The following is a 72,089-nucleotide window of genomic DNA, read 5'->3' on the forward strand; positions in this document are numbered from 1 at the left end:
AACATTCTTTCATTGTATATTCACCTTGCAAGTTATTCCCAGACTCAGGCAAGGGGGTCCTGAAGTAAGACAATGTGTGGAAGAAATACAGAATTACTAAGTGTGAAGCTCAAAGATACTGTCTGGAGTATTCCTTGTATATAAAAGAAGGAATTTCCCTGAAGTCCCAGTTGTTAATCCACTTTGATATTGAACATCCCTTCCACAAAACCCTCTTCTCTAGATTGAGGCACCAAGGAATCAAACTGAGGAAAAAAAAAAACACAAGAGAAAGGTTAATGGAACTTGCCTAAGAGGGACACCTTTCAAATAAGTAGCAGATCCAGTTAAGAAGAGCTTATTGAAGCCAAGGTGATATTACATTACATATTTTTGGGAGGCTTTATCTGTAATTGGATATTTCTGAATTCCAGGATAATTTACCTTGCTGATATAAAGCCTCTTGCAGGCTAATGGCTAGAGGGAAGATTCCTCTGAGACTGAGATCTGCAGCACTCTGATCACAGCAAGAGTTGCTATTGTCAAGGAAGTAGTATTAATGTAGCTTTCTTGCTGTTCTGCAAAGAGAACCGGCGGTGTAGAAGTAAAGGCAGCAGATGTTTGGAATGCCAATAGGTGTCATCTCAGTAGGTGTTCTCATCAGCACTATTTGGACTTGTAAGCAAGAGAAGGAAGAGATAAGAGATTGGAAAATCTAGCTTATATCCCCTATAGAGTAAATGCTGTACACTGGCTTTCCCACTAGTAGCATATAAAGGTTATAGCCATTAGGAGTATGCAATGGTTTTTTCATTTTATTTCAATTAGAGCACACTAAAAATTAGTGTGCACTATTTTGATTTAGTACGCACTAATTGGAAATTAGTGGAATAGTCGAGTAAACTTTAGGCTAGAGAGAGAAGCCACACTGACTCCAGCCTTCTTTTCTCACAGATTTCAGCTTTATTGTAACATAGTATTCACAATATGCCAACTGTTTACCTCTAGCAATATACTCACAATGTGCACTTAGGGCAGAGATGTGTCAGGAGCTGCCTTCTCCTGGAGCCATGGGGCCTGTCTGTCCCCCTCTGGGCCTACAATTTTATTCCAGCTTAGCAGAGTCCTGCTCACAGAGCTCTCTCTCTCTCTGGAATTTAAGGTAGAAGAGGCTAGATGCCTGGTCCCACACGGCTAAGGAGTGGTTTTAGGGCCATTCCTTTACAGCATGATTCTGTCAGGGCCAGTGGTTGCATGCGTATGATTTAAAGTACACCTACCACGAAAATGTATGCTCTTAGGGGTAGATTTACAAAAAGGGCACCCTCGCGTACTTTTGTAGGCGCATCAGGCACAAACAAAAGTACACGGGATTTTAGTAGACACGCGCGTAGCCGCGTGTATCCGCTAAAATCCTGGATCGGCACTCACCGAGCCGCGCAGCCTACCTCCGTTCCCTCCAAGGCCGCTCCGAAATCGGAGCGGCCTCGGAGGGAATGCGCTAACGCCCTCCCCTCACCTTCCCCTCCCTTCCTCTACCTAACCCACCCCCCCGGTCCTGTCTAAACCCCCCCTACCTTTGTTGGGGGATTTACGCCTCCCAGAGGGAGAAGTAAATCCCCGCGCGCCAGCGGGCCGCTGGCATGCCTAGACGCAACCCGGGGGCGGTTCCGGAGGGCACGGCCACACCCCCGGGCCCGCCCCCAAAACGCCGCGTCCCGCCCCGAAAACGGTGCGCCACTCGGCCCCGCCCCCGACACGCTCCCGACTCGCCCCCCTCGGAAAACCCCGAGACTTACGTGAGTCCCGGGGCTCTGCGCGCGCCGGTAGGCCTATTGAACATAGGCGCACTGGCACGCAGGGCCCTGCTCGCGTAAATCCGGGCGGATTTACGCGAGCAGGGCTCTTAAAATCCGCCCCTTAATTTTAAGTGGTTACTCGAGCAAACGTACTTCATGCATCTTCCTTATGACTTTGTCAGCTTTAACACGGGCAGATATGTGGATTTTAAAACATGTTCGCATGAAGGACTTTCACAGTTTTACCAAGTAGTCCTCCAGTTTGCCCAGTCTATCTCAAGGTCATCTAGACCCCTCTTGTTCTTCATCCTGTGCTCCCCCACCCACCAGTTGACCTGGACCTCTCACCCTGTCATGTTAGGCCTAAAAAGCAATTTCTGCAGACTTACATTTCATCAGGAGCAGCAATAAATATATGCCGCTAATATGCCACCGTGTACTGTGGCCTCCGGTTTTAAACTACAGATTTATCTTCACGCCCCGTCCTTTTTTAACCACTTATTTTTGCTTGAGCATTCACATATATGTGCATCATTAGCAGCTTTTAAACTTCACTCACATGTAGCCTACATACTTACATATTGTGATGCAGTACAACCTGACCCGGGGCAGAAACAGCTGGGATATAGGAAAACAGCCACAGGTAGTACCAAACCTAGACACCAGAGGGCAAACAGGAGGGCAGCAGGAACTACAGTTCCCAGGTTCCCTGAACCGGCACATGACCCCTGGCCGGAGAGTGAGCAGGAACAGGTGGGGGAAACAGGGGCTGATGACTATGACTCAGCAGAGTCTATGGAACTAGAGGAAGAGGGCGTGCCAGCGTGGTGGCGTTGGCCACAAAAGCCCAGTTACTCAGAGTCAGAGGGGTAGATGGAGGTAAGCTCGGGAGAGGAAAGGTCCAGCTGTTCCTCTATGGAGGTGGAATAACCAGGAGGTTGGGGGATGGTCAAATACTGTGTTTGTAAAAGGGATGTTTGAGAAATGTTGGAAGGGAAATGTTGCTTTAAATGCGGATTAATTCTTGGCTGGTTAAGGAGAACCTAAGCATTGTGGCTTGGGCTTGCAAAGACAACCAGGCCTTACTACATGGGCTGCAGCCAGTGAGGCTACAGAACCACATTAAACTATTGACAAAGACTTTTTCTGTGTACTGTTTGGGAGTGCCGGGGTTAGGCCGGGCACTCTGAATGGAGGTGTGGAGGAGTCCATAGCAGCGGTATGCAGGAGCCGTACGGGTGGACAGGAAGCAGTATAGGAGCGGAGAGGGATTCTTGAATCCTGATGAGGCCCCACAGAGTGCTGAGCGGAGGTGGCGAGATCGTGACACATGGTGGCAGCAGTGGGATGTTTGGAACTCGCCGACCGAAGAGCGGACCCAGCACTTAAAGACCTATGCTCCTACTGATCGACTGAAGGTAAAGGTGAAGAAGGGTGTCGGAACAGGATTGCTCTCTGAGGCCAGGAAAGAGAGTAGAGAAGAAAAAAAAGTGTTACCTCTCTTGTCTCTGGTAAGCGTCCAGAGCTAAGGGGCAGGAAGCGAGGGGAAGTGAAACTCCACGCTAGCCACAGGGGGCTGGTTTTGTACGGCCGCACTTGGTGTTTTTCTTGTTGTTTTCAGGCATGGCGTCCGAGGATGTGCTGAAATGGATGGCGACACAGATGCAGCAGCAACAAGAGAGACCATGCAGCAGCTGATTCAATGCATGATGGAACACCAGCAGCAACAGCAGCTCCCATTGATCCAAATGTTGGAGGAGCAGCGCAAGGTTACACAACTCTGGGCGGCCCAGCAGGCTACTGGAACAGCAGGTACCCCACACCCGACGGCAGGGGCTGGCGGAGTAGGCCGGATGGACCCCATGCATGGTATCCACTTGGAGAAGATGGGACCAGGGGATGACCCCACGGCCTTCCTTGTCACATTTGAACGTGTGGCTAGTGTGGCGGGTTGGCCCTGAGAACAATGGTCTGCCAGGATAGCCTCTTGTTTAACAGGCGAGGCCCAAGCCGCCTATAGGGCTTTGGCCCCGGAGCAGGCCCTGAACTATACCTTGCTAAAGACAGCCATCCTGGACAGATTGGGCATCACCCAGGACTGGTACCGGCAGCAATTCAGGGAAACCTGTTTACAGCCAAAGGACAGACCCCGGGCCCTGGCCCAACGTTTGAAGGACCTGGCCTATAGATGGCTAGAACCAGATGGGAAAACTGTGACTAAGCTCATGGAGCTGGTAGTGCTGGAACAGTATATAAGAGCACTACCACCTCCGATAAGGAACTGGGTGATTCGCCAAGGAGCGAGTGAGCTCGAGAGGGCGATAGTAAACACGGAGAGGTACTTGGAAGCAGAAGCCGCTATGGGAGGCGGCACCCCCTCCAATAGAGAGAAAGGGTCTAAGGGGCTAGGCCTGAGTAAAGAAGAGAATCAAGGGATTGCAAGGAACCTGAGAGGTTCACTGCAGGCGCCCAGTAGAGGGGGCGGACCACAGGAAGAGAAGGGCCAAGGAGGGGAGTTCGGTGTAAAGTTGGCCCCATTGCGATGTTTTAGTTGTGGGGAAGTAGGGCACTTCAAAAGGGAATGTCCACGCTTAGCAGTGGCCTATGCCCGTCCCCTGGAGCGAAGGGGTGGGACAGTCCCTAGGGACCCGAATCCTTATTTTCAATAGGTTCAGGTCAACGGACAGGCGGTGCAGGCCTTAATAGACACAGGCACTAATCAGGCACTGCTCTCCAAGAAAATGGCTATAGCTGTGGGGGTTAAGATGTCCCAAACCCAAAAAGGGGAGGTGGTGATACGGTGTGTACACGGTACAGCTGTTAGGTACCCGGTACATGAGGTAACGATCTGTTGGAGAACCCATGAAGACATTGTGGAGGTAGCCATAGTGGAGGGATTGCCCGTGCCCCTCATTTTGGGGAGAGAGTGGAAGCACCTCGCTGAGGTGTTGAGGGGCAGGCAAACGTTTGTAACCACAAGGGCTCAAGCCCAGACACAAGAGGTACGAGAGCACGAACCTCCCCTAGGAGAGATTTTTCCCTTTGAGGAGGGATAAGTAGTGGAAGCTCCAGGGGTAAGTCGTAAGGCCCGAGCGGAGAGAAAGAGGGAGAAGAGGGGACAGGCCAACCCAGAGGAAGGTAGGGACGGGGGGTCCACTAAAGAAATAGTAGGCACCTTGCTAGATCGGTTCCCATAATTTAGAGAGGAGCAGGTTAAAGACCCAGCCTTGAAGATAGCCTGGGAAAAGGCTAAACTGACTATACAACAGCTAGCTAATAAAGAGTCTATGGTGTACCCCTATTTTTTGTCCAGAAGGGCTTGCTTTATAGGGTGGAAGAGGGGCTTGCAGGGACAGGACCCGCATAAACAACTGTTAGTGCCTCTACGGTTTCAGCAAGAAGTCATGGCGCTGGCGCATGACCATCCCCTGGCCGGGCACTTAGGCCTACATAGCACCTTAGCCCGAGTCAAGCGGCAATTCTTCTGGCCGGGTATCTATGGCACGGTTAAGAAGTTTTGCAGGTCTTGCCCCAACTGTCAGTTGGTCTCCCCAAGACACCCCTCAAAAGCACCTTTGATACCCTTGCCGGTAGTACAAGAGCCTATGGACCGGGTAGCGGTGGATATAATTGGGCTGTTAGAGAGAAGTAAAAGGGGTCATCAATACATTCTAGTGGTATTAGACTACACCACAAGGTTTCCATGGGCTGTTCCTTTGAGGTCTATAGGGGCAAATGTGGTAGCCCCCAAGTTGGTAAGGATTTTTTGCCAGTTCGGCTTTCCCCGTGAGCTATTGACAGACAGAAGGACAAATTTTATGTCCTGAGAGTTAGCAGGCCTATGGGCCCAGTTCGGCATTAAGCATGTACGAACATCAGCCTACCATCCCCAGACAGATGGGTTAGTGGAGCGATATAATCATACCCTGAAGGCCATGATGCGCCGTTGTCTAGAAAAGGATGCCAGTAATTGGGCTTGCCTCATCCCATTCCTGTTGTTTGCCTCCCGGGAAGTGCCCCAAGCTTCCACGGGGTTTTCCCCTTTTGAACTTATTTTTGGGAGGCAGCCCCGGGGCCTTCTTGATGTCATCCAGGAGCAGTGGACAGGGGCAGAGACGGAACCCCAAGATATCATAAGTTACGTTGAAGGCATGAGACAGCATGCAGAGACGGCCCTGGGATTGGCTAGGGAAAATCTCAAACAGGCTCAGGAAAGGCAGAAGACCTATTACGATCGAACGGCTTGGGACTGGGAATTTCAGGAAGGAGATCAGGTCCTAATATTGGTGCCTACGTCACCTAATAAGCTGTTGGCCAAGTGGAAGGGTCCGGGAACAATCTTAAGGCGCCTAGGGGCCCTAAATTATCAGATTAAGGTAGGTCTTAAACGACTTCAGGTATACCACGTCAACTTGCTAAAACTCTGGATAGAAAGGCAAGGTATGGCCGTGGATAGAATATCCGAAGAAGAGGTAGATCTAGGTCCGCAAGTAGGGGAACTAAGCTGAAAGAGGAGGTCCAAATAGGAAAGGAGCTAACTCCAAGGCAAAGACCTCAAATACAGAAAAAGGTTAAACAGGCCGAAGACGTGTTCTCCCCGATGCCGGGGCAAACCACGCTAATCACTCATGAGATAATAACACCGCCGGGACAGGTGGTTAGGAGGAGGCCTTATCGCCTGCCAGAAGCCATGCAGGATGAAGTTAGGAGGCAGGTGGAGGAAATGTTGCAACTGGGAGTCATAGAAGAGTCCAGCAGCGCCTGCTGTAGTCCCATTGTCCTAGTGCCTAAGCCAGATGGAGCCCTACGTTTTTGTATAGATTTCAGATTGGTTAACGCTATCTCTACTTTCGACGCCTACCCCATGCCGCGGGTTGACGAGTTAGTAGAGAGACTAGGCCAGGCCCAGTATTTAACCACACTGGACCTGACCAAGGGGTATTGGCAGATTCCCTTGGGAAGGTCATCTCGAGAGAAAACAGCGTTCGCTACCCCAGCGGGGTTATTCCAGTTCGTGCGCATGCCTTTTGGCCTACAGGAAGCTGTGGCTACTTGTCAATGCCTCCTGAACATGGTGCTACATCCCCATATAGGGTATACGGCGGCCTACATGGATGACATTATTATCTACTCCATGGACTGGGAATCCCATCTGACAAGAGTAAGAGCGGTACTGAAATCCCTAAGGGACGCTGGGTTGACTGTCAACCCAGCTAAGTGTCAGATTGCCCAGCGGAAGGTTAAATACCAAGGACATCTGGTGGGTAGAGGGGTGGTGAAGCCATTGCTGGATAAGGTTAAGTGCATCAGAGACTACCCTCTGCCCGAGACCCAGAAGCATCTCCGAACCTTTTTAGGTTTAATTGGATACTACAGATGGTTTATACCGCACTTTGCGGATCTGGCTACCCTGTTGAACGAAATGTTAAGGAAAGGGACCCCTAACAAGTTGCTGTGGGGAACGCTGGAGGTAGGGAGGTTTGAGAGGCTTAAACAGGCTTTGTGCCAAGATCCCGTGTTGAAGGCGGTTGACTTCACGCTACCTTTCCTGCTACAGAAGGATGCCTCGGGGAGTGGGTTGGGGGCAGTTCTCTCCCAAGTGGACAAAGGGGAGGAACATCTGGTCCTATACCTTAGCCAGCGGCTCCACCCACATGAAGAAAAATATGCAACTATCGAAAAAGAATGTTTGGCAGTGAAGTGGGCTATAGAATCACTGAAATACTACCTCGCGGGACGCCTCTTTGTGTTGGTGACAGATCATGCACCACTGAAGTGGTTGCACGTTATGAAAGAGTCCAATGCCCGCTTAACCAGATGGTATCTTACCCTCCAAACATATTGTGTCGAGGTTATATATAGAGCCGGCAGGGATCATGTTAATGCCGACTTCCTTTCCCGGTTAGGGAAGGAGACTGGAACTCAGGCGAGGAGTTCCAGGGTTTTTAAAAGGGTGTGTGTGTGTGTGTGTGTGTGTGTGATGCAGTACAACCTGACCCGGGGAGGAAACAGCTGGGATATAGGAAAACAGCCACAGGTAGTACCAAACCTAGACACCAGAGGGCAAACAGGAGGGCAGCAGGAACTACAGTTCCCTGAACCGGACCTGACCAGAGAGTGAGCAGGAACAGGTGGGGGAAACAGGGGCTGATGACTATGACTCAGCAGAGTCTATGGAACTAGAGGAAGAGGGCGTGCCAGCGTGGTGGCGTTGGCCACAAAAGCCCAGCTACTCAGAGTCAGAGGGGGACATGGAGGTAAGCTCGGGAGAGGAAAGGTCCAGCTGTTCCTCTATGGAGGTGGAATAACCAGGAGGTTGGGGGATGGACAAATACTGTGTTTGTAAAAGGGATGTTTGAGAAATGTTGGAAGGGAAATGTTGCTTTAAATGCGGTTTAATTCTTGGCTGGTTAAGGAGAACCTAAGCGTTTGTGGCTTGGGCTTGCAAAGACAACCAGGCCTTACTACATGGGCTGTAGCCAGTGAGGCTACAGAACCACATTAAAGTCTTTATTGACAAAGACTTTTTCTGTGTACTGTTTGGGAGTGCCGGGGTTAGGCCGGGCACTCTGAATGGAGGCGTGGAGGAGTCCATAGCAGCAGTGTGCAGGAGCCGTACGGGTGGACAGGAAGCGGTATAGGAGCGGAGAGGGATTCCTGAACCCTGACGAGGCCCCACAGAATGCTGAGCGGAGGGGGCGAGATCATGACAATATGTAGGCCTTTTAGTAAAAGCAACATTTTAAAAGTTTGCCCTTAAAAATTAATGAAACTCAAAAAACGAAACACAGGAAAATTTAAAAAACACAAAATGACATTTTTTGGTTGTCCAAAACACAAGGTATTAGGTGAAGTGAAGAAAATTCCAAAAGAAAACAAAAACTTCACAACACTAGACTTTAACAACAAACTTCTTGTGTACCACTACCCAGATGTTAGGAATGGGAGGAAAAAAGACCTCAGGACCTCATGTTTGTTCTAGATAGAACATTCAGCATGTAAGAGGTAATTATAATCACTGGTCTTTTAAAAAAATCCCTCCAACCATCCAAACTTTAATTTTAATCCAAATAAAAAATGGTGATTCAATGAGAAACTGTTTGTTCAAAGAGTCATTTTTTCATATATTTTGAGCAATATGTTGGATGAACATTAGACATTGAACTTGGAGTATAACTGAAACACAATAAACCAATTTTAAGGAAACACAAAAACAACAAAAAATATACAAAATTTTTTTTTTATTTGGGTTAAAATTAAAGTTTGGATGATTGGAAGTTTTTTTTTTAAAAGACCAGTGATTATAATTACCTCTTACATGCTGCATGTTCTATCTAGAACAAACATGAGGCCCTGAGGTCTTTTTTCCTCCGATTCCTAACATCTGGGTAATGGTACACAAGAAATTTGTAGTTAAAGTCTAGTGTTGAGATATTTTTGGTTGCACATCTCTAGTAGCCACCCCATCTGACAACCCCATTACACTACCCAATCACTTCTATCCTCACTGAGTCCCGCCATATTTTAGGCCCTACATTGCTCCATTTCCCCCAGTTCAAGTTTAACAATAAAGATTGCTCTCTATCAAGGGGTAGAATGCTTCTGTCAGAAACAACAGACTGCTGTCAAAGAGATGATCAAGACTTACCTCTGCCTGCTCATGAATGTCTGCAGCCATGTTGAGCCAATATTTATGAATGTGATGATAAAAGAGTTGAACAAGTGGTGTACCCTGGATAGATAGTTACAGCGATGGAACAAGTGGTATCTTCACATTGGCCCTATGTGGGTCCTTCACCTCTGACTCCCATTCATGTGAGCAATCCACTGGGGGTGGGAGGGGCCACACCTCATCTTCTTATATTGACAGCCTACACAGGATCACTGCTGCTGCCGATACCACTTTTGATAGCAGCCTTTTCAAAGCTGCTGTTGCATATTCTCACTTCAGCTCTCTTGGGGTCCCCACTAAATGCCAGGTCATAGGCTCCTTGTGGCCATGGGCTACAGTGAACTGCACACTAGTGGCAATTTCAATACCGATAGTTACACAGACATAATGTACCTCCAACACAGTTTAAAATTCCACAATAGGTGGGAATTATTTTGGCCTGGCAGTTTCCTCCTGCTCCTTTGGGCATCAAGGTCAATCAGAACCAGAGCTGGGATTGGGCAACATGAGCCTTCATTTGCAGCTATCTGGGGATATTTGTAATATTCTATAATACATCCAAGGCAGCTTGCTATACCTCGGTATATAAACTCTTCTAAATAAATAAAAAAATAAACAAACATACCTAGTTTGGGCAATGCAATGACAGTACTTGCATTTGTACATTCGTGGGTTCTGAATCCAGCCACTAGGTGTCATCCTTAAGCAATTACCATGACTCCTGGCTCACACAGAAGCTGTGAACATTGCAGCATTTCCACTCCTAGTCAACCCAGGGAGCAACGGGGGCCTTCCACAATAGCACTACCTATGTGCCACTGGGCCAGCCCCACAGCACAATGTTCTAACAAAATCTAAGTAAACAATTGTCCTGACAGTTTACATTATTTAAGCATATGAATGTAAGTGAAAATGGTCAGAAAGCCTAACATTATTTTATGTTATAAGAAATAACATTTAAATAAATTGATCATACAGTGATTTCATTTATTAATCACAGGGTACAATACAAATATGCAAAATATTAGTACTTGAACAGTTGTAAAGAAAGCATTGGAACACACAGAAAATACATTAGGCCCGATATTCAGAGATATCTGGCATTCTAAGTTAGCCGGATACAACTTATCTGGCTAACTTACAAGTAAATTTTCAAAGGCCCGCGTGCGCAAATACCAGTGGTTACGCATGTGGCTGGACCCTGCATGTCATGGGCACATTCAGTCTAATTCTGGGCTTCATCTGATCACAGTTTTTAACTTTTGCTTTTTTCTTTTCTTACCTCCAGCTTCTACTAACTAAGCTGATACAAATCTCTCCCTACCTTTTCCAGCCTCTCCCTATACTCCAGATTTCTGAAGTTGGAAGCACTCACTCCCTTAAAGCCATACATGGCTCCCCACCAGCAGGCAGCAATCACTGCCGTGGAATCGCTGTCTCCACCATGGAAGAAAGCACGGTGGGAGAGCTCTACCCAGGAGTCTTCAGCTCCGAGGACAGCATCGTAGGCTATCATCGGAGCATCGTGTCCGCTGCTTCCTCCCCAGCCACTGTAGCTGAGAGATTTGTAGAAGTCATCTCTTTCTTTCACGCCGTACACCTCTGGGAAAGATGCTTGTGTTTTCCCATCCAAAATCCCTCTTGTCTTAAGGTAAGCTTGCCACTGGGTTTCAAAGTATGACCTGCCAAGAAATCAAAACTGCAAATGAATCTATGCTAAATCCCACAAGACAGAAAGGGTGAAATAACATAAGGCATCCTTTATTGCAGTATCAGAACAATGAGAGTAATAGAGGATAATCTGCAGACTATGATAAAGCACAAAGTCTGTACGTATTTTTTATCCGTGGCCCTTGCATCAAATTCAAAGAGAAAATACGCATACACTTTCCTTTTGAACTCCGGAGCAAAGTCCACAGGTAACAGCGGACTTTTGCAGTTGATTTTTGTGTGGGTAGATCTTGTACAGAAAAAAAAATGTGTAGATTTGAAAATACTATTGGGGAGGACAAAGCTGAAAGTCCTTTCTACAGGTTCAATAGCATTTTACCCTCAGAAACTAGGGCTTTTGTTGTTGCTCGAACCAGTCCACAGGTAACATATACGCCAATGGTCAACAAGGCACATACTTTTCCTAGAGAGTAGAGAGGCAATCTGGGACAGAGGTCAGAACAGCATGTACAGTTTCATATAAGCAAAAGCATACGATGGAAATGTTACACGCAGAGAAAGCAGGTGCAATTTCTGCAGGTAATTTTTCTGGGGCCAATAATCAAAGCAAAAGACTGAGCGGGTGCAAACCTCACAGATAAAATTACAATGGAATGGTGATTATTGCCCTCTCTGCATATTATTTTCCAGTTCCACCCAAAAGACCCCAGGAATGCCACCTCTTAATGTCACTAAAACTATGCGCATATGTTTAGCCATATTCGGGATGGAATGCACACAAATCACTACTTAACAATATGTTTGAAAATTGTTCTCCCTAGAGATTAAGTACAGGCAAGCATATCTAACAAGGCAGCTAAAAAAGTGTCCACAACATCCTGTTAAGTCACAGAACAAGAGAAGTGGTCAGATGGCACAAGAAGTCCTCAATACCTTTAACTATCTCATTACAGTACATGTTATTGTGGGTAACTGTTAGCCAGTCATATAGATGCAGTAATGATATTCATTGTTAAACTACTGTAACAGAAGTTGAGGTAACAAAACATAACAAAAAAAAAAAAAAATGCCATACTGGGTCAGACTAAAGGTCCATCAAGCCCAACATCCTGTCTCTGACAGAGGCCAACTCGGTCCATTCTGGATCGGTGAAGGGGGACAGGGACTGAAGGGGGTATGGGATATGAGTGAGTGAGTGAGAAAAAGGATGGCAGCAACAGATGTGAGTGGATCTGCCTTCCCTCCCTCTGCTCCCTCCTCCGCAATCTCTCTTTCCTTTGTTACCCTCATCATCCTTTCCTCTTCTCCCAATCCCCCTTCTTACCCTTCCCTCGCCCTCACATTTCATTTTATTTTACATTTATAGACTGCCTTATTTACAGAAAGTACAGCTCAAAGCAACAAATTACTAAAAATGTAATAACAATATAATACAACATATGATAAACAAGCAAAACTACACTATATAAAAGACAGCATTAAAAAAACAAACAAACCAAAAAACCTCCATACCTCCACTTTCACTATTTATTTACAGAAATGTCTTATCCACCATATTGCCATTTTCTGTCCATGGCGGATTACATGGGGCAGTGCAGAGTTTCAAAACATAAACATAATGCAGAAGTAATTAACAATAATATAATATAAATCTTTAAAAAGGGATCCAGATGTGATCCAGAAATACAGACTGGTGAGCCTGATGTTGGTCCTGTGGCTAATCCTAAAAGTGTGCACTCCAAGGGTTGCTGATTCAATATGATTTACAGGTGGTATATAAAATTTCAATAAATAATCAATCAATCAATCACAGGCAATCCCAGTAGAGGACATAGCTAAGTCTCCATTATCTATTTGATTAATATTCTGCTTTTTGGCTCTTCAAAACAGATTACATTAAGGTACTGTAGGTATTTCCCTTTCCCCAGCCTAACAGGGAGAGTTATCAAACTGCGGAAGGTCCAAAAAATCAGACCGGAAACTGATCCAATATTGCAGTAGCGACCTAGACAAGAGGATCAGTGAACACCAGGAGTTCCTTATTCTGCACAAAACATCATAAAAAGCCCGACTCAGGCCAAGTTTCGCTCTTTGAGCTGCTTCAGGGGCTGACAGAACAAAAGTGACTTTTTATGTTTGATTTTCAGTGCCTTAGCATATAAACCACAGAGGGTTAACTTTGACATGACAGCGTTTTTATGGCCATTCACTTTCATGAAGATATAGTAGTTTTACACTAAGTTAACTTTGTTGTAGTTGAATAACCATTAGTTCATAATGATTTTACAGCTTCACTTTTTTGTTTACTTTAAGTCCCCGTCTACATGTCAGCGAGAGGCTGTTTTCAATTTGGCATGAAAGCGTTTCTTACACTCAGTGCCTCATGTCTCTATTTACAAACGAGTCTGGCCGTACTTTTTAAATTATTCCTCACTTTTTTAAGGTTCTTCGGGTTAGGTTTAATAAACTGCGGCCTTATTTGGTATCCAAATCAGTTGTAGTGTCTAATTTGTAATGGTTATGGGGGGCAATGTTGTGTGAGTGCCTGAACGACTGGTCCCGAGTACCTGCGTTAGGGGAGGCGAACCGGGCTCGTCCCGGTATCGCCGAAAATAACGCGGGATCGGGCGGGAGGCAAGGAGGCAGGGAAGAGAGGAGGGGGGGGGGGCGGGCACAAGTAAGGAGGAGAACCGGGGGACCAATGGCAGCGCGGCAATTTGAACTGCCACGCTGCCATTGGGCAATGACTGAAGACGGGAGCGAGGACAGTCGGGAGCGGGCACTGAGGATTTCGGCAGCGAAGCAAGCGGAGGTGACTTTGCTTCCCTCCCTCCCGCCCTAATGTCGTTCGGCGCTGTTTCGTGTTGTGTTAACAGGACTGTCGCAGTAGGCGGAAACCCGAGCCTTATTTGGTTGTGTATTATGTTGAATTGGGAAGGGCACGTTGGAAGGGGGGGTAATGCTCGTGCAGCTTGGGGTTGCTGCACGGGAAGGCCTAAAGAGCAAGGGGTGGACCGATGCTCAGGCCGCAAGCCTACCCTCGCTGACGACGCGGCGGGGTAGGTGAAGGGGGGGGGGGAGCTCCAAGCTGCTTACCATTGGGCCGCGATGGTAAGTGAAGAATTGACATGCGGCAGAGGAGGTGGAGGTGGGGGAGTTGTTTTGGAACATTGTTAAGTTGGCTCGGGTTAGGTTTAATAAACTGCGGCCTTATTTGGTATCCAAATCAGTTGTAGTGTCTAATTTGTAATGGTTATGGGGGGCAATGTTGTGTGAGTGCCTGAACGACTGGTCCCGAGTACCTGCATTATAGCCCCTGTCTGCATGCTAGTTTTTTTTTCAGAGCAATCCTTTTTAACTCCAGATAGACAATCAAGTGATTCTTTGTTTCAAGTTTTGATTTTGTCTCAGTAAGTGGTTACAATTTGTTATAACATCACTCAATCTTTGTCTTGAAGGTAATTGTTTAAGCATTTTCTAAGAGGCTGAACTGCTATAAATTAGATTGTACTTTACTATAGTTTATTCGATATGTTCCATGTTCCATGTATGTTCCATGTAAACCGCCTTCCCGGCGATAGTTTTCTCTGTTAATTGTGAACCGGAGTGATATGTATTGTATACAGGAACTTCCGGTATATAAAAACCTAAAAATAAATAAATAAATAAATATGGAGACAAACCACCGGCAATACACATAATAGGTATTTCAAAGTTGTTCAATCATATTTTTATACGGGCACGCATGTAGTCCTCTTTTTTTAACTTTCATACAAGGAATGGCATTTGAGCTATTTAGATAACTAGGCTATGTTACAATATAGGTGTCACTCAGTGTTGTCAAGTGTTAATAATTATGTCTGTGGTTTTGATTTTATATAATTTGTATAAAATTTCATTATCTATGTTTGGTGTATATGTTTATTCACATTTATATGTTTTTATTCATATTTATATGTTTCCATATGTGATTATATTTATTTTGTTCTGTCAGCCCCTGAAGCAGCTCAAAGAGCGAAACTCGGCCTGAGTCGGGCTTTTTATGATGTTTTGTGCAGAATAAAGAACTCCTGGTATTCACTGATCCTCTTGAGTTATCAAACTGCGACAGGGCTCTAATACACGTTACACAGCGAATATTGCGCAATACAACTCTATTATGGTGATATCGCATGTTATATGCAATTATTTGCATGGCCCTGCCCAGATTGCCTTCCCTATTACAATAAGCCGCTTTGCATATAATTTACATGCATGAATTTTGTAAATCCATGCAAAGCAGCTCATTAATAGGCAATTCCATGTTAATAATTTATCCCGACTGACTTAGAAAGTGGTCAGCTGCAATAAATTAACCCATCCTGGGAAATTGTTTAATCTAACATTGGTGCCCTAGGACCCAAATGCGGAGGCTCTCGTAAAAGGGCATGCTGAAAAAAAGTGCCACGGCACAAAAGAGAAAGTTGAGCGGGGTCAAAGACGACCTTCTGTTCACCCCGGGGCCGGCACTCGAGGTAGTGCTGACACCCAAAAAGTTAAAGAAAAGATTAAAGTATCTCTTGCAATGATGGCCCCCCTGATCCCATCTGCAATAAATAATAGGTCCCCCCACCCCCCCTTTCCATTAAAATAAGAGCTCCCCCACCCCCAATAGACACAATTGTTGGGGGTATAGTGCCCCCCATACTGGTAAGTGCCATTTTACATGTACTGAGTGGCAAGGTTAAGTCGGCACCATCCAGGCCCAGTGCTGGGGGCACCCCAGGCCCCATCGCAGCTTCCTGGGAAACCTTTTAAGGTTTGGGGGAGTGGGGGGTGGGGGTCGCAAGAGTTCCCACTGAAACTAATTATTTTTTTTGTACATTTGGAGGATGGGGGAGGGGAGGTATTGGGGTGAACAAGGGTCAGTCCTGATCCCTCTCAATTTGTTCTTTTACGGGCACATTTTTTAAGTGGTTGGCCCTTTAAGGCTATGACAGTCCTTTGAGGTTGGGGTCATCATCGCGCCTAAAGGGCCCCTGGCACGTTATTTTGTCCCGCAGTGTTTTGCTGCAAAACAAAACGACGCACCATACAGCTGTAATGTTTTTTTCAGGGGAGGGGCCCAGTATCGCGGCGGCAGCCCCCCTCCCCCACAATAATGGTAATCCTCCCATGATAAAACATCATGGCTTAGTAAATCTCCTTGTCAGTTTGTACCTGAGGCAACAGAGGGTAAAAAAGTCACTGTCCCCAAATTATAGAATTCCAGTTTTGTAGAACTGCTGTAGCTAAACGGTGGCCAACTGCAATCTGTCCCCTTTTTTAATTCCCTCATTTACTCACCATATGCTGAAACCCCTGGGTCTGCTTCTTAAGCAGGTGAGTGAAGCAGGAATCCATCTTGGATACCTCTGGAATTCTAAGTCAGATTTCTATCATTTCAGCAAATTGCCCTTTGCCAGGTTCTTGAGCAGGACCTTGGCACAAACCAAGATATTACATCACAGGGATTGAGCAAGAAACTATTGCCTGGGGCACTCTTCAGAAAACACAGTATATGGAATAGACTATACGTAGAAGTCTTACCAGGATTCCAAATTTTCATCCACATAGTGCTTTGATTTTTTAATGTATTCTTTAGCACTGGGTAACACATCCAGTAATCCCTTCCCCCATTCATGTGGAGGTCTGCGGTTGATGGCATAAGAGGTAAACAGTGCGGAGGCCAGAGATCCGAGGTAGCCCGTTGGGTGATGATGGGTCATACGCCCACTCTCAATGCTCACTTGAATCAAGTCATCTAACTGCTCGAGATGACGAAATCTTAGACCAATACACATTGCTCGCATCGCAGCACCACAGCCTCCTCCATGTTTATTAAATTCAGTAGTCCAGCCATCAGGTATCCCAGGTTGTAACCGTAGTGCATAAACCATGCAGGTATCACCTGTTGAAAGAAAAAGTATATATATATCAAAACCAAGGATGCATGAATGAGTCATTTCAAGCCTAGCCAACCAAAATCAGCTAGACTCAACCCAGTCCTCAGGGACTGCCTGGCTAGTATGGTTTTCTAGAAGCCCCTAATGAATATGCATATAATATATTTGCATCAACAGAAGCAGGGTTTGCAAGTATATCTCAAGCAAATCCTTTAGAAGTTTCCTGAAATCCAGAGTAGCCAGGTGATCCATGAGGACTGGACATCTATAGCAGTACTAAATAGCACTTCCACAGGAGTTAAAATGAAATCTAATGTTTTGTAAGCGCTGTCTAGTTTTCAGTTGTAGATTGGGTCTTGCATTCTTGGCTGAATTTCTGTCTGTCCCAAATGAAGCCTATCATGAAGAAACTTACTAAAGCAGGTGGCCCAATTGAGCCCAAAACACTCCTTAGCTAATTCAAAATCTGGATAAGCAAATTTATTTATTTATTTATTTGATTTGTGAAGTAATAAAAGGTAAAAAAAAAAATATATAAGGCAATACCTTTCTGGGTGGAAAAAACCCAGGTGCCAGCTTACTGAGGCACCTCCAAATTGTCACCTGGGACCTGCTGCTGCTCAAGCTCAAGAAATGCTGAGGCAGACTCAGAACTGAAAAGAAATGCAGGTTGCTGTCATGGCTGACCCAGCAAGAGCTGCCTGTTGCTGATGCAGTAGGCCCGAGAAAAGCTGTTGGTCACTATTGCCAAAGAGCCAGGAAGAGCCGCATGCCACCGCTGTTACAGGAGAACCAGTCTGAAAAGACCAACAAAGGCTGGAGATCCCCCCCACCCCTCCTCCTCGCTGGCCCAGAAGAGAGGAGGGTAAGGCACCCAAAAAGAGGCTAGCAGGAGTGACTGATGGAAGATAGACAACAAAAAAACAAAAAGTTTAAACAGTTATCAAATCTGAACAAAAAAAACCAAAAAAACCCCATGAAAAAACATGTCAAGAAAGGCAAAACAAAAACAAAAAGCTTACAAGGATAAACTATATTGTGCCCTGCTCCTTCTCTCGTCAGTTCCTGAACCAATTGCTCCATAAAACTGTCATTTATTCCATCCAGGAACTTTATCTCTCTAGCATGTCCTGATGATTCACTTACCCAGTCAATATTGGGGTAATTGAAATCTACTATACAGAAACAGTTAATAAGTATTGTGCAACGAACCACACTTATCTCACAACACACGTTGCAAAAGATTTTTTAAACTTTTATGTGCAGAAATTTATCTCACTATGTGGACCATCATACCACCCTTGGTTGATTCAGGCAGTAAGCCATGCTTTCAACCACAATGGGTCACTTTTAATCATCGGTCCGATACAGTCTTTTGAATTGCTTCAATTTTCTACTTTATTTAATTTGCTTTTTTATTCATTTTTTGTCCATTTATAATAAAATGTCTTTTAATGATGTTAGAAGCGGAATTGCCTTACTTGAGCGGAGCGCCGCCGCGCTTCCGAGCTGTTACCTTCACTCACTTGTGCAGAGCGTCACCGCGCTTCCAAACCTCTATTTTCAACACTGCCGTGCTTAGTGGGCAGGGATTTCCGATCAAAGGTGCTCGTGTAACTTAGAGCTTGGGACTACAGGAGCTCTAAGTTACACGAGCACCTTTGATCGGAAATCCCTGCCCACTAAGCACGGCAGTGTTGAAAATAGAGGTTTGGAAGCGCGGTGACGCTCTGCACAAGTGAGTGAAGGTAACAGCTCGGAAGCGCGGCGGCGCTCCGCTCAAGTAAGGCAATTCCGCTTCTAACATCATTAAAAGACATTTTATTATAAATGGACAAAAAATGAATAAAAAAGCAAATTAAATAAAGTAGAAAATTGAAGCAATTCAAAAGACTGTATCGGACCGATGATTAAAAGTGACCCATTGTGGTTGAAAGCGTGGCTTACTGCCTGAATCAACCAAGGGTGGTATGATGGTCCACATAGTGAGATAAATTTCTGCACATAAAAGTTTAAAAAATCTTTTGCAACGGTAATTGAAATCTCCCATTATTACTACACACCAAAATTTGGTTAGCTTCCCTAATTTCTCTTAGCATTTCACTGTCCATCTCACCACCTTGGTCAGGTGGACGGTAGTATACCCCTATCACTGTACTCTTCCCCCGACACACAAGGGTTTTCTATCCATAAAGATTTGATTGAGCATTTAGTCTCATGCAGGATCTTTATCCTGTTGGTCTCTATGCAATCCCAGACAAAGTGCCACAATAGTAATCATCTTTGGATAATTCTCATATGGAGCCAAGAAAATGTATCACAACTTGGAAAGAATCAGATATTTCCATATCATTTTAGGTTTCTGATGCAGCTAAAAACAAGCTGACATCTCCTATAACTCATAACCCTCAATGACACCGAAAATGCACATAAAATCTACAACTCCCAAAACTAAGAAACAGACTACAACTATTAAATACCCAAGAAGTCTTCAATCCAGTAAAGAGACAAAAGTTTTAATTGAATAATCAGCCCATTACAAATGTAATCGAACAGTCTGTTCTTTGTAAATTATAGATTCTCCAATATAACCTGTTTTGACACACTACAATGAATACAAACTGCCTATAATGTAACGTAATATAATGCAATGCTTTTAAATGTGACCTAACTAACCACTATGTAATCTGCCTTGAAATGGCTGACTAGCCACTAAGAGCATGATAAAAATGCAAAATTAAAAATTAAATGAGGTTTATTTTTCATTTGTTGCAAGCTATTCAGCAGCTATGTGCTTAGAAGTCACATAAAAAAATAAGTAAAAAAATCAAGGAAGCTTCTAACAGCCAGAGACTCTGAGAAAAGTACTTGGGTATAATAGTGTTAACACATGCAGAAGCATGGCTGCATTAGCATAAGTTGTATTTTTTTTTTCAGCAGAATGCTTAGTCCTCCTGCTTTGGCAATGTTTGTTACATCATCGTGACCCCAGTAGGGTCAGGCAGCAAGTATTAACCCCCTCTGCCCCTCCCCCAACTATTCCACAGCTTTCATTATCAACCAAGGCCAAAAATGAACCATCAAGAATGTTAATAATAAACGCATAGGCATCAGAAAGGGGGAGACCACAGGGGTGAAGGCCCCCCCCCCCCAAAAAAAATTTGGCCGACTTGATTCCTCCCCCTCCTGCTTTTAAATTGCTGCAGGAGAGGAATCTTAAAAAAAAATAAGAATGCATTGGTGGCAGTGGAACAGTGCTTGTTGTATTGTCCCTTGATTGCCTGCCTGCCCTGGATCTCCTCACTTACTGGAGGAGACAGGAGATTTATAGAGCCTCAGGTGCGTCATTCTTCTTCTCCTCCTCTTCTCCTGCTGGGTCCAAGAGTCATGCTTTGAATGACAACATTCAAAGAGCAATGTTGGGCCCCATTTGGGGAGGAGATGGAGAAGAATGAGGTGACTGAAGCTCTGCAAAGCTCCTGTCTCCTCCTCCTCCTCCTGTGTACTTTCATCAGTGTTTGAAGTTGAGAGAAGCCCAGTGGGCCATGAGCACAACCCATCCCCCTCACGGATGAAGTCAATGGAGGCATGGTAGGCCACGAGCGGAGCCCATCCCACTCATGGCCAAGAAGCATGAATACGAGAGAGGCCCGGGAGACCCGCCTGCAGGTGATGAGGGCAATAAGGCCCGAGTGTGTGTGTGTGTGTGTGTGCAGAATGAGAGCGCACAGGAGGGTTTGTGGTGTGTGATTTGAGCCTGAATAGGGGTATGTGTGACAGAGGGATTTTGTGAGAGTGTGTGTTTGTGTGAGTGAGAGTGAGCCCATGTGAAGAACTGTATATGTGTGTGAGAGAGAGTCTACTTGCAGGGGTGTGTGTGTGTGCAAGAGAGAAAAGAAGTCTGTATGAAAGAGAGAGAGAGAGAGAGAGAGAGAGAGATGGAGCCTGTGTGAGGGTATGTGTGTGTGAGGACAGAGGAAGCCTGTGTAAGGGTGGGTATGTGTGGGAGATAGGGACAGAGAGATCGTGTGTGAGGGTGTGTGTGAGAGAGGGACAAAGAACCTGTATGAGGGGATGTATGTGAGAGAGGGACAGAGGAAGCCTGTGTGAGGGTGTGTGTGAGAGAGCCTATAGAAAAGTGAGTTTATGTGAGAAAGGGACAGAGAGAGCCTTTGTGAGGGGGGGGGGTGTGTGTGTTTGCTTGTGTGAGAAAGAAGGGCAGAGAAAGCCTGTATGAGGGTATTTGTGAGAGAGGAGGATAGAGAGAGCCTGTGTGATAGTGTGTGAGAGAGTGGGACAGGAAGCCTGTGTGAGGGGCTTATGGGACAGGGGTCAAACTCTAGGAGAAGAAGGCTAGGAGGTAGAGAGTATGGAAGGATTAAGCCGAAAGGAGGAGAGGGAAGAGATGATAGAGAGTGCAGGAGTCACAGCCTGAGAGGGCAGAGAGAAAGGGGTCTGGCCAGGGAAGTAGGGACAGGAGTTGTAAGAGACACTCTTACAGTGTACTTCTAGGGGAATTCTGCTCAAAATATTTGACTGCATGTTTCTGTATTACATTTTAGGTTAATTACTCAAAGTCTAAAATATATTGTGTTATTTTGACTAATATAACATTTGCAGAATTTTAAAATTTTGTGCACAGAATTCCTCCAGAAGTTCTCTATAATCTCTTTTCTTCCTATACCCAGATCCCTTACTCTCCTTCCTCCCCAGTCCCAGTGTATGTAAGAGAATGATAGTTGGGGGTGGATTTGAAGGCAATTTGCATGGCTCCCTCCCAACCAAAAAGATGTTCCGTTGTCCCTAATCATTGTTTAGTCTCAAACTTGTGAGCACTAGCACCAATCGTAAAATCTGTGTCAATTCAAACCATTTTTCTGCAGGAATTTTGGAAAACAAATTATTAAAGAAAAGATCTACCAGAATAGCAGCGGTGCAAGAAAGCAGTGATTTAACAAACCATTATTTTGTTTACAAAGAGGCAGCGACAGTCAGAAAATGAAATGGTTGTGAAGCAAGAGCTGAAGCTTGGCTGGCAGCGTCATGCACTCTCAAGTTTCATGCTTATGCTAATTCAGCCACCTGTCTATAAAGCAAGAACAAGGCCTTGGAGTCACTAAAGAGTTCCGTTATTCCCCAGTGCAGTCAGATCTGGAAGGAAGGCACAGTGAGCAGGGTAGAAACGGAGTGGGTGGGTATTGCATTGTACTGCAGTTCTATCCCTGTTCCAGCACGGAGGGGAGGGGAAAGAACAAGGTGCTTATCAGCACAGAGAGGCCATAAAGCTATGCTTCGTTAGCAAACAGGTCCAGTTCTTAATGAAAGAACATAGGAAAAGTGCAGGTGGAGAAGTAAGCCTGATGTCTGATTAGGTTAAGGATCGTCGCATTACACTTTAATAGGTATCAGGAAACCCTTCAGAGGAAGAGGAACAGCTTGATCAGGCATTAAAATTCAATGTTCCTCCTACTCGTTCCATTTTGGTCAGATTTCAGTGTGGCGCTCTACTCTTCCGGCTACCTAATCTGTCCAGTTCCCTTCTTTCCTCCCTCCCATGTTTCTTAGGACATGAAAAAAAAAAATGTAAATCTGCCTCCCCACCCCCCCTGAGTAGAAAGTATTATTTCTTGAAAGAATTACCAGCAGATCGGCCATTCATGTCATCCATACATTCTTTGTAGTTATGTGCTATGAGAGAATACAGATTTGGGAGACTGAGCTCTTTCCCAGCATTGATCAATGCCTCCGCTGTAGCCAAGTGCATAACTGTATCATCGCTGACTCGCCAGCCCTTTATGTCTATGTTCTCCACTCCTCCCAGTTTAGCCAGCTGCTTGTGAATGTCCTCGCCATTTCTGTTGAACTCCCAAGAGCGATTTTTGAAGCCAAGAGCATCTCCAGCTGCACTTAGCACCATGGCCGCCACGTACTTCTCAATCAGGCCTGAACACATGATGATGATGATGCTGAGGGATTCCTGTTGAAACCTGCAGAGAAAACAAACAATTTGAAAATGAGCCATTGGTTATATCGCAGAGTCACTTTCCATATCATACGAGAAGATAAAATAAAAAAAAAAACATAAGAAATGTTGTACTGGGTCAGACCAAGGTCTATCGAGCCCAGCATCCTGTTTCCAACAGTGGCCAATCCAGGTCACAAGTACCAGGCAGATCCCAAAAAGCAGATCTATTTCTTGCTCCTCACTGCCAGGGATAAGCAGTGGCTTTCTAATTCTGCCTGGCTAATAATTGTTTACAGATTTTTCTTCCAGGAGTTTGTCTGAACATCTTAAACCCCGCTATGCTAGTCACCTTGACCATTTTTTCTGGCAACAGATTCCTCAGCTTGATTGTGTGCTGAGTGTTAAAGTACTTTCTATGATCTGTTTTAAATCTTCTGATTGTTTGTTCATGGAGTATTCTCTTGTCTTAGTATTATTCGAAAGGGTAAATAATCATCCATTATTTACCTCATTCATGATTTTATAAACCTCTATCATATCCCCTCTTTTCCAAACTGAAAAGCACTAACCTGTTGACCCTTCCTTCATAAGGGAACCATTCCATCCCTTAATCATTTTGTTGCTCTTCTCTGTATCTTTTCTAATTCTGCTATATCTTTTTAGAGAACTGCAAACAATACTCAAGATGCAGTCACACCATGACTCGGTACATCTGCAATATGATATTCTCCATTCCTATCCAAAACAACCCTAAATTCTATTGTGTGTTTCTTCTAACCACCACATCCTGAGCTGAGTATTTCAAAGTACTGACCACAAGGACTCTCAGGTCGTTTTCCTGGGTGGCGAATCCTAATACGGAACACAGTGTTGTGTGCCTGTAGTTGGGATTATTTTTCCCTATGAGCATCACTTTATACCTTTCCACATTAAATTTATTCTGCCATTCATATGCCCAGTCTCCCAATTTCATAAGATCCTTCTGCAATTCCTTACAAGCCGCTGTTGTTTTAACAACTTTGAATAATTTGTGTCGTCATCTGCAACTCTGATCACCTCTCTCATTGCTCCCTTTTCCAGATCAAATGAATGTCTGCTGACATTCCAAAAGCTCTTATATCAACCCCCCCTCCACACACTCACGCACCTTTCATGTTATTCACTGGGTCAAACAAGTGCCAGAGGCCCACAGTCAGTAGCAACCTGTAGCTATGTCTCCTTGCCACACAGTCCCAGAGCAAGAGAAGTAGTACTGCACATGGAAGGGAATAGGAACAGATAGCATGTGCTCACTCTTTGGATCAAATATATATTTATCTTTATTAAAAAAAAGTATGAACCTTCTGGTGCACAAGGTCCTACGTGATTTACAACCAAATATATACAATATTAAAATGGAACATCAATAACATAAAAGCTCCCAAAACACCAGTAACATAAAATACTCAAAAGACAACAATCAAAATGCCAAAAATCGACAGCACAGCTGAATACTGACATATGTTGTAACTTAACCATATACTAAATCTGAATAGATACGTTTTCAACTCTGACTTAAAGCATTTAGAATATGTCTCAAGCTATAAATTGTTAGGCAAGGTGTTCCATAGCTCTGAAGCAGCAACACAAAATGCCTTCTCTCGCATCTCATGTAATCAAGCCAAATTATGAGAAAGAATGTCACGCAGCCCTCCATGAAGAGACTGCAAATTACAAGTGGGAAGATAAATCCTCAGTAGTGCATTAGCCCACGGAAAGGAATCAGATTGCAAAATACTGTGTTATTACTGCGACTTTAAGTTGAACTCACCACTGAACTGGGAACCAATGTAGATTATACAAAACTGGGGTAATGAGTTCCCTCATGCGAGTGTCAGGGATAAAATGAGCTGTTACATTTTGTGAACAGGCAGGAAGGTCTAGGTATACAACATTGCAATAACCAAGCAAAGGCAAATCAAGTGCCTGAACTACAGACTGAAACTGACTGGCTAAGCAAAGGGAGAGATACATGAGCCTAAGACTATTATATAGAGAGAGAAAATTCAGAAAGTGTTTGAAAACTTGTCTTTTTTTCCAAGCATTTGATCTTTGGTCTTTTATTATTTTTTGTTCCATTGCCTTATTCTGATTTTACTTGCTTAAGGTTTTAAGTTTACAGGTTCTTTTTCAAATCTTGTTTTTTTAATATTGTTTGTAATGTTTGTTTTAATTCTTCACTTGTTTTATGTGACTTTTTCATACTATAAATCACCTTTTCCAAACCCTGCAGGTATACCCTCTTAATACCCTTGCTGTGGCATGCATATCTGGATTAAAAAACTGAATGCCCTGGCTTGTAGAGGATCAGGGAGAGAGAGACCCAAGGAAATAGTCAGCATGTGTACTGTGTCCATTTCCCAGTAGCACATACAGTAATATTGCTACTGCTGTTGATGCCTCATAGAGAGACAGATACCCTGACCTGGAAAAAGAAGAGGGACAGAGAGAGATGGAAAGATGAACTGCGAAAAAGATGAGAGAAAGATGGCAGGATGTGACTGGGAAGAAGAAGGGGAGAGGCAAAAGGAAGAACAGAGAGCTGCGAAAGAGAGAGGGAGGATATTAGGGAAGATGGTGAGAGCAGGCAGAAGAGGGGGGCTGAGAAGGAATGATAACGTAGAGAAGACGGATAAAAGATGGAAAGGGGGGGGCATTTGGGCTAGGAGTAAGTGAAAGGTGGAGAGCTGGTAAGAGGGTTACTGGCCAAAAGAGGGAGCTTAAGCATCGAGAAGGTCGTGGTGATGGGAAGGAAGAGCTGGAAGAGTAAGAGCAGATAAGGGGATGGGGTTGAGATGATTGCAAGATGTGGTGAGCGCAGGGCAAGATAAAAAGATGCCAATGGTGAAAAGAAAGAAGCAGAGAACAGAAAGATTGAGGGAAGCGACATGAAAGAATGAATAAGTATCAGAGTGACAGATGGAAAGGAGGAGATGGAGAAAGGATGAGAGAGTGAGAAGGAAAGAGGAACAATGAAAAGAAGACAGAACAACGCTATACTGGAACGCTCACTTAGAGTCAGACTTGGAGACAGCTTTTCATAAGATGACCCCCATCCACTGGCATACTGCAAGGCTCCTCTCTACCTGCGATACCGTTTAATATTTCCCTCGCACCACTTGGTTCCATGTTGTCATCCCTAGAGGTGATATTCAGTTTTTTTCCCCAATCTCTGCCAATTTTGACTCAGCACTTCAAAAACTAAATTTCAAATGTAAAAAGCTGGCTGACTGATAATAGGCTGGCATTAATCATCAACAAGGCAGAGATGGTACTATTGGCTAAGATGCCACTGACAGTTTCCCCCTCAAGTTTTGTGTTCAATAATCCAGCTATCCCCATTAAATATCAAGCCCATATAATCCTAGGAGTCACTAGATGGCACTATAGCTTTCTTTACTAGGGCTATAGAATTACTGTCAATGTTAAGGTGGTGCTGAAAAGTTCACTTTTTTCTATTGCTATGAGAAAGTTCTGGTTAACAAAGTTAACTAAAATTTATCTGAGGGAGGATGGCTAGTAGGAGGAAATAGTGGGTAGCCCTTCCTATAAGGGATGTGTATTGTGTGTTTTTTCTACAAAGGTAGTTTACCCTATTTTTTATAATAGGGAAAACTCTGAGGTGTGATGTAAGGCCTACCTTGGAGGTGTGTGCAGTGTGTGGTGAGCAGCCAATGGATGCATGAGATGCATTTGTACTTAAGGAGTGTGTGCACAGGGTTCAGGGCTGGTCGTCTGAGGAAGGAGTCAGGACATTAGGAGTCTCTGGAGGGACCATGCCAAGGGGGTGAGAGGAGACACAGAAGTTTCATCCAGAAGCGCTGCACAGTACTTGCCAGAGAAGAAAGGAGGACAATAGTGTTTCAACAAGAAGAACTACCGAGGACTCACAATGTGCGTGTGATTTACTGAGAACGTATTAGTGTAGGTTAATACTGAATCAAAGAGACCAGCGTGGAGTATAAGGGAGAGAGCAGAGGAGTGAACAGAAGTGCAAGTGATCTGGATTACAAGTTCTTACTTTACTAAAACAAAGTTAAGTTGCAGCTCCAGCGGACCGGGGCGCGGTGCACAGTCTTAGGAGCTGCTTCTGTGTGCAGAGACTGGATTGTGAGCTGAAGCTGAACAGTGAGTACTAAGTACTGAAGGTTCGTGTTTGGACTTAGACTCAGGGGGAATTCAGCGGGTTATTTCATCACAGGTCTGAGGACTGACACTATGCCCGAAGGAGTGAAGGTGGGCAGACTCTGATGCCGCTCCTGCAGTGTATCTGGATGTGAATTGCTTCTGAAGTGAGTGCAGAGTGGTGCCTTCTGTAACAGAGAACAACATACCACCACTGCTCCCCACCAGTAAAGAAAAGAGAGCGCTGATTGACAAGAGACCGCCCTGAAGTGCAGCAAAAGGATCACGGAAAGTATGGACTCCCTGAGGTTCAGGGGTCTCAATGAGACAGCTGTAACAGATAAAGTGATGAGCTGGGAGTCTTGTGATCTGTTCAAGATGGCGACAACTTTTAAGAAGAGTCTGAACTGTTATTTGAACTTACAAATTCTTCAATTTCTATCCCTTTGGATTACAATAAATATTTATTTTATTGGAGCACAAGTAAGGTGTGGCCATTGGATTTTCTGGACAGTATTAGAAGTGACTTCAACCTGTTCAGCCTTATAGGTTATCCGTGGACTGAGTCTTCCCCACAACAGGGTCTGGAAAAGGTGTCCCCTTGGCACAAGGGTTATACCTGTGATCTAGGAATCTTATTGGACTCCTCTCTGCCTCTGCACCCACAGATTTGTTCATTGGTACAATTTTCTTATTTTAAGTCGCAATTGCTCTGCTCTCTCAAACCTTTCCTTGGCAATCACGATTTTTGATTAGTCACTTAATACTTGGTCCTGTCTACATTGGATTATTGTAACTCTTTGTTCTTGAGTATTCCACATTCACATCTGAAAGTGCTGCAACCAATTCAGAATTCCAGAGCATGGCTAATCTCTGGTTCCCCAAGTAAAGTACGTATTTCCCCTGTTCTGATGTTCTTACATTGGCTCTCTGTGGAATGCAGGATCAGATTTAAGTTTCTATTATTTTTAAGGCCTTATTTTTAAGACTTCCATGTCTCCAATGTGCTGTCCGCCAATACACCCTGGCTCATGACCTCCGTCCTTCCTCCCAGCATCTACTGGAAGTCCCGACCTTGAAGCATGCCGGCTTTACCTCATCTAGAGGACAGATGTTTAGCACAGCTGGTCCAACCTTCTGGAACGCATTGCCTGAAGAGGTCAGAGATGAAAGTGATTTGCATCATTGTAGAAAACACCTTAAAACACACCTGTTTGCTATGGCTTTTGCAGACAGATGCCTCTGACTGCATTCTATGATACCAGAGTCAGGCCTTGCAATAAATACTGTTTTGTTTTGTCTGTTACTTTAGTTTATTAGTATGTGCTATTGGTATTAGTCTTGTGCTGACTGTATTGATTTTAAATTATGTCTGCATCCTCTGTTACCTGCTGAAATTTGTGGATCAGCGGGCTACAAATGGTTTAAATAAATAAATATAGAAAAAAAACAGAAAAATATTTTTAAATTTAAGTTGTCTATTATGTGACTTCAAAGTTTAGAATTATTTTAATTTTAAAATGTTTTAAAATAATTTAAATTATGTAAACTTAAGTTTATGCAATAACTGGCGCTTGCCACTGTTGCCCAGTTGGACATTCTGGGGGTAATTTTCAAAAGGATTTACGCACTTAAAACTGGGTTGTGTGTGTGTAAATGCATTTTACTTGTGTAACTGGGCTTTTGAAAATTTCTACAACATAGGCTACTTTTACGCTCGTAAATCCTTTGAAAAATTATCCCTTTTGTGCGTGCTGGGGGAGAGGAAGAGTTGCATACTGAAACTTCAATCCCCTTCATCTGCCCAGTCTCCCTGACATCAACAGCCCAAACTTAAACTGTCTGCTTCTGCCCCAAAGAAGTTCCCAATCTAGAGGAACTAAGTACCTAATTCACTAAGAGTTTTTCCCATAGATACAAAATGGGAGAAAAGCCTGTGTAGGATATCTGCAACAAATAAGTGTAATGTAAATACCCAAACTTATGCATGTGGTCCCCCCACAGAGCCATAGTTAGCCTATGGCCGAGATGGCCACGGCCATAGGCGCCATCCATCCCAAGGCATCACCACTCTCGCATAATTTTGGGAAAAAACATCTCTCCTCCTTCTAATACAACCCCGAGGTCTGCCACCGGCATCATCCGTACTATCTGGATCTCTATCCAGAGGTCCCGCTGCCGTTTTAGGAGTATTCTGGCACTTAACAGAAGGTCCAGGCAAGGTTCTTACCTGCACCTCTGCTTGAGGAGTATTGCACAGGGCCGAGGACTGTGCCTGAAGAAAGAATTGCAACCCCTGGAAAAACTCTACCCATGAAAAAGTAGAGGTAGCCAGAGCAGGAGGTACCTGAGGTAAAATGACTGGGCTACTTCCCCTGCTGAGGAACCAGTTAGGGGAGTTCCAAAATCAGGCGCCCCACCTGAGTCATCTTTACCCAGACCCACATCCAGTTGGGAAGAACAAGGCTTAGTGAAATCAGAGGAAGACAATTCTCTCCGAGCTTCTAAACAGCACTGGCACAAATCAGCGGGCACTCCTGGCTGAGATACCCAAATATGACAAGCAGTGCAAAGAGAAAGACGCTTAGGCTTCTTAGGTACAGGCGCCATTATGGCTGACAGTGTGCTGAGCAGTGGCCGGAGGCATGTGTCAGCTGTTTTACCTTTTTTTTTTAAAAAACAATACAGAGAGCATCGGTTTCCTGAGATACCCTCTGACAGAGACAAAAACAGCAAAAACACAGACTGTAACATCAACCTCCACCCCCCCCCCCCCACCACCCCCCTCCCATCCCAGTCCATGTACCTATAGCCAAAAGCTGTAACAAAATCAATCATTCGATATCAGAGTTCACATGAAGGAATCGCCGTGTCACGAACTGTCACTCATTTAAGATCAAGCTGCAGGCTCAATGTGGAAGACACTGCAAATAGGGATTCCAAATATTAAGAAACTTCTTCAGTTGTCTTGGCAGGTTTCTCATAATAGCAGCTTCCATTTGCATCATACAATGTAAACCATTACGCCAAGTCCAGTATGTCGGGGGGCCAGTGTCTCTCCAATATAAAAGGATGATCTTTTTGGCCACTAAACATGTCTTATGAATAAACAAGCGAGATCCCCAAACTCTCACATGCAAGGGCAAAATGCAGCCAAATAGCATCCAAAAAGGGGAAAATGGAATGCAAATCTCTAAGACATATTCAATGTATCGGACCACCTTATGCCAGAAAGACTGGATAGGCGGGCACACCCAAAAGGCATGGGACAAAGAGCCAGATAGATGGCTACAACGCTCACAAGCAGGTGAGGAGGAAATCTTGGAATGAAAAGCATCCTGAGTGGAAATATAGCCGAGCCGGATAAATTTATACTGCATTTTGCTGTATTACATATTGACTGAGATTTGAGATATTTGCCTAAAACATGCTTTAAAAATATATTCATTTATCAGAAACACCCCGTCTCTATTCCACCGGTCCAGCAGGATGGAACTCGTGTCCAAGATAGTTAATTGCTTAAGCAGGCGATAATAGGTTGAGAGAGAGGGAATCTTAGCCTGTTCCAATAATAGGATTGCCACTACCGCATGAAAGGTCGAGGCCTGTCTGGAAGCCAGGGGTAATGAGGCAATATAATGCTGGATTTGCAAATATGGGAGAACCTCTGTCGCGGGTAAAGCATAAAGCTTACGAAGGTCAGAAAAGGCTGTAATCCGACCCTCCGGAGTTAACACATGGCCCAACTGCGTGATGCCTAATCCCTCCCACTGGCAGAAAGTTGCGGTCTGAGAGCCCGGGATAAAGTCCAGATTCCCATGGACAGGCAAAAGATAGGCACAAATTCGATCCATCTTTAGGATCTGCACCAGCTTAAGCCACGACTGATGAAGGGGCTTAGTGAGAACATTTTGCACCAGGAAAGTATGAAGTTTAGGAGATTCTGCTTGCAAAACAAAGGTAAGAGCAAGGGGATTAGTGGAAGTTTTATCAGTGAGAAGACAAATAAAAATAGATGTTCCCAGTATCCAATCTCTGATTAGACGGAGGTTGCTGGCCAGATTATACAGCTCCAAATCGAGTACCCCCAAACCCCCCTTCCCCCATGGTTCCCACAGCCAGGTCAAAGGGACCCTTGCCTTCCTACCACGCCAAAAGAAACTCCGCTGTGCTTTATCTATCTGCGTTAAGTCCACTCTACGTAGAGTGAGGGGCAAATTCTGGAATAAGTAGATCCACTTAGGTAAAATAATTATCTTAAATAAATGGACCCGGCCCCCAAGCGACAATGGTAAGGAAGCCCAACCACGCAATCTATCCTTAGTAGCCTGTAGAAGAGGGTGGACATTAAGGGCGTAAATACGGGACAACGTATGGGGGATAATAATCCCGAGATAAGTAAACGAGTCTTCTGCCCATTCCAGGGGGAAATCATCCACCCATGACTGTTTATTTATTTATTTATTTTTAATTTTTATATACCGGAATTCCTGTATACAATACAAATCAATCCGGTTTACATGAAACAAACAGAATTGCCCAGGTCTGGGAGTTAGGACCGAGGTTTTTTTACAGAGAACATTAAACAATAACAATAACAATAAATATCAATAAATAACAATGAACCATTAACAATTTGCAGGTTAAACTTGAATTAATCATAAATTGAATTAAAATGAAGATGATTAGCAGGATATACGTTGCATATTATTAACTGTAAAACAAAATATTCCAAGTTCAATCAGAGTAGGGCGCTTAGTTACATTCTGGAGATTGGAACGCTTGCCTGAAGAGCCAGGTTTTTAACTTTTTTTTTAACTCTGGTAGACTGTTGGAGGTCTAGCGAAGAGGCTAAAGCCATGGACTTAAGCATATTGAGGCATAAGCCCGAAAAGACTCCAAAAGCCCAGATTAATTGAAGAAGATGGCGAATCAAACGAGACGGATCAGTGAGAAAGACAAACATGTCATCTGCAAACGCCGCATATTTAAAGAGAGAGGAGTAAAACCAGACTCTCTGTATTTCTTTAGTTAATTGAATAGATATTAGTAAAGGTTCTAACTGGAGGATGAACAATAAAGGGGACAGGGGGTACCCCTGGCGCGTACCCCGTGAAATACTAAAAGCCTCAGACTTACAGCCATTAGCCAGGATGACCGCTTCCGGGCCCTGATATAAAAGACTGATGGCCTTAAAGAATAACCCATCAAACCCCATCTCGCGCAATATATGGAATAAGTAAGACCACTCGACCCTATCGAATGCTTTTTCAGCATCAAAGCTAAGGGCAAGGAACGGAGTCTTCGATTGTTGACACATCATCATAACAGCCTTTTTTTTTTTAATACACGCTCAACTAGGTGCCCAAAAATTATGCGGCCAACACTTAGGTGCTTACCTAGGCATCTAAAAAATAAGCACACAAATACCTTAAGTGCACGGTATCACTTGTGCGCAGAGGTAAGTGTGCGGCCACTACGGCATTGCTTAACGTGAGTGCACAGATTACAAGGCCCGACTATGCATCAAAAAACTGGGTGCACAACCTGGATGCACAGCTAGACACACGTGCCAGACCGACAATCCTGTAGAGAGCAGCCTTAGAAAGTGCGTGAAAAGCAGTTGCGGCCTACCACATGGCATGCAGCGAAAAGCCTCGGAGTGGGGCCTAGCCTAAGGAGGCTGCTCAACCCGCCAGGCTGCCCACACCACAAGATGAAAGTTGGATCAGCATGCCGAGCACGGAGACCAGGGAAGAAGGAAGCCCTATACAACAAAAAAATACCTCCAAGTCTTTGTAAAATCTTTTTTTTTTAAACTTACCTGAGCTCAGCCTTACCTGGCTGAGTATAGAGACAGTCTTCAGCTGCTTGGGGAGAGGGCATGTGCAGACACCGCCACACTTTGTTTCCTGCACCTGCTGCCTTTCAGCTGCTCAAGCAGCTAAGTCCACGCCAGCTGAAAAATCAGCTAACGGTCCAAGGCACTCGTCTGAAAGACCACGGAAATCACCTCAGGAATTCTCAACTGTAGGAGGGACCATTTAGAATCACCGCAGGAGAGCGAGGCAAATTTATTTCCTTAATTCTCCTTTCTTTAAAATGAAGCAAATTCCCAGTGAGGGGATGCATGTCCACCATCTGCTGGAGACGGAGAATACTGGCAGGCTGATGACACTGCAGGGGTATATATACTGTGATGTCAGTGTGCTCCATCTCCATCTGCTGGTAGAGTTGCACAACTCACTTGTTCTGGATTCATCTGACTGGATGCTAAGAAAGAGGAATATACGAGTGAGAGATTGTGTGCATGTGTGTGTTTGGGTATGAGTAAGATTGAGCATTGCAGACAGCGTGTGTGTAGGTGTGCTTGAGCATGGTAGAGGATGTGTACATATGACTGAGCATGGCAAAGAGTGCATATGGGTGTTTAGCATGGCAGAATGTGTGTTTGTGTGGCATTGAACATGGCAGAGGGTGTGTATGTGTGTGTGATTGATCATGGCAGAGAGCGTGGATGTAGGTGAGATTGAGCATGGCAGAAAGTGTGTGTGTGTGTGTGTGTAAGATTGAGTATGGGACAGACAGAGGATAAAGTTTTTGCACAACAACCACCCTACTCTTCCTCTGCTAATTTTCGACAATCTCAGGGCACCTAGAAATCAAAAGTTGCCAGGTATGGAAAGCAAGGGATTTTTTAAAATCCTTATTAGTTTTTATTATTGAGTGTTATTTGATTTGTATGCTGTTTTGAAGTATCTTATTGGTATTTGAAAAAGTTTTATGAATTTTTAATTATTGGATCTTCTGTTCAGCTGTTTTGAAATATTTATTCTTTTATTAGTATGGTTTTACTATTATGATTAATGTTTATATTTCTTCATTTTATTTGATGCTTTATGAGGAATGGCGATGTTTCTGTTTTTTCATTGTTACACTGCATACAGAGTCTGGCTTGTTGCGGTTTCCAATTCATTTTTTTGTCAGCACATTTCTATTTAAAATTTATGGTCTCTTTATTCTGTATTTGAGGGTCTGTCTGTGTTCTGCATGACCCTCAAATACAGAGTGTGATTGAGGTGAGGGATTCTGCTAGTTTTTAGTTTTTGTGTAGGGATCTATAACAACCTGTTTTTTTCTGTTTTCCTAATAAGAGGTGTATTGGTGTTCTAGGACCTGGTGTAATATTTACAGTGTTTTCATATGTAGGATTGTTACAGTTTGTGCTGGTTTTTGTTCTATTCTGGTATAGGAGATTTACTATATTGTAATTGTAAATCAGTTTACTCATGGCTTTCTCAGGGCCAAGCCCACACTACCATCACTGACCTGCACAAGTGAGAGCTGCTATTTGAACCTTCAAGGTGTTAAGGGCAATCCATGCTGTAAGAATTCCAAAATTAAGAGAATTTCCACCTTGAGAGGCTAAGAACCTCACTTTGTACACCAGGCTTCGAAAACTCTCCAAACTCTAACATAGGCCAGAGATGCAGAAAATTTTGTGGCCTGAAACAAAGTGGAAATCACGGCAGGTGAATAGCCACGTTTCAACAACCTAGCCCTCTCAATGGCCAAACCATAAGACAAAGTCGACCCAGATCATCATGCACAATGGGTCCCTGCCGCAACAGATCTTTCTGAAGACTAGGCCTGAGGGGGACTGCCCACCAGCAGTCTCTGCAGATCAGCATACCATGGCCTCCAGGGCCAATCTGGAGCCATCAAAAGGATAGTGTCGGCTTGACTTGCAATCTTCCAAATGATCCTGCCTATCAGTGGCCAAGGCGAGAAAGCATACAGCAGGCTTCCCCTCAACCACGCCTGAATGAGAGCACTGATGCTCAGTGCTTCTGGGTCCTGTCTGTGGCTGAAAAATTGAGGTCGCCAGCAAGTCTAGGTACAGACGGCCCCAGCGCTCCACAATGAACTGAAAAGCCCCAACCACTAGCTCCCACTCTCCTGAGCCCAAGTTCCTCCTGCTGAGAAAGTCGGCTCTGACATTGTCCTTTCCCTATCCCTGCTGATCCTCAAGCCCCTCCTCTCCCTGCAAAATTACCCTGTCCATCAACTCTCCTCCTCCTTAGCCAATAAAGTACAGGCCTCTTCATCAAGCCACTCAGCTGGCTCACCTCTGCTTTGGGCGGATGGGAGCAGACTGGTGTGCACTGTTCACTGTCCTCAGTCTCCTTGGAAAGGGATGTGGAGCCTGGAATTCAAAAGCATGGCCAATATTTTGCCTCCCTGTGGGTGGAAGGAAGAGAGCAAGGCCACATGCTCTTCTCCTCTCCCTCCACCACACCCAATCCTAATTTCCTTGCTAGACCAGTCCAGTTCCCACCCAGGAAGACAAGGGCAAAGAGAATCACTGGCACTATTGCCAGCATGGGAGGAATGCCTGATTGCATCTACCCTCTTCAGCCCCTCTCTATCTTTTCACTCGACTTACCTCTTGACGTCACGCACAGCAGTTCATAGTACTCGATAGTAGGAATTGTTTAAAAAAAGTAAGCGGCATTAAGAGGAATTTCTAGTAGTCACCTTTCTTTGACAGTAGGTTACTGGGATTGGACCAGGACCACACCCTCTTTGTAGCCCACAGTGAGGTCATGAAAGAGGTGTGTTCTCTATTTCTGTCAAGCTGCGGAGGAGGGAAATCCCTAGCGTAATGGAACGGTCTAGCAAACTCAAGAAAATTATCAAGTAAGCGAGATTTACCCATGATAAGGTACCTAGCCTGGATTGTTTATTGATTGGTAGGAACACAGGACATAAATTCATCTCTCCCCCCCAATACGCCATTTCATCAATTTCATAATTCTGAATGTCCACGGCCATATTGGCTTAGAGGTTTGTTTTGCATTTATTTAGACAACAACAGTTCAGTCATAGGACTCTTAAAGCCCAAATCCCTCCTCTCCATAACAAAAGTTATCCGTAAATTTGACTATTAGCAGTAATCCCCACTAGGCTAGCAAATAGTAGCAAGTAGCATTTTTTGGAAATGTGACAGTAGCAGATGACCTGACACCTTTCGGAAAGGAAAAGTAGGAACTGTATTGCTGAATAAGACATTTTCTGTACTGCCCCATGAGCCTGGGTCATCTGGCCCTGCCAGCGTGCATCCTATCCCTTCCGGATGGCATCCATTGAGATCATCACACTGTAAGAGGGTTCTAGGTACATCCCTTCTGGAGTTTAAGGGTTGAGCCTACTGGTTAGGCTATTTACTACCCAGTCTAATTGTGGGAGTGGTGAAATACTATTTTGGATGCCTGAGGACGCCTTTGAGCTGACTAGGCTTTTAAGCCAGTCATTTAGGTACAGGTGCTCTGAAGTGTCCTGCATCTGCAGGGCTGCTATTACCAGTACTCTGCTCCTAGGCTGAAAGCCATGTTTGAAACTAAGACTGTTTTCCCAATATCCAAGACCTTAATATTTTCTCTTGGAATATCCAGATGTGAATAGGGGAGTAAACTCCTGCAAGATCCAAAGTCACAAGGTGCTCCCCCAGGCCTCATTTGACCTGCCGGGACCAAGTCTTGACTCTGATAATACGGAAGACATTCCACTCTTGCTGCATCCAAGGGTAGTTTTGTTATTAACTCTTTCCCTTCTTTGCTGCCTTTTAGGGTATCCTAATCCGTAAGGACCCTATACCTCAAGGGGAGAAACTTTGGTTAATTCCCAATACCCTGAAGGTGAGATCCCCTTCCATTAGTTGAGTAACTACTGTCCTTAAAGGGTGCTCCCACCCTTGCAATAATGGCACCAGCTCCTCTTTTCAGAATAGGTGTATCTGGGAGCATTGTCTTTATCTGATGACAACGTCCCCTTTCTCTCCTGCCCAAGGCTACCTTCCTTTCTCCCTCCCCTCCTTTTTGCGTTCCTAGTACTCAGAGCTGGAGAGAGCAGGAATTAGGCGTGTGCCAACTAAGAAAAGTAGGCCCCTATGTAAGGTTCTGATGTGATACTTAATAAGAGAAATAATTTTCTAAATTTCCCCAAATTTTTTTATTTATTTAAGAAGGCTTTACGAGTTTTTTGTTAGCAAATTCTTCAATTACAATTGAAATTTTTATTTATACATGTTAGAAATAGATATATTTAGCTTTTTTTTTTTTTTAATTTTGCCCAACAAAAGTAGGCCCCTTGAACATTGTAGGCCCTAGCCAAAAGGCCATGCTGGCACCCCCTCTCTCCTGGAGCACTAGTACTTCAGTCTCCTGACTGATACTGCCCCTCCCTGTCCCTTCTTCCTGATTCCCCTGCTGCTGCTGCTCTCCTGCCCCCCAGGATGAAGGGGGGATAAGAGATCAAGAGGAAGAGGAGGAGATGGAAAGTAGAGTGGAGAAGAGGGGATAGTGACAGAACAAGGAAAAGGGGGAGTGTCAGGAGAAGAGAGAGAAAAGAAAGAAGAATTTACTGAACAGACAGAAAAGAAATACAGAAGTGAACGGAAAATAAAAAAAGAAAATCAAGATAAAAACAAGCCTCTGGAACAGAAGATGAGTAAAGAGGAAGAAGAAGAAGAAGAACAAAGTAAAACCAGAGACACTGAAGACTGGAAAACTATTTTAATTTTCTGAAAGATAATACTAATTCGCCAATACAATGAATCTTGAGATCCTGTCCAAAAGTCAGTAGTCACACACACATACACTCCAGGAACTCTAAGGGGGGCGCTCCCCTAATTGGGAATCAGTTGTCCCAGATTTACTTGCTAAAAGTTTGGGCAGCCTTACTCCTGACCCCCATGGCCTCCTACACGGACGACGCAGCGAAATGGTCCAGCCTCTTGTTATATTTTATTTCTGAGTCTAGTGGTCCAATACGCTAAATATAATGGGAGGTTTGGCAAACCCTCTCATTTTACAGTAACTCTGCACCTTTTTTTTCATTCTCCTTTTAAGCTGCAGTACTTGGCACCACTGGAATCTTACATTCATTGCTCAGTACAGAAAAGCACCACTACCTCTCATCCGGAGTCACGGCGAACCTTGCACTACATTACTGTACCAATAAGAACCCGGCAGCTTTCTCACGCAGTGTTTTCTGTTCAAAGACCCCTGCTGGGTTTTATTTGGTTTTTTTGGTTTTTTTTTTTAAATCACACTGCCACACAAAGAAGAAAATAAAGGTTGGAGCTTACCTTGACTAGATTGTAAAGAAGCTAAATAACTTGTCTCCACAAGATCGCTTGTGCCAGTAAACACAGTAACTGCTACGGTAATAACCATTGAACAGTGATCTCATTTCCCGGTTTCACTATTTTCTGACACAGACAGTCACTTCCTGGATTCACTGTTTTCTGGGACACAGACAGTCACATGTTACTATCCTTGGCTGCCACCTACTGGACTGCAGGAATATAACCATCGCCGATAAACTGCTAATTGTCAAGGGTCAATTTTAAACTGGCCTCTTTGCTGCAAAAATGGAAAACACCAAGTACCCTCAAGCACTGTCCTGTTTTTTTAGTTTCATTTCCCCCGATCCCCCCAATAGTTGCATTCTATACCCATCTAGTGGAATATATACTTAGCATTCAGTAACATTTCACATAACTGAGGTATGCTGTAACTTCTCACAAATTACCTTCCACCCTCCATTCATAACCATAACAAAACCTTATTTTCATAACTGACCTTTATTGAGTGGATGAAATAGCCACAACCATACAATTCAAAATTTAAACATTACATTTTCAAAAACATAAAGAAAACATAATGTAAACATAATATAATCTGTTGCTTAACCATAAAATCTTGTAGCCCAGAACTTGCCTACAACCCCATCCGCAGTATTGGGCCGATACAGTAAAATCGCGGGAGAGCGGGCGAGCACCCGCTCTCCCGGCGCGTGCACAGGCCACTCTCCTGTGTGCACGATTCAGTATTTTAATTTATTTTAATTAGGGCCGGAGGTAAAAAGAGGCGCTAAGGACACTAGCGCGTCCCTAGCACCTCTTTTTTGACGGAAGAGGCGGCTGTCAGCGGGTTTGACAGCCGACACTCAATTTTACCGGCGTCGGTTCTCAAGCCCACTGACAGCCACGGGTTCGGAAACCGGATACCGGCAAAATTGAGCGTCCGGTTTTCGACCCGCCAGCCGCTGGCCCATTTAAAAATTTATTTTTATTTTATTTTTTACTTTTTTAAACTTTCGGGACACAGGAAAGCAGTTTTTACTGCTTTTCTGTGCACTTTCCCAGTGCCGGCAGAAACTAGTGCCTACCTTTGGGTAGGCGCTAATTTCTGAAAGCAAAATGTGCGGCTTGGCTGCACATTTTGTTTTCTGTATCGCACGGGAATACCTAATAGGGCCATCAACATGCATTTGCATGTTGCGGGCGCTATTAGGTTCGGGGGGGGGGGGGGTTGGACGCGCGTTTTGGACGCGCTATTACCCCTTACTGAATAAGGGGTAAAGCTAGCGCGTCCAAATGCCGTTTCGGAGCGCACTGTACTGTATGGGCCTGTATGTTAGCAAATTCTTTGTTACCTAACCCACCCACTGACAAAACCCAGGTGAGGTGGTTGCCTTCCAACCTTCCACACTGTGAAGATTGCACCCCATTGGCATCCTGCTCTGTGAATGCCACTTAAGCAAACCAGTGATGACTGCTGCTTTGTGTAGTATGCTGCCTCACGTACCCCTGGCTGCCCTTGCAGGCCTCACTTATTTTTTTGACCAGGCCTCCTTTTGGCTTCCACTAAACCAGCCATCCTGACTTGTGCCACACAATCCCTTATTTGACCAGGAATTCTTCAGGCCTACCTAGAACACCCCTACCTAGGTTTTGGGTCCTTTTAGGATTCCCTTAATGGCCTGTCCGCCCCCTCCCACAGCTGTTATTGGGTTGAGCAGGTGCCCCGCCTTTTTTCTTTGGCACCTGGGATCCCCTGTACACCAAACTTCCCCCTATGAGCTGCTGAGGGCCCAACATATCAGGGGCCAGTAATAACATTTCTTGGTCCCTACCCTCCACCTAACCCAGCAATGCCTCTGTGGCAGTTTGCAAGGAGAGGATAAAGAGATCCATGCTTACATCAGGACCTGTATAAGTCTGTGTAGCAGTGGATACATCCTTATGTAAAATAACATGTCCCCCTATACCCCTATACCTCTGTGTTCAGTTTCCATCTGCTTCTTTTGATTCCTTTGATTGAATTAGCCTCCCCTTCCACACTAACCAAGGGATATTATGAGATCAAACCAATATCACCGCCAATCAGAGGAACTTGATAAATGCCAAATCTTTCTTGATGCTAATGATGACATCTATATTTTTAACCGAGACTAGATCATTTCCACCTAGATGTATGATGATAATGTCCGGCTGCAGCAGCTCTGTGGCATACTGAAGGATGGTAGGTATGATATGACCCCCATCTCATTCCTCAGTTTTCTAGCCAGAAGACACTAGCATGGTATTCCCATCTGTTTACTGATGCTCATTGCCTTGGATTTAATGTGTCCACATCACATTTGTGATAGCGAGAGCCGAGCCTGGGGTGAAAGAATAAAACAAAAGTTAACTTGGCAGGCTGCCTGGGAGACCTTGACAGACAGTATGGGGATCAGGGTTACGCATCCCATATGAATGATTTGTATACGCTGTCCTATAGATTTGATTTGCCACTGCCCTATAGATTTGATTTGCTCTTCATTCAAACCAATGCCACGCACAAATTATTAGGGATGTGCATTTGTTTCAAAAAAATTTAAAAAATGCAATGAAGAAATGCAATTTGTTTCATTCGGGGGGCCCCAAAATGATTCAGGCCCCCCCCCCCCCCCCCCCCAATGCAATGAACCTTATTCGTTGCATTCACTTGAAAAGCATGCATCGGACCTAATCCTAGGCCCGAGGCCAGGGTCTCACCTAAAATACAGGCCAAGGCCCAAAGCAGGGGCCACAGCCTACATCCTAGTACGACACCGGCACCTCGGCCTAAGACTAGGCCCAAAGCCGTGATCTTCCCTAGAACATAGGCCGAGCCCCTTGTAGGGGCCTCAACCTAGACCCAAGCGCGACACTGGGGTCTCAGCCTAGGCCCAGCCTGACACTAGTGTCTCGGCTGAGACCCTGAAAAGGCCTTACCTGATCCATCAGGAGTCTAAAAGCAAGACTGGGCATATAGGCCACCCTGCATGGACTGGATAGGACCAAAGGACAGGTTAAGAATCATACAAATGGCAACAGGTAACAGCACAAGCACTGTTCACCTTTGCTGCTGTTCACAGACCTTCACACACATGTGGAAAAGCTGAAGCTACACATGATGAAAGCCTGCAAGTGTTTAGCATTAGGTAGTTAGCAGTACAATATGGTTAGTGTGCGAGACTATGTGCTTTGCAGGGCCTCGCACATAACACATGCCCTGTACATTTCAGCATGTTTGCCATTCCTGTAATGGTTATCATGAAAGAACAAACAGAAGTGCTGATTGTTACAGCTCAATAACATCTGAAACTGTGCAATGGCTCGGACGTCACAAAAGGCACCCATAGGGATATTATAGTTAGTCATCATGTGAAAGACAACTGAAAGGATGGTAAACCCTTGGCGTGCATGATGCTAACATCTGTAAGTGAAACCTGAGACAGCAGTATGACTGGTGTGTCAGGTGACCACTGCAGAGTGGGATGGCCTGTAAGTCATAGTTTAATGTGCCTTCACAGTCCAGCAAGTGGAGAATCACATGTTAATATGAGGGGACACCTGTCATATCAGCATTATACCACCACAGCCAATAGCCTGACCTTGTGACCATGTACTCAGTGAACCTTGCATTGTGAAAGCCCAAAGGCTGGTTCCAAGGAGCTATGCACATTGTGAAACCTGAGAGTCATAGCACCAAGACGTTCTGCCTGCTTGTAAGAAAAGGTGAGAGAGCTCTGCTGTGTGATGTGTGCGGTATTGTGGGCATCCATGTTACACACGTCCAATGTACATGATGCACTGTCACCTGAAGGTGACTTATATCCACACTTTGTACACCTGTATACATGTACGGAATAGGATGTGTACCTGTATGTTCACAGCGAAGTGTTATGCAGCTCTTCATGCATGTGAGACATTACAGGTAATGTGAGGAAGCCTAGGTTTCACATTTACCTGGGAAGGTCCTTGTAAATACACACAGACACGCAACAAATGTACAACAACCACTGTGCATGGTGGTTATGCATGTTGGCCATTTCAACTGTTAGAAAACTGTCACATGGACATTGTTCACAGATGTGCACCCTGATGCCTGTCACCCCACATGGTTCTAGGTAGGAGACAGACTGTGTTAGCCTCTTTTTCTGTGTCATGCAGGCAGAACAGAAGGTGGCTACACCATGTATAAAATGTTAACTTGGCAGCACAGCTTTTATTCCAACGCCAGTGCAAAGGTCCATAATACAGACAGTAATGAAAATAGGCCTGATACCTAGGCATACACATAATACCAAATTACTCGTTATGAGTGGAAGCGCTGCTCTTATTCGTCAGCCACACCTACCAATGCCATTCCACCACACATCCCATTGCCCAGGGCCATCAGGCAAAGTGTGAAACTATAAGGTTCTGGTGAATCTTGCTGCCAGTCGTTATGGTCTCCTGGGCTCGGGCATTGACACATGCGGGATCCTGTGGGAGATCAGGACATATATCCATTGGTATTCCATGATGTACTGCCACATTATGGAAAACACAGCACAGTAGGATAATCCTGGCAGCTTTGTCTGGGGCATACATTAAAGCTCCCCCCGTCTTGTCCAAACAGCGAAAGTGGCTTTTAAGAAGGCCAAAGGTGTGTTCAGTGACTGTGTGGGTAGCACATAAAGCTACCCGCACAGTCACTCATCTCTGCAAGCGTATTAGGCATGTGTATAGAGTAAGAAGCCATGGACAGCAACCATAACCTAAATCTCCTGCACCAATGACATAAGAAACACATTACTGTAAGCTATGTTATAGCCACATGTGACTGCCTACCCACAACATCCAGTAACACAGTGCAAGATAGCCTGGAATATTGCTGAGCCTTAAAGGCTCATTAGCGTTGCCTGACTGCAGTATAGTTAGTAGTTGTCACCTATTGCGGTAACCATCTGATATGTTCATCAGTACAGTATTGTATGTGCATGTGGCTTGGATGGCCTAACTGCCCCTTCGAATGTAGCAAAGGGTACAGAGGTGCAGCTGCCAGAGAACTGCACACACCAACATTACAGCTGTGAGACCTGCAGTGAAAGGATTGACCGTTGCTTATATTGTTATGGTGATTGTGCATTGCAGGAGTGCAGGCTGTGCTGTCTGGCAGGTTGTGGCACAATAGCCTAGAGAGGCAATACCAGGGGCCAGCAAAATGCAGGGCACAATACTTGGAGTACAGGAGGACAAGGGTACACATTTACACTAGCTGCCAATGTGCTAAATGGCTCCGTATATACTCACACCTACAGGGAGTATGGCAGCAGTGTGCAGTGTGCAGGCATTGTAACGCCACCACAGAGACTAATAGGAAAAGGAACATATAGATGAAAAGAACTAGGCACCTAGATACAGCTTCATATTTCACTACATTACTGACTCCTTTGCCCACAGAACTGCAGCAGAACAGTGAACAAGGCTGTTCAAAAGGCATACATTAACCTTATCACTTGCTCAGGACCCCTGACAAGCCATTAATGCTGAAAATAACTACACCTTTTTTATTTGCGCTAAGGACAGATCGCATGCGATATCGCACATCAACAATGCATGACATGGAATAGAGAAAAGATAAAGTCTGTTACCTACAAGCCAAGCATCACCATGGAATGATGGCCACATGGGTGCAGTCGATAGCTCCAATAACATTGGGGAAGTGTGCCAAGGCATAAAAAGCTCTCTTCAAGTCCATCAAGCCCTGCCTGTTGCGAGGAAAGTATACGTAGCGATGAATGCGGGCCCTGACTGCTTCAATGACCTGATCCAGACAGCGTGAAAATGTGATCTAAAATATTCCTCCCACAACTCCTATTGTGGTTTGGAAGGAGCCGCTGGCAGGGAAATGGAGTGCAGCCAGCAGCTTGGTCATGCCAGGGATGGCATGGGACCTTGTGGTCGCAGGATCCAGATCAACTCGCATGTCTTCATATAACTCATGTATAGCCTGAGTGCTAAGGCGATACCTGCTCACCACTGTGTCCTCAGGCATGCCGTCCAAGGACGTATGTGGAGGGAATATACGGTCCCTATTTATCCTCGCCTGGGCCCTGGCATGTGGCCTGCCCCGACCAGGCCTGTGACCCTGCGGGAGTGCAGCTTCTGCCTGCACTGCTGGTAACTCCCTGTGATATCTTGGATGTGGCCTGGCCTGTTGTTCAGGTTGTCCTGCTTCCACATGCTGTAGTCTGCGACGGGACTGGCGAGGCATGAGGTAGCCGTCTATATATACACCTGGAGGTGAGAAGATGGTCTCATGAAGGTTCACCTACTAAAAACAAGCATTTTTATTGGTGCAGAAAGTCTGGGTAGTTGTTTAGAGTTTTTATCGCACACGGTATACGCCGCAATAAATAGCGCAGTACGCGATATCGCATGCGATCTGTCCTTAGTGCAAATAAAAAAGGTGTAGTTATTTTCAGCATTAATGGCCTGCGATAATGGACAAAAATCTATCGCAAACAGCGATAGCAGCACCTACTTTACATTATACCTCCCCCAACTCCTCCCCTATTCCTCCCCTTTTTAAAATTTCCATCGTGATCTGCGGTACAGCCCTCTTCGCATGCGTTAACATGTTATCGCATGCGTTAACGGCACTTTTCGCATACGATAAGCCCTTAACGCATGCGAAAATGCCTTAGCGCATTTTGATAAATGACCCCCTCAGTCTCTTAGGAGGGTGATCCAGCCATGTGCTTTTGGGCCTGGATATCTCTGTAAAGGAAGTATTTCAGTCTCTCAGCTCCTGGCTCCTCAGTCCTTTGTTGGGATTTTACATGTTGCTCGGCTATTAAGTAAGAACAGCTGTCTATCTATTTCCTCAAAGCATAGACTTTTGTCTCTCTGTCTCTATAATTAGCACTTCAGGAGAAGAACTGATTACAGAGCTGTCAGATGCACTCCTCTCTTCCAGGGTCCTGGCTCCAACTCATGGCCATCCACACCCTGAACACACAGACAGAGACATCCAAATTGTGCCCTTTCTATCTTAAATGGTTCTCCCAGCATTTTTTGACTTCCTCCTCTGCTGGGTATGTAATACTGTTCTCTGGGCAAGCTAAACAATATAGTCCTTTTACCAACTTGTTAATACTGTGAGTGTTTGATGTTGGTTCTTGCAGAACATTTGTCATTCACAGGACTACACACAAGGGTTTTTGATGTATTTTTATATTCCTTCACAGGAGAACACACAGGGGTTTTTGACATATTTTTATATGTTGATGTCTTGCAGTTGAAAACCCTTTTTTGACAGATCCAAAACACATCACTCAGATCCAGATGCAGCTCAGTCAACATTCTAAGGCTCTAACACATGATAAGCTCATGGGAACAGGAACCTGGTTTACAGTAGCTTGCTACACACATCCATTAAATGTCACTTTTGGTGAGCAAATGCAGCTTATCCATAGTTCTGCACTTATAGTAACATACGGGCCAATACAGTAAAGTGTGCTCAGGCCAAGCACACTGTTAGCCCCCATTTGGACGCAAGTTTTCCACTCGCTATTTTTACCCCTTATACAGTAAGGGGTACTAGAGCATGGAAAACGCACGGCCAACCCCCCCCCCCCCCCCCCCGAAACTAATAGCGCCTGCAACATGCAAATGCATGTTGATGAGCCTATTAGTTAGTCCCGCATGATACAGAAAGTAAAATGTGCAGCCAAGCCGCACATTTTACTTTTGGAAATTAATGCCTGCCAAAGGCAGGAGTTAATTTCAGCTGGCACCGGGAAAGTGTACAGAAAAGCAGAAAAAAATGCTTTTCTGTACACCCTCCGACTTAATATCATAGCGATATTAAGTCAGAGGCCCCAAAGATTTAAAAAAAAAAAAAAAGTCTGCGGCCCGCGGGTTGGAAAACGGACGCTCAATTTTGCCAGCGTCTATTTTCTGAACCCATGACTGTCAGAAAGTCACAAGGCAGAAGGCTGCAGAGAACCATAAGGTGTACAAGGCAAGAAGGCTTTGGAAAACCAATAGGGGCCATGCAAGGAGCCGAGTAGACTCAGACTCAATGACAAGGCACTGAGTGTAGACTGAGGCAGGGCTAAATAGGCAGAGATCTGCTGAGCCATGAGGTCACTAAGACTGGAGCTGGAAAGAGGGTAGAGGCAGCTCCTGGAGGACCTCTGGTGGTTGGGAGGCTGCATGACAAGCAGAATCACAACACCCAGGAAGCCAGCATGATAAGCATTAACCTGGCCAGAAAGATGACACACCTAATAGCAGCAGAAGCAGTGAGGATGACAGGATCCTCACTGCTTGTGTCTCTGACCTTGGCCATGATGTCTCAGGGTTTCCTCAGTTGTATCAGGAAACTGCATAAAAATCAAGGCCACATGGCTGCTCCATCTCAGGGTAAGCAGCTCCAACACCCTCTGCTTTGTTTCCTTTAGAGTCTTTGGGGCCAGATATGACATGTGCCACCACCAGCTCTGCTCCATTTCTGTAAGGAAGTTAGAAAGGATTTATTCCATCACCTCTACTCCATTTCTGCAGGGCATCCAGAACTGAATTACACTACTGGCTCCACTCTTCTTCCTTGGGCCACAGGAAAAAGTAGGCATAATACCACTCCGGGTTGTTCCACCAAAAATTAAGCTCTGAGTAGCAGAGACAAAAAGGAGTTGAATTAGCAGAAGTTAGAAACTTGTGAACTGTAGTGCTAATAATCAAGGCCAGGCTTGAAGCCTGGGCAATTGCTTATAAGTTTCAAACATGTGCCATTTCCAAGCCATTTTTGCGTCTGTTCTTTCCTCTGCAGTTTCTACTTCAGGAGCACCCCTTCCCTGCCTTTTCCCTATAGAACAGGAGGGGAGGGGCTGAATTGGGGAGCAGAGTGGTTCCTGCAGCTCACCCTTCTCCTCCGCAGGCTGGAAAAGAATGCCCCCTGCTACCCTGCCTCCTAGAGTAAGTCTGAAAAGAAGGGCTGGACCTGTGCTCCAGGCCACTCCCTCGCAAATTAAGCCCTGGCTGTGGCCATAATTTAAAGCTGCAGGAGTCTCAAGTAATGGGGGTAGTGCTGGGAGGGAAGAGCATTGGATCTGTCTGGAGACATTTACTTTCCACTGTAGTCACACAGATGAAAAGTGGAGTTACTTCCCTGAGTCTGGCAAACAGAGTAATCATGGGTCAATAGTCATTTAAAATATCATTTGCCTTATCTGGCCACTGTGATAAGAACTTACAATATTACACACCCATCCAAACTCTCCATTCAACTGACAATCTTTGTTTGTCACCCTTCTCCTTGGGTTGTTGCCATCTGCAGTGCACTTGTAATCTGCTTCTCCCTGCAAGCTGGAATTCTCTTCCGCTACTTGTTAGCAAGGAGCTTGGCTTCTTATTCTATTTATTTTATTTATTTACCTTTATTTCTCTACCACCAATATCATGACCCTAGAGCATATACAAATAGGAAGAAAGTGAAAAAACGTTCATACCTGAACCAGCTTATACCCCTCCGTTGTGCATGGGATCTTAGCAAAATGTTGCGTTGCATTTATCAGTTTACCGGAGATGTTTTATTGTGCTGTTGTTGAGTTGAAGACATCTTGTATGTTTTGCCTTTTGTCTATTGTGAGTTTAAGGTTTATGTATATCTCAAAGTTTTGTGTATGACTGTAATCTGGCTAGAATCGCGTTCTCTGTATTTGTGCAGAATATACATCTTTTAAATATAATATAAATAAGGGAAATCACTAGTGATGTTACTGCTATTTAGTATTAGGGCTTACAAACTTATGAGACTCCATCAGTGTTTTCAGATATGCTGAGATCTGAGTGCAGCAGATATGCTACAATGCTACGGTACTATGATCGCCTTCCATTTCCACTACTTTATAATTTTATTTTTAAGTATTATTTCACTTTTCAAAATAATGCTCAAGGTGGCGTACAGCATTATTAGCAATTCAGGTACAATAAATCTCTTTCCCAAAGAGCTTACGATCTTGGGGGACGGTGCAATAAAGTGTGCTGAGCCTAGTGCACAGGTTTAAACTCAGTTAGATACGCATTTTGGACGTGCTACACTAGCACCCAATGCAATAAGGAGATTAGCGTATCCAAAACACGCACCCAAACAAATGCTTACCGATAGCGCTCATCGCATGTAAATTCCATGTGGTTGAAGCTATTAGCTATTACTCCCCAATGAAGAAAATTGCTGGGCATCCAATGCACACTTTTTAACGTGGCAAATTTAACTCCAGCCCCAAAGGTGGCGTAAAGTCAACCCGCGAGTCAAGAGCTCATGAGAAATTTAAAAATATGGCCCTCTGTGGTTCCTCCTACTTAGTATCATTGTGAAATTTAAGTTTACTGCTTGCGGTGTGGAAAAATAAACATATATTGGCTTGATTTTAAAAATATTAAATTAATCTGGACGCACAGTTTAGAGGCCCATAGCAAGGCGTGCTTAGCATTGAGCGCCCATTGCAATTATGGGTGCCCGATGCATTTGGACGCTAGGGATGCACCACTCTCCCCTAGAACGTCCTCATTTAAATACTGCATCGGGCGCCCAGGGGATGTGGCTGCACGTGTCTTATTGCATCGGCCTGTAAGTAGGTATCTGAAGAAAAAGGGAGATAAAGTGACTTGTCCAAGGTCTAAACAAGTATCAGTGGGGGAGAGGAAGGATTTGAACCCTGGTTCATTTCTCTAACCATTAGGCTATGCCTATTGCCTTCTCCTGTGCTAGGAAATAGTTTACTAATACACTGCACAGCATGAAATACCTAGAAACCAGCTACATTAACAAGCTATGCACTCCCATAAATGATCTGTGAGAGCCAACAGGCCTACCTGAAGATTACCTATGGTTGCTTTGGGAATGGCCACTGGGGAGTTTTCTAGCTGTCTGCTCAGTTAAATTCAGAGCCACATAAACCAAAGATGGTGAAAACCTGAGAGAAGAGCGATGGTTAGCCATTTTAGCTGTGCTGTAAAATTGTTTCAATTTACTTTAGCTGAGTTCAGCAAGGAAATAATTTACCAAAATGAGGCAGATAAAACCAAATGCATTGAAAAGATGGAGCTCTAGTTTCTACATTCACAACTGCCAAGTTCCAACTAATATGCAGGCTGGTGGAAGGTAATGTACTCTCTGTTCTGAACGTGAGCTTGGCGAGCAGCAATGATATATCTCCTTGTCAGTTACACTAGCTAGAGCACGGAGTTTCTTTACATGAGAGTGATATTGGCTGGCAAAAAGGGAGAGAAATGAGCTATTCAGGAGAATTTGTGGCATAGACTTTTAGCAATCCTTGCTGTATTTTTCAGTTTAAAGCCTTTTAAATATCATAAACGGCAGAGAAAGCATATAGAGGCATGACTTCAGGAATGCTTTCCAACATAGATTTGTAGAAGGGGGTCAGTGGGAGTGAGTGGTGGGGCTTTATGTGTGTGTATGTGAGAGGTACAGGGCTGTGTGCAGTGTGGGGGTATCTGGGGAATGGATGTATGCTGTGTGAATATGTGTTTTGGGGTGGTTGGGAGTTATGTGAGTACTGGGTAGTGAGATTATGGGGGTTGCGGAGGGTGTTTTTTGGGAGGTATGGCAATGTGCATGTGAGGGAGTGTGTGGGTGTGTGGGAGGACTCTGTGTACATTGGATGTGCGGAGGGATTGCAAGCATGAGGTGACTGGGAGGGATGGATATGTTTTAGGGGTGTTCACTTTAGTTTTATTTAATGTTTTTTGTTTCATTTTGTTTTGGATTATTTTCATTTTATTTATGGTCTCTTTTGTTTAAAAGAAAATAAACAAAGATGTTTTGTGGAATATGCTCTTGTGTTGTGCATGAGGTGTGGCTTATAATTAGATGTGTGTATAGGTTATATGCATGAAGGGGGAAAAGAAATGGAAAATCCCATGTAAATTGTTATGTTTGGTTATCATGGGTAAAATAACTCTGACTTACGTATGTTTTGAATTGTTTTCTATTTTCATCTTGCAATATTTTTAAAATGTAAAGCTATATAATTGTACTCATGGATAAGTGATACAAACAGTATAAACTGAGACAATCTCAATAAGCATATTGTAAAAAAAAAAAAAAAATAATAATAATCCCACCAAAAACAAAGCAAATCAAAATAAAACAAAAACCAGAATGAAAGGAAGAAGAAGTGGCTGGAGACAGAGCCCCCTTCCCTGCCTCCTTCCCCCCTCCCTTCAAAAGATCTCTAGTTACAGCCCCCCCCCCCCAACAGCAAATCCAACAACCCAGATACCCACAAGACCTCCTGTTAATCACCACCGGAGGTATTGCTGGCTCCACTCCCCCCTGAAAGTACAACCTTTCTCCACATTACTCGCAACCCCCCCCCCCCCAAACCCCGATACTGATCTCTCAAAACTGTTCTTCAATTTATTCCTTTGACCTCAACAATTCCCTCCACAAAAACCAGTTATAAACCCTTAAACCTCCCACCTGGCCAGAAGGCTCCATATGAACTCAACCAAAGATCCATCCCCCTCCTCCACCCTCTTCAGCTCTTCCTACCATCCCTCAGCTCTCTTTCCCGGTACTCGCACCCATATCAGACACACTCCAAACCCCCTCTCCCCCTCCCTCCCCCCTCACTCTAATAATGTTGCCACCTCTACCCATCTCCATACTTAAATATACTCCACACAACCTCAGTAAACGCTCCACTATCACCCCACCCAATTATACAAGATCTCTGATCCCCATCATGACATCTCCCCTCACACAATTTATGGGTCTCGCATTGCTCTCCCTAATACTTTTCAATGCTCAATCCCTTGTGCAAAAGACTCACATTCTGATATCATTTTAGACTCCAAACCAGACCTTTGTGCCATCACAGAACCATGGCTCAAACACACTGACATCACACTCCTAAACCAACTACCCACACACACTTATTCCATTTTCTCCATACTCCGACCCAAAAAAAGAAGAGGTGGCATACTCCTCGCAGCCAAAAGAATCCTTAGACTAAGCTCTCAATTGGTCAATACTGCCCCTAAATATGAAATTGGATTCTTTAAATCTTCCCAGCTCCAAGTATCCTTATCTACACACCACCTGGACCTCTTGAAAGTAATGCCTCCCCCCTCATTGAATTCTTCGCAGAAAACATAGACCTCGATCTACCTACCATCATACTTGGAGATTTCAATCTCCACATAGATTCCCACCCACTCTCACCCTCATGTGAAGCCTTTATCTCCTCCCTCGTCGCAATGGGCTTTAAACAAATTATAAACTTTCCCACCCATAAAGTAGGCCACACGCTAGATCTGATTTTCATGAACTCTAACATAATCACAACTCAAACGCCCACCAGCTCCCCCGTCCCCTGGTCTGACCACACTCTTATAAACACCACCCTCACTATAAAGAAAACATCAACTACCCCATCACCTCACAGCCACTCCTTCCAATTCCACAAAACCTGCACCAGAGAGGGCTTAATCGCCTCATGCACTGATATCCCCAATAAAATTGACCTATCAAGCTTAGGCTCTGCTCTGTCTTCCTGGTATAACATCACCAATGACATTGCCAATAAAATCTGCCCCCCCCTCACAGCTAAAACTATTAATCCCTCCCGCAACAACAAGAAGCCATGGTACTCACCAGAATTTAAAAAAACTGAAAAATGACCTAAGAAATAAAGAAAGACAATGGCAAAAGCACCCCTCACCCTCACTACTTGCCTCCTACAAAGCTTCCATGCACTCCTACAGGATCAAAACGTGACTTCTATGCCCTGAAAATCCATGACTTCCAATACAATGCCAAAGCCCTCTTCTCCATTATCTCCGACCTCACAAAAACTACCTCAACACACTCCCCAGACATCGATTCCAAAAGCCAATATAACGCCCTTGCCCTTTTCTTCCATAACAAAATCTCCAAGTTTACAGCAAATTTTCCCGCTGACACCTCCAACTCCAACTTCCTCCCTATAAACTCTACTGCTAACCTTGACTCAACTATTGCAGAATTCTGCCAATAAAGCATTAACTGGAATACCAAGGTATGCCATATTTCCCCAGTATTATCCATACTGTACTACTGGTTGCCCATCCAGTTTCATGTTCATAAGATGATTTACAGTAACAATGTGTTTATAGCTGGGAGCATCTTAACTTGTCTATACCCGTAAGGGCAGCTGACAGGGACCTATTGACGGTTCCAAGTGTACCGCAAGCCCATTTGGGCAAAGTCAGAGACTGAGCAATATCTGTAGCAGATCCAATAATATGGAAGAAAAAGCCTGAATAGCTTATAACTACAGCCGACTTGAAAACCTTCAAAAATAAACTAAAAACATGGCTGTTTCAGCAAGCATTTGAAGAGAGCAATTAGTAGAGTAATTTACAGGTTTGACTCCTTTGTTGATTATACTTGTCTGTTCAATTTTATTTGTGCAGTTGATAAGAAATATCTGCTTTCATGTGAACTATCTATGTTTTTATTCGATGAACTACCATGATCTTTGGAGTGGTGGAAGACAAATGGGTTTTAAATACATAAATACATATGGGGTAAGAGTTGTCCAGGGATGGGGAAAACAGGGGGACCTTTTATTTTTTCAAATTTTGACAGCATGGGTATTGGAACTTTTGGGTAAAAAAAGAAGAGGGCGCTGGTGGTGGCTGCATTTTGAAAATGACAAGAAACAAAAATGAACAAAATTACATTTGGTTTTCTCTGATTTTCAAAAGAAATGAAACAAAATAGGAAGTTTCATTGACATTTCCTGTTTCATTTCAAATGGAAAGCCCATCCCTTGTGTGTTTGGGTAAGTATGGGGTGTTCTGTGTGACAGGGCTGTGTCAGAGGAGTTTTAGGTATGGGTTCTTTGGGGATATGGTTGTGTGTGTGTGTGTAGGCAGTGTATGTGGTTGGGGTAAGTGTGTATGAGGGCGTGTGTGGAGGGCGGAGGAGGGAGTGTGCTGAGAAGCTACGTCATTAATTTTCCCTGTTTCTGTAGGAGATGTAAGTGTGGGTGTGTGTCATGTGTGTGTTGAGGAGTGGGTGTATGTATGTTAGGGGGTTGTAGAAATCTGAGAGATATGTGTGAGGGTGTGTTGGTGGAGGTGTGGGGAGGGGTCAGTGTGAGGGATGTGTAGGGAGATGCATGTGTATTAGGGGCAAGGGTCTGAAAATAGTGTGTGGTTAGGGGGTGGTATTTGTGTGTGTCTTGGCTGAGTATGAGGATGTGGATACGGGCATTCTTTCCTCCTGCATATTAGTATGGGCTTCTTTGCTCCACTGTGATCCAGTTTAGACAGCTAGTGCTAGTGGGAGATTTAAATGTTTGTGTTGCTGTTGCAAATTGTCTTTTGTCCCAGTGCTTCTTGTTGAATATGAAAGACTGTTAATTACTGAACCCACACATTTAGCTCTGTGCTTATATGTAATCTTATTTTGGAGCTAATAGTCTAATAGAGGCTAAAGGATTGATGTAGGAGACCTTGTGATTCTCCCTTGGACAAACCATTTTGCCCTTTTTTTTCTCCAATATATAGTGGGGAGTTGACATGGCAGACAGACTCTAGAAATGAACCTCGACTGGCTAGAGGTAAAACTGATCTGGAAGGTTTTAATGCACTTCAGAGTGATCAGATTGAGCTTGGCCTCAGGGAACCCTTGCCCAATTTAGTTAGTTCATGTCATGGTACAAGGGGCCAGGGCTATTTTGAATTAAATTAGTCCACTGAGGAAGCCATTGAACCATTCAAGATCAGTGACCCTTTGGTTTAATAACTTTTTAGGTGATTTGAAACATGGAGAAAGGCAGTTAGAAAGGAGATGGGTCGTATTTTCTAATCAGTTCAAAGAAGGTAAAGAGCTGCAGTGAGTTATTTTGCAGTAGTCCTAAAAGCAAAGAAGCATTATTTTATGGCCTCTGTTAATAAAGCCACTGATAATTCCCGGGAACTTCATATTGCCATTAGGTTGGTTGGATCCACTCCTGGCTGTGGCAGCATTGAGCTAATGCTTGATAGTGTTAGTTTTATACAATTTTATGATATTAAAGTAAGAGATTTAAGGCAAGAGCTGGAGCTGAAATATTGCCAGATGGGAGGCAGTGATTAGCTTTTGAGGCAAGGATTCCCCTTAATTAAATTGTTCTGATACTGAGTGCCTTGGAAGCTTTCATACGACAACTTGTTTTGAATCCTTTTATTTGTTTATAGCACACAAAACAACACATACAATATGTACATAAAACACAATAACAAAATACAAAATCCATGAAATAAATGCCCCGAAAAGCATGATTCAGTCAAAAATAATGAAATAACCATACTAACAAAGGCAATCCCTCTAGAAAAAGTACATTTAATGCCCAGAATTCATTCCATGCCACATCTGGTAAAGACCTTATATCTGATCATGACCCTCCAATCTGTCTTTGAGCATAAAAGTAATTTTCTCCATTGAAACAATTTCTGCAACTTGTGTTCCTCCAATTTTCTAATTGAGGCAATGACTTCCAGTAGAGTGCAATATTCTTGCCACATGTAGTAAATGAGAGACCAGTCTTTTCTCCTACCTCCGCTTTTCCCAACACACACAACATTGCAGCCAAATAATATTTAACAATTTCCTATATCTCTATATGTACCCTGGACCAAAATGTGTGTACTAAAAGAAAGTCCCACCACATGTGAAAATAAGAGACCTCCATCCCGCAACCCTTCCAACATAAGGTTCTTGAATTACTAAATCCATAAAAATACAAAGGATATCTATACATTCTATGTAGCAATTTATTCATTCAGGGAGTATATTTCAAAAAGATTTATGCACTTAAAACTGAGTTAAGCATGTAAATGCACTTTACATATGTACATGGGCTTTTGAAAATTGCTATGAAATATGCTATTTTTATGCATGTAAATCCTTTTCAAAATTACCCTCCAATTCTCTATTTTTATTGCAGAGAGAGAGTTTCTAAATAGAACACCAAATAGCATGATACTTGTCTATTTTAGAATTATTAGGAAGGGAATGGTGAATAAAACGGTGGATGTCAATATGCCTCTGTATTGCTCCATAGTGAGACCCCACCGTGAATACTGTGTACGATTCTGGTCACTGCATCTCAAAAAAGATATAGTTGTACTGGAGAAAGTACAAAGAAGGGTGACCAAAATGATAAAGGGCATGGAACGGCTCCCCTATAAAGACTAAAAAGGTTAGAGCTGTTCAGCTTGGAAAAGAGATGACTGAGAAGGGATATGATAGAGGTCTACAAAATCATGAAAGGACTTGAATGAGTAAATATAAATTGGTTATTTACTCTCTCAGACAATAAAAGGACTAGGGGGCACTCCATGAAGTTAGCGAGTAGCTCATTTAAAACAAATCAGAGACAATTATATTTTACTCAATGTACAATTAAGCTCTGGAATTCATTGCCAGAGAATGTGGTTAGGAGAGTTAGTATAACTGGGTTTAAAAAAGGTTTGGATAAGTTCCTAGAGGAGAGGTCCATACACTGCTATCAATCAATAAAGAATAGTAGCTTAGGATCTATTTTATGTTAGGGTACTTGCCAAGTTCTTGTGACTTGGATTGGCCACTGACATTCCAGTGGAAACACTGAGAGGAGAGGATCACCTTGCTGGTGGCTGAAAGGAATCAGTAAGTTTTTGCTTGGGACATTGACTTTTTTTAAAAGTATTGGGGCAAAGTTAACTATTTGGGAATATTATTTAGTGTGTTTGTGTGTTTGTGCCTTTAATAGTCAGAAAGGCAGTGAATAAACAGGTTAGACTGTTTGCATTTTTAAATAGTCAGTCAATAAGGTAGCAGTAGGTAGGCAGTGAATAAACAAGTTAGACTGTTTGTATTTTTAGTCAGTCAATAAGGTAGCAGTAGGTAGACAGTGAATAAACAAGTTAGACTGTTTGTATTTTTAGTCAGTCAATAAGGTAGCAGTAGGTAGGCAGTGAATAAACAAGTTAGACTGTTTGTATTTTTAGTCAGTCAATAAGGTAGCAGTAGGTAGACAGTGAATAAACAAGTTAGACTGTTTGTATTTTTAGTCAGTCAATAAGGTAGCAGTAGGTAGGCAGTGAATAAACAAGTTAGACTGTTTGTATTTTTAGTCAGTCAATAAGGTAGCAGTAGGTAGTGTGTTTATTTTTAAAAGTCTGCAGAACTGAGTGTTCTCCAGACTTTTAAAGAGCTGAGTGTTTTATTTAATAATAACTGAGTGCATTGTATTGAAAAACAACAAAAAAAAAAAAAACCCACAAAAAAGTAGCCAGAAGCTAGAAATAAGCTAGGAGCAGTATATACCAAAGTAAAAAAGTTGAATAGTTCAGCTCAGTTACTCACCTTGGAAAGGTGTTGAGGTAGTGTGATTAGGTTTGAATAGGGAACAACATTTGTTAATCAAGGGAGCAGTGAGTCACTCAGGCTGACTAACTAAAGTTAGACTGTTTGTATTTCCCAACCCTCCCACCCCTCACCCACCCACCCCTAGCTCATCCCTTAATTTATAGGCAGGTGCCACTTTCACAAAAAACACCCAAAGAAAAAAACCATCAACAAAAACTTTATTGAGAATTCGATCAGACCCCGGTAGGCCACTACCAGACATATAGTGAATTCACTAATACATTTAAAGGAAGTTAGACACATTCCTACTCCCATAGCAACCTAAAACTTAACTAGGAACTGATCAAAATTGAGATGAAGGCAGCAGTCCAGCAGCAAGAGGGGGGCTTCCCAGTCTTTTGCATCGAGTGTCACATGTATGATTTTTTACCCACTGGTGGGAAGTTGTACATGTGCATGCGATGCAAAGAGCTCCTGGCTCTCAGAGAACGAGTCCGATCTCTGGAGGCTAGAGTGGCAGACCTGGAGGAGCTGAGGCAGACAGAGAGGTATATAGATGAGACCTTCAGGGACATAGTAGTCAAGTCCCAACTTCAGACTGGCAGCCCTGGTGCTGCCTTGGAGGAAGAAGGTCTCATAATGGGAGAGCACCAACCAGGTGTGGCAGGAAAGGATCCTGTAGCAAGGACCTGCTCTCTAGGTGATGCATTGTCCTTTCGCACTGAGGATATCTCCCCAAGGCCTACTGCCCAGGAGGGAAGGGTTAGGTCGGCCATCATAGTTGGTGATTCGATTATTAGGAATGTAGATAGCTGGGTGGCTGGTGGGCGTGAGGATCGCCTGGTAACATGCCTACCTGGTGCGAAAGTGGCAGACCTCACGCGTCACCTAGATAGGATTTTAGACAGTGCTGGGGAGGAACCGGCTGTCGTGGTACACGTGGGCACCAACGACATAGGAAAATGTGGGAGGGAGGTTCTGGAAGCCAAATTTAGGCTCTTAGGTAGAAAGATTAGATCCAGAACCTCCAGGGTAGCATTCTCTGAAATGCTCCCTGTTCCACGCACAGGTCACCAGAGGCAGGCAGAGCTCCGGATGAGACGATGGTGCAAGGAAGAGGGATTCAGTTTTGTTAGGAACTGGGGAACCTTTTGGGGAAGGGGGAGTCTCTTCCGAAGGGATGGGCTCCAACTTAACCAGGGTGGAACCAGACTGCTGGCACTAACCTTTAAAAAGGAGATAGAGCAGCTTTTAAACTAGAACAAAGGGGTAAGCAGACAGTCGCTCAGCAGCGCATGGTTCGGAGAGAGGTATCTTTAAAGGATACTAATGATGCATTAGAATTAGGGCAGTGAGGTTCCAATAATTAGAAAAGTATTCCAAGTGCCTGTAACTAAAAACTCACCTGAGCTAAAAAATTCTAACTTATCCCTATCAATTAAAAAGCAGAATAAAAATACAAACAAAAAACAAACTTTGAAATGTTTGTATGCTAATGCCAGAAGTCTAAGAAGTAAGATGGGAGAATTAGAATGTATAGCAGTAAATGATGACATAGACTTAATTGGCATCTCAGAGACATGGTGGAAAGAGGATAATCAATGGGACAGTGCTATACCGGGGTACAAATTATATCGCAATGACAGAGAGGAGCACTCGGGAGGAGGTGTGGCGCTTTATGTCTGGGATGGCATAGAGTCCAACAGGATAAACATCCTGCATGAGACTAAATACAAAATTGAATCTTTATGGGTAGAAATCCCTTGTGTGTCAGGGAAGACTACAGTGATAGGGGTATACTACCGTCCACCTGGTCAAGATGGTGAGATGGACAGTGAAATGCTAAGAGAAATTAGGGAAGCTAACCAAATTGGTAGTGCAGTAATAATGGGAGACTTCAATTATCCCAATATTGACTGGGTAAATGTATCATCGGGTCACGCTAGAGAGATAATGTTCCTGGATGGAATAAATGATAGCTTTATGGAGCAATTGGTTCAGGAACCGACGAGAGAGGGAACAATTTTAGATCTAATTCTCAGTGGAGCACGGGACTTGGTGAGAGAGGTAACGGTGGTGGGGCCGCTTGACAATAGTGATCATAATATGATCAAATTTGATTTAATGACTGGAAAAGGAACAGTGTGCAAATCCAAGGCTCTCGTACTAAACTTTCAAAAGGGAAACTTTGATAAAATGAGAAAAATTGTTAGAAAAAAACTGAAAGGAGCAGGTACAAAAGTAAAAAATGTCCAAGAGGCGTGGTCATTGTTAAAAAATACCATTCTAGAAGCACAGTCCAGATGTATTCCACACATTAAGAAAGTTGGAAAGAAGGCAAAACGATTACTGGCATGGTTAAAAGGGGAGGTGAAAGAAGCTATTTTAGCCAAAAGAACTTCATTCAAAAATTGGAAGAAGGATCCAACAGAAGAAAATAGGATAAAGCATAAACATTGGCAAGTTAAATGTAAGACATTGATAAGACAGGCTAAGAGAGAATTTGAAAAGAAGTTGGCTGTAGAGGCAAAAACTCACAGTAAAAACTTTTTTAAATATATCCGAAGCAGAAAGCCTGTGAGGGAGTCAGTTGGACCGTTAGATGATCGAGGGGTTAAACGGGCACTTAGAGAAGATAAGGCCATCGTAGAAAGATTAAATGATTTCTTTGCTTCGGTGTTTACTGAAGAGGATGTTGGGGAGGGTACCCGTAATGGAGAAGGTTTTCATGGGTAATGATTCAGATGGACTGAATCAAATCACGGTGAACCTAGAAGATGTGGTAGGCCTGATTGACAAACTGAAGAGTAGTAAGTCACCTGGACCGGATGGTATACACCCCAGAGTTCTGAAGGAACTAAAAAATGAAATTTCAGACCTATTAGTAAAAATTTGCAACTTATCATTAAAATCATCCATTGTACCTGAAGACTGGAGGATAGCAAATGTAACCCCAATATTTAGAAAGGGCTCAAGGGGCGATCCGGGAAACTACAGACCGGTTAGCCTGACTTCAGTGCCAGGAAAAATAGTGGAAAGTGTTCTAAACATCAAAATCACAGAACAAATAGAAAGACATGGTTTAATGGAACAAAGTCAGCATGGCTTTACCCAGGGCAAGTCTTGCCTCACAAATCTGCTTCACTTTTTTGAAGGAGTTAATAAACATGTGGATAAGGGTGAACCGGTAGATATAGTATACTTGGATTTTCAGAAGGCGTTTGACAAAGTTCCTCATGAGAGACTTCTAGGAAAAGTAAAAAGTCATGGGATAGGTGGCGATGTCCTTTCGTGGATTGCAAACTGGCTAAAAAACAGGAAACAGAGAGTAGGATTAAATGGGCAATTTTCTCAGTGGAAGGGAGTGGACAGTGGAGTGCCTCAGGGATCTGTATTGGGACCCTTACTTTTCAATATATTTATAAATGATCTGGAAAGAAATACGACGAGTGAGATAATCAAATTTGCAGATGACACAAAATTGTTCAGAGTAGTTAAATCACAAGCAGATTGTGATAAATTGCAGGAAGACCTTGTGAGACTGGAAAATTGGGCATCCAAATGGCAGATGAAATTTAATGTGGATAAGTGCAAGGTGATGCATATAGGGAAAAATAACCCGTGCTATAATTACACAATGTTGGGTTCCATATTAGGTGCTACAACCCAAGAAAGAGATCTAGGTGTCATAGAGGATAACACACTGAAATCGTCGGTGCAGTGTGCTGCGGCAGTCAAAATAGCAAACAGAATGTTGGGAATTATTAGAAAAGGAATGGTGAATAAAACGGAAAATGTCATAATGCCTCTGTATCGCTCCATGGTGAGACCGCACCTTGAATACTGTGTACAATTCTGGTCGCCGCATCTCAAAAAAGATATAATTGCGATGGAGAAGGTACAGAGAAGGGCTACCAAAATGATAAGGGGAATGGAACAACTCCCCTATGAGGAAAGACTAAAGAGGTTAGGACTTTTCAGCTTGGAGAAGAGACGACTGAGGGGGGATATGATAGAGGTGTTTAAAATCATGAGAGGTCTAGAACGGGTAGATGTGAATCGGTTATTTACTCTTTCGGATAGTAGAAAGACTAGGGGGCACTCCATGAAGTTAGCATGGGGCACATTTAAAACTAATCGGAGAAAGTTCTTTTTTACTCAACGTACAATTAAACTCTGGAATTTGTTGCCAGCGAATGTGGTTAGTGCAGTTAGTATAGCTGGGTTTAAAAAAGGATTGGATAAGTTCTTGGAGGAGAAGTCCATTACCTGCTCTTAAGTTCACTTAGAGAATAGCCACTGCCATTAGCAATGGTTACATGGAATAGACTTAGTTTTTGGGTACTTGCCAGGTTCTTATGGCCTGGATTGGCCACTGTTGGAAACAGGATGCTGGGCTTGATGGACCCTTGGTCTGACCCAGTATGGCATTTTCTTATGTTCTTATGTTCTTATGTTCTGTTGGAAACAGGATGCTGGGCTTCATGGCCCCTGGGTCTGACCCAGTATGGCATATCTTATATTCTTATGAAATATATATATTCAGTTGATTAATCAATGTAATCATAATCTCTATGTTTTGAGTTTCAGCACATAAATGATAAGTTTGAGAAACAACTTTGGTTGAAAGATTCTTTGTAAGAATCCTTCCAATGCCATCTTTTCCCCATAATTCTATTAGTGCTCCTCTAGCTTTAAACACATCTCCACGTAGCTGTAAATATAAATATTGAGTATGGGAAGATATTTCAAATTCAGGCCTGGATTCATCATTCATCGCAGAATGATGAATCCAGCAAAAATGGGGGGCGGGGGGCGAAGGGGGGGCACCGTGAAAGGTGGTGCTATTCAGCACACTACTGCCGACGATAACGTTGGTAACGTTATCGCCAGCAGCGAAGACACCGCCGACTCCACTCCCTCCCCCGCCCCGACTCCTCCCCTCCCCACCCCGACTCGAATTTGCATGCCATCGCAGGCGATACGGCCGTTTCACGTGCGATAAGCCTTTAGAAAATAACCCCGTCAGTCATAAGGTCTCTAAAAGATTTAAATGCATTCCTTCTCAAAATCTGACCCAGAAACGTAAATCCATTGTCGACCACTCTTTGTAATCCAGAGAAAGAGTAGCAGAGGGGAGCTGTGAATTACTACGGAGAACCAAAAGAGAAAACCTGCACAGTTGCTTTTTTTGAGAATATTATTCATAGTAAACCAAAATTTTAAAGTATGAGACAAAACTGAACTACTCCTATGAATCTTAGTAAGAAAAGGCATACTAGAGGAACAACATAGTAAAGAAGCAGGACTGTGTCCTTGTGATTGCAAGTCTTCCAACTCCTGCAAAGAAATCCAGGGCATCATTACTCAACCAAGCCTTAATCCCCAGGAGTCCAGGAGAGACAAGAGAAAAGCTTCTTCTCGATCCATGAGGAGTCTGACTACTGGACCTAGGACCAAAACTTGGATTTCTATAATTGATCTGGTAACCAGAAAGGTAATTGTATCTTTGTAAAATTTCAAGTAAGGCTGGTAAGGATTTCTCAGTCTGAGTATTAAACAAAAGAACATCATCTGCATAAAGCTCTATCTTTTCAGGTGCAGAACCAAATTGGAATCTAGAAATCATTGGTGTACTTCTAATCTTCTGAGCCAGAGGCTTGAGTGCCAAATTAACAGCAGAAGAGATAAAGGACGTCACTTTCTAGTCCCCCTACAGAAAGTAAAAATATGTGATTGCCAGCCATTAGCTATCATTCTTGCCTTGAGATTCGAGTAGAGGAAGTGAATTCAAGCCATAAAGTCTGCTAGAAAGCCCATATATAATTACTGCTTTATTAGCATCCAGTGAACAAGACCTAACAACTAATGTTTTTTTTAAGCAAGGTGAAGAATATTAAAAAACCTTCTGGTAGTAAAAATAGAGAATCTACTTTTAATAAAACCTGTTTGATTCTTATGCACCAATGTGCTGCATGCACCATGCAGGCAGACCGATAAGTAAGGTGCGCTCGGCCAAGCGCACCATTTACCACTCGTTTGGCCATGCGTTTTCGACACGCTGTTATTACCCCTTAAACTGTAAGGGGTAACAGCACGTCAAAAAAGCGCAGCCAACTCCCCGAAAACTAATAGCGCTCATCACATGCAAATGCATGTTGATGAGCCTTTTAGTTAGTGGCCCAGGATACTGAAAGTAAAATGTGAGGCCAGCAGTACATTTTACTCTCAGAAATTAATGCCTGCCCATTGCCTAAGGGCAGGCATTAAGTTCTAAGCAACCTGGAAAAGTGTACAAAAAGCAGAAAAAACTGCTTTTCTGTACACTCTCCGACTTAATATCCTAGCGATATTAAGTCGGAGGAACCTAAAATTAAAAAAAAAAAACTTTAAAAAATCTGCCCGCTGGTCAGTGGGTTAAAAAAATGGATGCTTAATTTTACCGGTGTCCATTTCCTAACCTGTGGCTGTCAGCGGGTTCGAAAACCAACCCTGGTAAAATTGAGATCGGTTGTCGGACTCGCTGACAGCCAGCTCTACCATTAATAAGGAGGCGCTAGGGATGCGCTATTGTCCCTACCACCTCATTAGCACACAACCTCATTTAAATAGAGAATCACGTGCCCAGGAGAGGTGCCTGGGTGTGCGTCGGGAGAGCGAGCACTCAACATGGAGCGCCAGCTCTCCCGCACTTTTTACAGTATCGGCCTGAGTGTCTTTCTCTGAGACTGGTACAGATACCAGGATAGCACAGAGAAGATTAGAAGTAGTCCACCAGTGCCAGAAATCCAAATAGCTTAAGTTGTTTTATTTATTTTATTTCATTTATTTATTTATCGAATTTTTAATGCATACAAGTATCACATCATTCAAAAACATGAAATACCGTATGGGCCAAGGGAAACATAGAAGTAAAGGGGGAAAAAAGGAAATGATAAGCAAGATAATATCGATTTGTTAGTGCAATACATAGTTAATAAGACAACTAAGAAGAGAGCATACACTCTCAGGAGAGAATAAAAAAGGAAATATGTCAAATGAAAAGGCTTTCCATGTATGGAACTGTTAACTAATTAATTACTAGACACATAGAAGTACTACAACTGGGCTCTAGAATCTAAAAAAGCTCTTAGTTGTTCTGGAATGAAGAAAATATAACAATCATTATCTTTTTTGATGATACACTTACAGAGGTATCTCAAAAGAAACTTTGTAAATAAAGAAATTATTTGCTATCTCATTGAAAGAAACCCTTTTCTCCTTTCCTGCATTATCCTTGAGATATCAGGAAACATTAACAACATAAGAACATGCCATACTGGGTCAGACCAAGGGTCCATCAAACCCAACATCCTTTTTCCAACAGTGGCCAATCCAGGCCATAAGAACCTGGCAAGTATCCAAAAACTAAGTCTGTTCCATGTTACTGTTGCTAGTAATAGCAGTGGCTATTTTCTAAGTCAACTTAATTAATAGCAGGTAATGGACTTCTCCTCCAATAACTTATCCAATCCTTTTTTAAACATAGCTATACTAACTGAACTAACCACGTCCTCTGGCAACAAATTCCAGAGTTTAATTGTGCGTTGAGTGAAGAAGAACTTTCTCCGATTAGTTTTAAATGTGCCCCATGCTAACTTCATGGAGTGCCCCCTAGTCTTTCTATTATCTGAAAGACTAAATAACTGATTCACATCTACCCATCTAGACCTCTCATGATTTTAAACACCTCTATCATATCCCCCCTCAGCCATCTCTTCTCCAAGCTGAAAATTCCTAACCTCTTTAGTCTTTCCTCATAGAGGAGTTGTTCCATTCCCCTTATCATTTTGGTCGCCCTTCTCTGTACCTTCTCCATCGCAATTATATCTTTTTTGAGATGCAGCGACCAGAATTGTACACAGAATTCAAGGTGGGGTCTCACCATGGAGTGATACAGAGGCATTAAGACATTTTCCTGGGTGGTAGCTCCTAATATGGAACCTAACATCGTGTAACTACAGCAAGGGTTTTTTTCCCCCTATATGCAACACCTTGCACTTGTCCACATTAAATATAGGGAAAAATAACCCTTGCTGTAGTTACACGATGTTAGGTTCCATATTAGGAGCTACCACCCAGGAAAAAGATCTAGTCATCATAGTGAATAATACTTTAAAATCATCGGCTCAGTCAAAAAAGCAAACAGAATGTTAGGAATTATTAGGAAGGGAATGGTTAATAAAATGGAAAATGTCATAATGACTCTTCTCCTCGCAGACCCAGCAGAAGGCTTCTCTTTTCTCATCAGTCTGGACAGGAGTTGGCTGATTTCTCCTTTATTGGGTAGGAAGCTACTCTTGCTTCCTTCTCCTCTTCCTGGTCCAATGGAAGGTTATTCCCTTCTCTTTCACCCAGATCAGAACGAGATATCACCAACTCCTGTCCATATGGGCCCGGTAGGACACAAACTTTATCTTCTTCTGCTTGGACTGGCATTAAGGCTGCTGATTCCTTCTTCACCCAGTGGGGCCTGGACATGAAAGCAGGAGCATGAGGAAGAGAGGTGCGTGCTCTATAGATCCACTGCTGACTTCCACTGCTGCTGCCTCATCTTCTTCCTCTCTTCAATGCTTTTTGCTCTCATCTGCTGTGTAAAGCGGGAGGGAGACTCTGGATTGGACTGAAGGCTTATGCTGGCTGGGAGCCAGGAATAGGGGAAATGTGCTGGGCAGGAAGGCCTTGGGAAATAAGGAGTCTGAAGTCTGCTGGGGAGGAAGGGGTGGAGGAAAGGAGGTTGGGGTTGCTGGGTAGGGAGAGGTGGAGGAAAGAGGAGCTGTGGGCTGCTGGGTTGGGAGGAGAGATGGAAGTGGAGGGCCTGTGGGTTGGAGAAGAAGTGAGGTCAGGGGATGCTGAGTAGGGATGTGAATCGTTTTTTGACGATTTAAAATATCGTCCGATATATTTTAAATCGTCAAAAATCATTAGGGCCACGATACAATACCAATTCCCCCGATTTATCGTCAAAAAATCGTAAATCGGGGGAAGGGGGAGGGCAGGAAAACCGGCACACTAAAACCCCCTAAAACCCACCCCCGACCCTTTAAATTAAATCCCCCACCCTCCCGGAACCCTCGCTGAACGACCTCCTGCAGTCGATCTCCTGCCGGCGCCATTTTCCGTACGGAAACGATTCGCGGCAGGAGATCGCTCCAGGGGCCCCCGCTGGACCCACAGGAACTTTTGGCCAGCTTGGGGGGGCCTCCTGACCCCCACAAGACTTGCCAAAAGTCCAGCGGGGGTCAGGAACGATCTCCTGCGTCGAATCGTATTGGTCTATGGCCGCTGCCATTTTGCGGCGGCCATTTTGCAAAATGGCGCCGGCTGAAGACACCACGATTTGGTGTGCCGGATTTCCTGCTCTCCCCCTTTCCCCGATTTAGCTACGGACCCGGGGGTAATTTAAGCTACGGACCGCCGCTACGGACCCCCAGGTAATTTAAGGCATTTGGGGTGGGGGATTTAATTTAAAGGGTCGGGGTGGGTTTTAGTGTGCCGGGGGTGGGTTTTAGGGGGTTTTAGTGTGCCGCTGGACCCCCAGGTAATTTAAGGCATTTGGGGGGGGGGATTTAATTTAAAGGGTCGGGGGTGGGTTTTAGGGGGTTTTAGTGTGTGTTCATGATTTTAACGATTTTTCACGATAATCTAAACACCCAAACGGCGACAATACGATTCCCTCCCCCTCCCAGCCGAAATCGATCGTTAAGACGATCGAGGACACGATTCACATCTCTAATGCTGAGCAAGAAGGGGTGGGAAAGAGGTGGTTGGAGATATGCTGGGTAGGGAAGGGGAGAGGGAAGGGCAGGGAGAGTTGAGCAGGGAAGAGAGGCAGCACAGGGAAGAGGATGCAGGGCTGGGGGGGTGGGTGTCTGAAATGTTGGACAGGGATATGAGCATGTGAAGGGACGATTGAGTTGCTGGGAGAAGTGAGGGGTGATGTGAGCATGGAGGGGAGTGACTATGTCAGTTTTGGGAATGTGCATTTCTTCTATCTTTGATAGTATAGGAGGAAATATATTTCTGTTTCTAGTTCTCCAGTTTTGCACTGCATGCAGAAGGTGGTCTTGGGGTTTCCATTCTGGTTTTTGTTTCTGCATTTGTAATTTTATTTTATTTTTTTTATTTATATTCCGCTTTTTTCAGCGCTTCAAAGTGGATTACATTCAGGTACTGTAGTTATTTCCCTATCCCCAGAGGACTTATAATCTAAGTTTATAACTGAGGCAATGGAGGGTAAAGTGATTTGCACACAAGGAGCGACAGCCGGACTCGAACCCTAGTCGCCTGGTTCATAGCCCACTAGGCTACTTCTCCACTCCGATTTTATTCTATATTAGGTGAAGGTAGGTCTGTCTGTATTCTGTATGTGTGTGACTGAGATGAGGTACTTTACCAGCAAGTAGGGATTTGTTTCAGTCTTATTTGTTGTATTTTCTCAATATGATATTGCACTGGTGGTAAACTGCTGCCTTTTCATGGGTAGGGCTATTGCTGTTTCATTTCTTGGAGTTAGTGCTGCTTCAGTGTGATAATCATGTACAGAGTGGGGTTTGTTTTTTTTTCCAGGTTTTGTATTATTTTTCAATGCACCTGGTAGTAGAGGGAGTCTGTGATGCTGTTATTGAGATGAGACCAGAATCAGAATATCTTTTTTTTTTTGTATGGTGAGTTGTTCAGAGAAATGTCTTAATTCTGCTCTGCACTCATTGTTAGGAAGTGGGAGATTCCTGTGGATGCAGATTATATGTTTACATTTAGTTCCATGATGGTCATGTGTTCAGTGTATCATGCATGTGAGCGTCATCTCTCAGGTGTGTCCTGACAGAAAAAAGGTTGAGAACCACTGAGCTAGAGTATTAGTGAAAAGTACAGAGAGAATTTATGAGATTTTTAGAGACCCGCTACTGGACCTCTACCCTTTGGGACACAGTACACAGGCTGGGGTGAAGAAACTGGACTCTCGTGGGCATCAGGAAGGATTTTTCGGTACACATCTAGGATTTCCTTGCCCAACTGGGACAACTTATCCACTCAATCCAGGAGGGGTAAGCCCTATCCCAGGAGCCTGAGCAAAGGACACATACTCAGAGAGTAAAGAAGTTTAGTAAAAGAAACCAATTTGAGCAGAGATGTAACTTGAAACAATTTCACGGTGATTTGACTTTATTTATTCTGAAGAAATCATAGTAAAATTTAAGTCTGAACACCCAAACTGTGTCTTGTCTGGTCCCTGCAGCACCATCAGTGAGGAGGCATAGTAACGCACAGAAAGGAGGGGATTCCACTAAACTGTCTGCTCCTTGAAGGCCATTCTTGCCCCCTAGTAGAAAAGAACCTACGCCTTTGTTAAAGGACAGTTGGAGTTAGCCCTGAGATTTATAAATTCTTTTATGGCCCCCATTAGGATTCAGCCCTTACACTGAAATGGAGTTACATATACACCATAATCTCAATAAAATAAAAAAATAAAATAGTGATAGTTATCATTTAATCTATCTACAAATTCATCGCATCTTAGTTTCAGACACTTAAATTTGCAGTTCAACTGGAATGGATTTCAAACTAATTTTTGGGAAAGTTTGAGGACTGTGCTGCTGCTACTGGCTTTTACAGGAAAGACATCTAAACAGTACCCAGCAATTCCCACCAGAGCCAGAGAATGAAGGGCAGATAAAGCTTATGGAAAAGTTAGAAGAAAATAAAAGTCATTTATTTAAATCAGATACTTAAGTTAGAAGTAATTTAAAACAATTTCTGAAATCATATTTCCACTGGCACATCTATGCCTCTTTTGAAAAAGTAGTCTTGTAAATAAAACATTGCTTTCAAAGTGCTACATTTTAATACTACTGAATTTATACTAATTTCAATAGGCATCTGTTTTATTTGGAATATATACACTATCCAAGCACAATCAAGCTCACTTCCTGATATATAGCATAGCAAATCATGTAAAACTGGAAAAAATGAAACTTGTAAATGCTTTGTCAATAGCTTGTCTTTTAATGGAGCTCCTGTTTGGAAAGGCCTATTATTCTAAGTTTTACCTGCGATAACTGCTGTTTGCTAGTGGACTTGATATTATTTTTGTATTAGGCAAGAATTAGGGATGTGAATCGTGTCCTCGATCGTCTTAACGATCGATTTCGGCTGGGAGGGGGAGGGAATCGTATTGTTGCCGTTTGGGGGGGGTAAAATATCGTGAAAAATCGTGAAAAATCGTGAAAAACCTAAAAATCTAAAAATCGCAAAACCGGCACATTAAAACCCCCTAAAACCCACCCCCGACCCTTTAAATTAAATCCCCCACCCTCCCGAACCCCCCCCAAATGAGTTAAATAACCTGCGGGTCCAGCGGCGGTCCGGAACGGCAGCGGTCCGGAACGGGCTCCTGCTCCTGAATCTTGTTGTCTTCAGCCGGCGCCATTTTCCAAAATGGCGCCGAAAAATGGCGGCGGCCATAGACGAACACGATTGGACGGCAGGAGGTCCTTCCGGACCCCCGCTGGACTTTTGGCAAGTCTCGTGGGGGTCAGGAGGCCCCCCACAAGCTGGCCAAAAGTTCCTGGAGGTCCAGCGGGGGTCAGGGAGCGATTTCCCGCCGCGAATCGTTTTCGTACGGAAAATGGCGCCGGCAGGAGATCGACTGCAGGAGGTCGTTCAGCGAGGCGCCGGAACCCTCGCTGAACGACCTCCTGCAGTCGATCTCCTGCCGGCGCCATTTTCCGTACGAAAACGATTCGCGGCGGGAAATCGCTCCCTGACCCCCGCTGGACCTCCAGGAACTTTTGGCCAGCTTGTGGGGGGCCTCCTGACCCCCACGAGACTTGCCAAAAGTCCAGCGGGGGTCCGGAAGGACCTCCTGCCGTCCAATCGTGTTCGTCTATGGCCGCCGCCATTTTTCGGCGCCATTTTGGAAAATGGCGCCGGCTGAAGACAACAAGATTCAGGAGCAGGAGCCCGTTCCGGACCGCTGCCGTTCCGGACCGCCGCTGGACCCGCAGGTTATTTAACTCATTTGGGGGGGGTTCGGGAGGGTGGGGGATTTAATTTAAAGGGTCGGGGGTGGGTTTTAGGGGGTTTTAGTGTGCCGGCTCACGATTCTAACGATTTATAACGATAAATCGTTAGAATCTCTATTGTATTGTGTTCCATAACGGTTTAAGACGATATTAAAATTATCGGACGATAATTTTAATCGTCCTAAAACGATTCACATCCCTAGCAAGAATAACCATTCTATACATTAGAAGCTTTTACAATGAATCAGATGAGATTCAAGAGGGCATCTTCTAATAGAAGGAGCCTTTTATTCTATTCTGTTTGCTTAGTTGACTTAGATTCTTTTATTTACAATAACCTCACTGTGAGCAGAGATCCAGAAAAAATGCACCATTAAACTCAGGCACCGCCAAGTCTCTTAAGTAAGATTTATTTACTATTCATATTCAAGTCTCCTGAACCAATACAGCTTACAGAAATAGAACTGATGCTTTCATAACCTGGTTTATGCTCTCATCTTTTGAGTTAAGCAGTGAATATTGGAAAACAATGAACTCTATTCTGCTGAATTCAGCTATGCAATGTGTCTGCATCAAACATTCAAAATTTGCATTGTGAATTCAAAAACAAATCCAGAAGGACACTGCATATCTCACTAGTAGTTTGCAACTAGGGTTTGCATGGATTAAAAGGGTGAACCCTGCTCTTCTTCCACCCTTATGTGGAATGATAGCAGTAACAGAGATGGAAGAGGTACCCTACAACCTGTTCTTGGGGATGAAAATCAGACCTCTGAATCCTCTTCTGGATTTGAGCTCCTCTGTCTTTAAGACACAGACTCCTCCATCTTCCCTGGTAACAAATACTATACAGGAAACAATGTTCTAGAAAGTAAAATATCATGTTCATATAGCAAGGCTACCACTTCACAAGCATGAAAATAATTTTCTGGATTTCACTTTCATCTACATTTCTGGAATTACTTTCTAGTAGACCATTTGTGTTCTAATACTGGAGACTTATATATATGGAGCTGGTAAACAGAAGTAAATACATTATCTGGAGCATTTTTAATGGTGTACAAACTGACCTGTAATTTGGTAAAATGACTCAAATTTCTATTCAAGGGGGCATAGTGGGAGTATATTTGGAGTGGCTATGAAGGCTACTTCCACTGCTTATTCTTATTACACTGGGGAACAATTTTTAACATAATTCCTGTTGAGTTCAATTTTTCAGCTATTTTAGGCCTAGATTCACCATTCTAATGCAGAATGGTGAATCTAGCGAAAACGAGGGGCAGGGGCCTGCGAAAGCCAGCAGCCATCATACCACCGCGATGTTATCGCTGCCGGCTTTCGACCCAATAGTGCCATCGTGAAAGGTGGTGCTATTGGGTGCGCTACTGGCGACGATAACGGTGCTTACCTTATCACCGCCAGCGAAGACATCACAGCGTCCGCCTCCTCGCCACCCCGACTCCTCCCTTCGCCACCCTGGCTCTGCCCAACTCCGCCCCCGGCAAGCTACTGCACGCGAAAAGGGATTTTCCGCGTGCGATAGCTGCTTATCGCACCCAATAAGCAATAGAAAATGACCCCCTTAGACTTAAATAGGCATGCTGATTTCAAAACTGCAGTTAGTTTTCTTCTATCATGTCAAGTTTTTTTCTCTACAGCCTATCTTAGGCCTGGATTTATCAAAAGTATCAAGTATCCCTGTTTTCTGGGTATGTGGGATAGCAGAGCTCGTGAGAAGGATTGGGTGCAGTTGAATTGGCCTCCAAGATCTGACCTCAAACCTGGTGATCCAAACATTCTACATGAGCCACTTTTTGACAGAAAGAACATTATATTCCCACCTCTGTATATAAAACTGGGTCTCATGAAGCAATTTGTTAAAGCTTTGCCAACTGAAGGAGACTGTTTCAAGTATCTCATTTTGGCATTTCCTAGCCTATCGTTTGAAAAGATAAAGGCCGGTGTGTTTGACGGTCCACAGATTCGGCAGCTCATTAAAGATGAACATTTAATCGGGACAATGTCAGAACTCCAAAAGAATGCTTGGTTGTCATTCAAAAACCTTGTCAAGGACTTTCTTGGAAATACACGAGCACAGAATTACACCAAAATTGTCCAGAAACTCTTGGAGAGCTTCAAAATGCATCGTTGCAACATAAGCATCAAGGTGCATTTTCTGCATAGCCATCTTGCTGACTTCCCGAAAAACCTTGGTGAGGTCAGTGATGACCAAGGTGAACGATTCGGCCAAGATTTGAAGGTCATGGAGGCACGGTATCAGGGTAGATGGGATGTA

At 43.9% G+C, this 72,089-nt stretch overlaps 1 protein-coding gene across 1 annotated transcript; it reads right to left on the bottom strand.

Moving 5' to 3' along the window:
• Positions 1–10,412: 10,412 nt before the first annotated feature.
• On the bottom strand, positions 10,413–38,477 carry ADPRH (ADP-ribosylarginine hydrolase). The gene is made up of 4 exons (XM_029606178.1): positions 38,324–38,477; positions 22,686–23,032; positions 16,690–17,050; positions 10,413–11,132 (listed from the first exon to the last, which is right to left on the bottom strand). The coding sequence occupies exons 2-4, from the start codon at positions 22,996–22,998 to the stop codon at positions 10,745–10,747; spliced, it is 1,062 nt and encodes a 353-aa protein (XP_029462038.1). The 5' UTR covers positions 22,999–23,032; positions 38,324–38,477; the 3' UTR covers positions 10,413–10,744.
• Positions 38,478–72,089: the final 33,612 nt, after the last annotated feature.

This window comes from Rhinatrema bivittatum, chromosome 6, assembly GCF_901001135.1.
Source record: "Rhinatrema bivittatum chromosome 6, aRhiBiv1.1, whole genome shotgun sequence".
Lineage (NCBI taxonomy): Eukaryota > Metazoa > Chordata > Amphibia > Gymnophiona > Rhinatrematidae > Rhinatrema > Rhinatrema bivittatum.

Coding starts and splice junctions, on each gene's coding strand:
- ADPRH (XM_029606178.1), bottom strand. CDS start 22,998: ATGTGTTCAGGCCTGATTGAGAAGTACGTGGCGGCCATGGTGCTAAGT. Junction 17,051..22,685: donor CATGAATGGCCGATCTGCTG/GTAATTCTTTCA, acceptor TTCTTTCAACAG/GTGATACCTGCATGGTTTAT. Junction 11,133..16,689: donor GATGAAAATTTGGAATCCTG/GTAAGACTTCTA, acceptor ATTTCTTGGCAG/GTCATACTTTGAAACCCAGT.